This window comes from Psammomys obesus, unplaced genomic scaffold (genome assembly GCF_907164565.1).
Source record: "Psammomys obesus unplaced genomic scaffold, mPsaObe1.curated_primary_1811, whole genome shotgun sequence".
Classification (NCBI taxonomy): Eukaryota; Metazoa; Chordata; class Mammalia; order Rodentia; family Muridae; genus Psammomys; species Psammomys obesus.
The window spans coordinates 40,857,399-40,929,279 of NW_026596079.1; the positions used below are offsets into that span (position 1 = coordinate 40,857,399).

The 71,881-nt window shown below is 42.9% G+C and overlaps 1 protein-coding gene across 3 annotated transcripts; it reads left to right on the forward strand.

Annotated features, from left to right (window-relative positions):
* The first annotated feature begins 10,091 nt into the window (after nt 1-10,091).
* Nucleotides 10,092-43,024, forward strand: Ankrd46 (ankyrin repeat domain 46). Of its 3 annotated transcripts, none has more exons than XM_055626435.1 (6): nt 10,092-10,155; nt 10,856-10,978; nt 17,301-17,434; nt 33,428-33,760; nt 35,109-35,267; nt 39,709-43,024. In XM_055626435.1, the coding sequence occupies exons 3-6, from the start codon at nt 17,391-17,393 to the stop codon at nt 39,923-39,925; spliced, it is 753 nt and encodes a 250-aa protein (XP_055482410.1). In that variant the 5' UTR covers nt 10,092-10,155; nt 10,856-10,978; nt 17,301-17,390; the 3' UTR covers nt 39,926-43,024. The 3 variants fall into 3 exon arrangements, with proteins under 3 accessions (XP_055482410.1, XP_055482409.1, XP_055482411.1); XM_055626434.1 differs by lacking the exon at nt 10,092-10,155 and adding an exon at nt 10,169-10,482; XM_055626436.1 differs by lacking the exons at nt 10,092-10,155; nt 17,301-17,434 and adding an exon at nt 10,169-10,482.
* The last annotated feature ends 28,857 nt before the right edge of the window (nt 43,025-71,881 follow it).

Here is a 71,881-nt window from a genome sequence, read left to right on the forward strand (position 1 = left end):
GGTTAAAGGGTTAGAGGGAAGCTTGGGGAGAGTGTAGCCTCTACTGGAAGCCTTTTTTCATGATGTCTTCTCACCTACCTTTGTCTGTTTTTTTGGGTTTTTTTTTTTGTTGTTGTTGTTTTTGTTTTTATAACATGTAAGCCTAGTGATTTTCAGACTTTCTAGGAAGCAGTTTGTTTTATTTTGATGGTTGTTATTTTATAAAAATATTCAAGATTTTCATACAATATATTCTGATAACATTTACCTCTTAGAACTACTCCACCTCCCTAGGTATCCAAATTTAACTTTGTGGTGTGTGTGTGTGTGTGTGTGTGTGTGTGTGTGTGTGTGTGTGTGTGTCGCGACCCAAGGGACTTCAATGGGGTTCCTAAGGAGGAGATTGGAAGGAATGGGGGGAAAGGGACGAGAGATGCAGGAATGAAGCCAAGTCTGTTGGTCTGATCAAAGCCTCCTTTATTAGAAATTTTTACCCAACTTATATAGGGAGAAGGTAGGAAAGGGGGAAGGTTAATCTACTGCTGCAGGAGATAGGAAGAGTGCTTTCATGGGTTAAATATTGTACCTGCAAGATACCATAAGGATGTTCTCTTAAGATATCTTACGGATGCTCTAACAAACGGATGTCCTCACAATCTGTCACCCATGATTTAGGGTCTTAGATAACTCTTTCTCTAAATAGCTTTAGGTCTCCACTAAATGACCTTTGCTCACTACTTGGCTTTGGCTGCAGTAAATACCTTTGTCTCCACTAGATAGCTTTGGCTCACTCATTGACTTTGGCTTCCGTAGATACCTTTGTCTCAACTAGATAGCTCACTAATTGACTTTTGCTTCAGTAGATAGCTTTGGCTCCCAGCATGTGTGTATGTGTGTGTGCATGTGTCTATCAAGTCTAATTTGTGTTTCCAACTAATCTTGGATCTGGGTTTTGCCATGTTGTCTGCCCTGACCTCCTGGAGTTTCACTATGAAAATGAACACTCTCCCAGTCACTATCAAAGGCCATAGCATCTTAGCTGGACTGGGACTCTGAGAATGGATCAAAAGAATGGATTCAAGCTCATCACCTTCCTGCCTCTGCCTCCTGAGTGCTGAGGTTACAGATGCATCCCACCATTCCTATCTCTAGGGTACAGCTGGACAATAAAATAGGTGACAGGTAGATGGCTTTACCTGGAAAGTGCTAGCTTTCCAAATGTAAGGATCTTGAGCATCTCTTTAAGTGTTTCTCTGCCATTCTATATTCCTCTACTGAGAATTCTCTGTTTAGCTCCATACCCCATTTTTAAATTGGATCACTTGATTTATTGCTTTTTAACTTCTTTAGTCCTTTATATATGCTGGATATCAGCCCTCTGTCAGATACAGGGCTGGTGAAGATCCTTTCCCAGTCTGTAGGCTGTCGTTTTGTTCTGACGATAGTGTCTTTTGCTTTACAGAAGCCTTTCAGTTTCATGAGGTCCCGTTTATTGATTGTTGCTCTTAGAGCCTGTGCTGTTGGTGTTCTGTTCAGGAAATTGTCTCCTGTGCCAATGAGTTCTAGGGTCTTCCTCACTTTTTCTTCTAACCGATTTAGAGTGTCTGGTTTTATGCTGAGGTCTTTGATCCACTTGGACTTTAGTTTTGTGCAGGGTGATAAATATGGATCTATTTTTATTTTTCTGCATGTAGACATCCAGTTGGGACCAGCACCATTTGTTGAAGATGCTGTCTTTTTTCCATTGAATGGTTTTGGCTTCTTTGTAAAAATTCAAATATTCATAGGTGGGTTTATTTCTGTGTCTTCTATTCAGTTCCATTGATCCTCCTTTCTGTTTCTATGTCAATACCATGCAGTTTTTTTTTTTTTTTTTTTTTTTTTTTTTTTTTTTTTTTTTTTTTTTTACTATTGCTGTGTAGCACAGCTTGAGGTCGGGGATGGAGATACCTCCAGATGATCTGTTGTTGTACAGGATCGTGTTGGAGATTCTGGGTTTTTTGTTTCTCCATATGAAGCTGAGAATCTTTCTTTTAAGGTCTGTAAAGAATTGTGTTGGCATTTTGATGGGAATTGCGTTGAATCTGTAGATTGCTTTTGGCAGGATGGCCATTCTCACTATGTTAATCCTACCAATCCAAGAGCACAGGAGATCTTTCCATCTTCTGTATCCTTAGCCATCAGAGAGATGCAAATCAAAACAACCCTGAGATTTCACCTTACGCCCATCAAAATGACTAAAATCAAAAACTCAAATGACAACACATGCTGGAGAGGTTGTGGAGAAAAGGGAACCCTCCTCCATTGCTGGTGGGAATGTAAACTGGTACAACTACTTTGGAAATCAATCTGGTGCTTTCTCAGACAATTAGGTAGTACTTCCTCAAGACCCAGCTATACCACTCCTAGGCATATATCCAAAAGTTGCTCAAGGACATTTGCTCAACCATGTTTGTAGCAGCTTTATTTGTAATAGCCAGAACGTGGAAACAACCCAGATGTCCATCAATGGAGGAATGGATACAGAAACTGTGCTATTTTTATACAATAAATACTACTCAGCAATCAAAAGCGAGGAAATCATGAAATTTGCAAGCAAATGGAGGGATCTAGAAAAGATCATTCTGAGTGAGTTATCCCAGAAGGAGAAAAACACAATGGTATATACTCACTTATGTAGACCTATAAGATATGATAAACATAATGAAATTTATACACCTAACAAAGATAAACAAGAAAGAAGACCTGGGGTAAGATGATCAATCCTCACTTAGAAAGACAAATGTGATGGGCATTGGATGTAGTAGAAAACAAGTAACAGAACAGGAGCCTACCACAGAGGGCCTCTGAAAGACTCTACCTAGCAATGTATCAAAGCAGATACTAAGATTCATAACCAAACCTTTGGCAGAGTGTAGGGAACCATATGAAAGAAGGGGGAGTTAGTATGACTTGGAGAGGATAGGAATTCTACAAGGACCAAATATATCTGGGCACAGGGGTCTTATATGAGACTGTTTCTCCAACCAAGTACTATGTACTAACCTAGAACCTCTACTCGGATGTAGCCCATGGTAGCTCAGTAATAAAGTGGGTTTCCCTAGTAAGGGGAGCAGGAACTATTTCTGACTTGAACTCAATGGCGGGCTCTTTGGCCTTCCTCCTCCCCATCCCACCCAGGGAGGAGCAGTCCTGCTAGGCCACTGAGGAGGACTTTGCAGCCAGTCCTGAAGATACCTGATAAACCAGGGTCAGATGAAAGGGGAGGAGGTCCTCCCCTATCAGTGGACTTGGAAAGGGGCAGGAAGGAGATAAGGGTGGGATTGGGAGGGAATGAGGGAGCGGGATACAGCTGGGATACAAAGTTAATAAACTGTAACTAATAATAAAAATAAAAAATAAAACAAATGTAAGGATCTGACTGTGGCCTCAGAATCCATGTACACACACACACACACACACACACACACACACACACTCACACACACACAATGCCACATACAACAGATCTGGAAAGAAGAGATCTATTGTATAGGGGTGAGGAGAGAGAGAAAAACAGAGACAGGGACAGTGAGAGAGCATAGTAGAAGAAAAAGAGAGGATGGTGCCGCCCACCCAGAGAGAAAGTTAGAGAGAGCAGGGAAGGGGAAAGAAACTGAGGCAGAGAAGAGAGAGGGAGTAGTAAGCGACAGGGGTGGGGAAGTGGGGGACCTGTTATCCTGGGCCCCTGGTAGGTGACAGCTGATAAGGTCTAGGTTGCTAAGCAACCTAGAGGCAAGCTGCCTATATGCTAGCAACACACACACAGACACACACACACACACTCACACAGAAACTAGCCATTGTGCTGGGGAGATGGCTCAGAGGTTAAGAGCACTGGCTGCTTTTCCAGAGGTCTTGAGTTCAATTCTCAGCAACCATATGGTGGCTCCCAACCATCTATAATGAGATCTGGTGCCCTCTTCTGTCATGTAGGCAGAGCACTGTATACTTAATAAGTAAAAAACAAACAAAAACAACAACAACAAAAGAAAGAAAAATAGATAGATAGATAGATAGATAGATAGATAGATAGATAGATAGATAGATAGATAGATAGATAGAAACTAGTCATAGTGGCCCATGCTTGGTATCCCAGAGCTGTTCAGGTAATAACTTATGGATCTCTGGGAGACACTGGTCAGCTTACTTACTGAGTTATTAAGAAAGAAAGATAATGTCTTCTGTACTGAGTTTTGTTACCATTTTCAGTGATATACAATGAACTCTTCAGGAGAATATTTCTTCAGGGGCTTTGAAATCCATGTTTGTACACACCTATATTCCAAGCAAGATGCCTAGAAGTTTCTCATTGTTCTTTCCCCAAAGCCCCTATAACCAGGTCCTCAGAGTTTCCGAATCAAGCACCACTGGTTTGTGCAGCCGAGTGCAAACTATTTCCAGCCTCTCAGCTCAGGAATGGGCTTCATAAGCATTGCAGGACATTTTTTTATGCTGGAAATGCTTCAGCATATTGCTGTTTCAGTAAAGGTGACCTGAGTGATAGCAGGGTAGGAGGTGAGCTCTCTGAATGCTGAGTTTGCTTCTGCTTCTAGTTATCTGTAGAGTTTAGGCAACTTCTCAGACTGGATGATCTCAGTTTTCTTATCTGCAAAATTAGCTGTAAGAACACATGTCTGTTTTAGTCAGTTTGGCTATGTTGGTAACTGTGTTTTCTAGAATTCCCCTCTCCAGAATGGCTCTAGTGTAGAATTAAACCAGAGAGGGCTTGTGTGTAAGGTGGGGGACAGAATGATGGAAGGGCCATTACTCCCTTAGAGGCCTTTTCACACTTGGACTAAACACCATGCAAAGGCAGAGTTGCTGGGCAGCTCCAGCTTGTCCTCAGTCAGTCCACCCCACATCTAGATCTTCTGGATCCATGGTTCTGCCAGCCTCCAGAACCACATCCCTCACATGCTGAAGGTCTGGCAGGGGAAGTAGCTACAGAGAGAGTTGTTCTGAAAAGAGCCAAGCTGGGCTTGGCTTCCTAGAGTTCTCAGAGGGACTGGTGTGTGGCTTGAACAAAATGGTTTTTGCACCTTTTATTATTTATTGTGTGTGCAGGCATATGCATGCATGTGTACATCATAAGTTTTCAGAGAACTTGGTATTTGGTTATTTCTGCCATATAAGTCCTGGGGATTGCATTCAGGTCAGCAGTTTTGGTAGCAAGTGCATTTTGGACACTGGTAGTTGGTTATTGATTCTTCAACATCCCCTTCTAAACCTTCATCTCCTGAGCAGCTGTTGCAGTTGCTTAAGGCAGCTCCCAGAACAAATCTTTTATCTTATCAACATGTACAGTAGTTCTGTGCCCCTGCAGCCCAGCATCTCACAAGTCACCTGTATGGGATTTTCATGGCGAGGCTGTTGTGCAGCGGTGAGAGGGAAGTTAATTAGTGCTATACACTCTGTGTTCCTGTGGGATGAATGTTCCTCCCGTGACGAAAGCCTGGATAGTGCTTGATGATGCTGGCATGGCCAAGAAAAACAGTCTTCCTCTTCCCAGAGTTCCAGCTGCATGCATCCTGTTTTTTTAAAAATCAAGTTCCAAGGTGTTTATTTTGTAATTAACAAGGGGAAAAAAACCCTCTCATTTTGAAAGTTTGGCTTGAGATACTTTCTAGTTGTGCTGGTTCCTTCAGGAAAATGCTGTGAAATTTTTTCCCCAGTTTTGCAAAATGATGTTGCCTGACACATATATTTTCTTGTGGTTTAAGTGTTTCAAAGTGTTGGGGGATAGAGCTGGTTCGAACTGTGGTGCAGATGAATGGGTGCTACAGTGGTTTGCTCAGTCATTCTGTCTGAGGAGAACCCAGGAACCTTCACACTTGACACAACTTGACTCACAGCTAGAGAAGTGAGACCTGTGGGAGCTACACTTTTCAGGAGCATGTTTCCCTCTCCTGGTCATTCTGTAGTACTACACAAGAAACAAAATGATGACAGGGTCTATTATGTAGCCTTGCCTGTCCTGGAATTAACTATGTAGACTAGACCTCCTCTTCCTGAGAGTCTGGATTAAAGGTGTGCATCACCATGCCTGGCTAAGGATGTGTCTCTTCATTTTCAAGTTCTCAGTGTTTCAACAACACCTTCCTACCCTGAACACTTCTCTTTCTGCTCAGAGAACAGGTTCTGATCAGGTTATACTCTTTTGATCAGTGTTCCCATTAGTATTTTTAAAAATCTTTTGCATTTTCTGAGACCATGTAGGAAGACTTAATCAGCACAGCCTAGACTTTTATCTCCCCTACTGAAAAGGAAACCTTCCTGCCCCAAGCAATCCTCTATTTGCCTTGCTCATATCTAACATAGTGTTCTCCACCTAGATCTGGCTACACCTTAGAATTTCTGGAGCAGCAACATAGACCTCTATACTCATTTCTGAGCAACTTTGAATCAGTCTTGACTAGGCACAAGTGATTTTTAAGCTTCTGAGGTAGTTAGATTGTGCCGCTAGGGTGGAGAATCACTAAGCCAATATTCCTGAATACAGCCATGGGTTGGCACTTGTGTGGAAGTGCTGAGAACTCAAGGATAAAGAAGTAACTTGGCCACATGAATAGATTCTTTGCCACTACCACAGGACACACTTGTGGTCCTTTTTAACTCTGCAGAAGAAATATTGAGTATGAAAATAAGCATTTATCCAAAGATATCACTGCTCTCTTTTCTCAATGGAAGAAACTCTTGCTTTTCATTATCTTATTCCAGTTGCAATTAATTGCAGGTATCCCTTGTTGCCAAAAATTTTACAGTCAGAACTTGAAACCAAATGTGTGGTTGGTGATGAAGACAAAGAGGCATGTTTTTCTGATTATAGTGAAGTTTAAAATTTAAAGCCCTCAAACTGGGAATGGTGGTGCATGCCTTTAATCCCAGTACTCAGGGAGGCAGAGGCAGGGGGAGCATTGTGAGACCAGCCTTGTGTATAAAGTGAGTCCAGAATAGCCAAGGCTAAACAGAGAAACCTTGTCTCAAAACAAACAAACAAACAAACAAACAAACACAACAAAACAAAAAGATTCTAGGCCCTCAAAATAAACAAGATGCCAGTCTTTAGAAGTTGCATATGCCCCCCAATCCCTAGAACCTACACATATGCAACCTTGCACAGTATCTTAGGTTGTTTCTTTTTTTCTGTCGCTGTGATAAAATAACTCGATGAAGAAAACTTACTGGTTAAAAGAATTATTTTGGCTCACAGTTCAAGGGTACAGTCCATCTTTGCAGGGAATGGTGCCACCCACAGTGGATGGATCTTCCTAGGATAGTCCTTCTCAAGCATTCCCTGGGGCCTAGCTCCTAGGTGGTTCTAGATGTTATTGAGTTACCATCAGTCAAAGGAAAGGGGATTACCCAAAGTTCCTGAGATATGGAGATCATTCTGGATTAATTTAGTGTGTTCCACGGAAGCATGGGGGTGGGTGTTAGAAGGCTTGAGACAAAGTCAGAGAAGATGCAGTCATGGCAGTGAAATCCAGGAAGGAGAAAAAGCATTGATTGAATGTCCAGCTTTAAAGCTAGAAGAAGAGCCACAGCTAGGGGACGGAGGTTGCTTCTAGAAGCTGCATAAGTTAAGGAATCTCTGAAGTATGTAGCACTTTGATTTTAACAGGGTGAAACACTGTGGATTCTGACCTCCTGACCTGTAAAATGACTAATGCAACTGCTTAAACAATTTGATTTGTGGAAGCTGAGGTGCAGCCCTCTCCTATACAGACCTCTTCCAATCCCTTGGAGGGATTGTGGAAGTGTGGTCACAGGACAATGTGTTTTGTGACATTATTTCAGTTCCCATTGATTAAGATTGCTGCCTTTTTCTCTTCAGACTGCCTCAGGAATTCTTCCTGCAAAGTCAGCACCATCCCAACATTCTGGGGCGCAGGTAAGCAAGCAAACAACAGGGGGAGTGTGGACCCTGGGTGGGGTCCAGCATTCTGGGGCTCAAGTAAGGAGGAAACAGAAGGAGACTCTTTAGTTTGTATTTAGTAGGATATTGTGATTTGTGGTCACTTCCAATAAGTATCAAGATATTGCTGGGATATAAAAATGGCATCTCTGAAGATGTTCAATGTCCACTCTGTCACGTACCCAGATATGGTGACACCCAGGAGTCAGGAGACACATGCAACTTGCAATCCATTTCTTTAAAAGCTGTCTTCACAGTCCCTAAAATTTCCCTATTGACAAAAGCCATAATTCATGAAGAAGAAAAGATATATTAAAATATAAGCAATCAATAAACTCTCAAGTTGTTTGATAAACCAACCAGGGAAGAATAAATTATATAAATATAATTACCATTTTAATTACCCAATGATTTGACACAGTGGGTGGGCATACATGGGGATTCTACACACTTGGTCACTGACAAATTGATTAATGTACCACCAATTTAAAGAATATTTAGCTTAATCACTGCACAAGTAAATGTTAAAATCCTGAGATGGGGGCTGGAGAGATGGCTTAGAGCACTAGCTGTTCTTCCAGAGGACCTGGGTTCAATTCCCAGCACCCACATGGCTGTCTGTAACTTCAGTTCCATAAAATCCAACATGCTCACACAGACATACATGCAGGCAAAACACAGGTGCATATAAAAGTTAAAACAAATAAAACCTTTAAAAAAATAATCCTAAAATGATTGGCAGCCTTGGGGTCAATGATGTGCAAGTAGAGGCCCGAGGTCAGTCTTAGGTGTCATACTTTAATTTTTTTTTTTTTTTTTTTTTACTTTTTGAGACATGGTTTTTCTGTGTAGCTTTGGCTGTCCTGGACTTGCTTTGTAATCCAGGCTGGTTTGAGCTCACAGAGATCCACCTGCCTCTGCTTGTCTGAGTGTTGGGATTACAGGTGTATGCCACCGTGCCAGGCTCCCTTTGTAATTCTTTTTTTAATATAATTTTTTATTTATTACAATTTATTCACTTTGTATCCCAGCTGTAGCCCACCCCTCGCAATCCCACCTTCCTTCCCTCATCTCCTCCTGTGCCCACAGACCACCTATAGGGGAGGTCCTTCTCCCCTTCCATTTGACCTAGCCCATCAGGTCTCATCAGGACTATCTGCGTTGTCTTCCTCAGTGGCCTGGTAAGGCTGCTCCTCCCTCAGTGGGAGGTGATCAAAGAGCCTGGCACTGAGTTCATGTCAGAGATAGCCCCTGTTCCCCTTACTAGGACATCCATTTGGAGACTGAGCTGACACGGGCCACCTCTGTGCAGGGGTTCTAGGTTATGTCCACGAAAGGTCCCTGGTTGGAGTATCAGTCTTAGAAAAGACCCCTGGGCCCAGATTTTTTGGTTCGGTTGTGGAGCTCCAGACCCTTCCAGGCCTTTCTATCTCCCCCTTCTTTCATAAGGTTCCCTGCACTCGAGTGAAGGGAATGTGAGATTTCCTCAAGGCAGGCAATAATCGGAAACATCTGACATTGCTTGGGGAGAGGATGGACTTAGACTGAATCCTTGAACAGATGACACCCTACAGGGTCCTTTGGTGGGGTGGATGGCGCTGAAATTCAGGGGAAGAACATTAAGTGTTTAAAAGAAGTCACCTTGGCTGTAGGAATGGGTTGACAGAAAAAAGAGAAAAGAAGCTATGTGAAAGAAAGTCCCAGCAAATAGGTGTATTGTTGTTTTTCAGATTTGGTTGTACACATGGCAAAATAAGTCAAGGGACCCTACCAAGTGGGGTTTAAGCCTTCAATCCACCATAATAATGTTATTATTCAGTAGGACGACTGTCAGCCATTGCTTGCTAACATGTGTATTCAAAATTTTAAACATCTCCTTGGCAGTCAGAAACTAACAAATTAGTGCCCGTGAGACTTAATAAATTTGTTTTTGCCTTTGAAATTTCTACTTAGTGGAGTGGATGAGACGTATATTTAGAAAAAGAGGTGAAAGCGCGCGATGGTGGTGAATTCAGACAGGAAAAACCTCTCTAAGCCTTTCTTAGTCTAATTCAGATGACGCCAAACCTCCATAACGAGCCTCCCGCCAGTAGGGGGCGATCCGCTGTGTAGCGCGAGGCTTCTCTGTCTCGCGGAGCTCCATCTCTTTGGCTGCCCGAGCTCCGCCCGCCGCCGAGAGAGAGGTTGAACCGTTGCAGTTGCTGCTGCCTCAGACTCAGGTACCGTGGCACGGGCCGGGACAGTGGGCGGGAGCCAGGGATATCTGCCCTGACTGTCGAGGAGCCAGGCGCGGGTCCGAGCGGCTTCCCCGCGGGCGATGCTGGCGGGAGGGCCTGGGTCAGACCTGTGAGGTTGTGCGGAGGATGCCCGCTGTTATTGGGGAGTCCCCCGCAGCCCACGCCCCACCCCGGCAGGATGGCTACATCCCAACCCCGCCCGGATGCAGAGCATAGTTTGGGACTGTGGCCCGCAGTCTGAGCGTATGTGGGAGCTGTGGAAGTAAATGTGAGCTGTCCAGACTGTCACACCGCCCAGCGATAGCCACGGTAAGACAGGATGCACACTTTCCGTGTAGGCCTCAGGTGATCGTGAACTTTCACACTTGACACACGTCGTTAAAAAGCAGATGTTTTCTCTCCAGATTTCCCAACAACTGTCTTGAAAAGACATTTATCCTTGACAGCGTTGTACAGAATTTAGAATTGGCTGAAGAATGTAGCTCTTCATGTACCATTGAAGAGTAACTTCTCTTCAGAACGTAGCATTGAAACCTAGGAACTTCCTAAGGCGCTATCAGTGGTATGGTGGTTTTTACGTTACAGTAACAGTTGGCTGTCATCTTGTCAGATATTGTGCCCAGTGATGTACCTTTTAAAAATCATTGCAACAACCCTAACAAGTACCATCTCTGATTTGCAGATAAGGAAACTGAGGCACGGAGTATAAATTAATTTGTCCAAGTCCAAACAGTTGGCAAAGATTAAGTGGGATCTAAGACGCCCAAGACCTCATCCAGAATCCCATTTCTGTTACCACCCAAAGGTATGTGTTCCTTAAGATTTTTGTTTATTAATACAATTTGTCTCCAGAACTGATTTCTCTTAGACTTGTGTTTGTGATAGTATGCAAGAGCCTCTACCACTGTCCTTTTAGTTTTAAAGGGAGTTTAATGAGAAAACAAGTTTGTTCATTAAGCCTTGTAGTATAATAAAGTTAAATGTCCTGGGTCCTCACTACTTCATTACAGTTTGATTTGAAGGAGAAGTGGGTCTCTGTTTATCTACACACATTATTTTTGTGTTAATCGTATTTTCACAGCAGTTCTAGTGAGTTTACCTTGCACATGCAGCATTCTGCCAAACAGAGATCTTTTTTTTCTCCGACAATAAGTTAATGTTTTACAGGGTATTGGATAGGCATAGGAGAGAACTGTCACATGATGAGGAATGAAGGATTCAGGGCACATTTTGTAGAGCAAATTGAGTTAATGATTGCAAGATCAAGGATTTTCACTATGAGATTAGAAGTGGTTATTTCCCACTCCCTGAGATCAGGCCAGTAGAGCGTGTCCCTTTACTATTGCTGGGATAAAATGCCTGGTCAAAGCAACATATGGAAGAAGGCTCCTGACTCCAGGGTGCAGTCTGTCACTGTGAAGAAGGGAAGGTGGCAGGGGCTTGAAGCAGCTAGTCATATTACAGCCATGGACAAGAGCAGAGAGCAGGGAGTTAATACCTGATAGGCCTCAGTTTCATCTCCTCACCATTCTGTTTTAGGGCCCAGCTCCTGAAATGATGCTGCCCACAGGGTGGGCCTTTCCATCCCAATTGAGGAAGTCCCTCATAGGCGTGTCCACAGGCCAACCTAATTTAGATACTTCCTCACGGAGACTCTGTTCCAGGTGTTTCTTTCTTGTGTTAGGTTGACAACCAGCACTGAGTCCCAACTCCATTAGCCGTATCAGGATTTAACTTGTCTTGTCAGGATCCATGCAGCCGACACAGCCTGTCTTTCATGGTGGGGCAATTCTAAGAACCATGGACGTACAGGTGACCCAAGTCTTTGATTTAATGGAGCTAAGATTCCTCTGGAGGAAGACGAGAATAGTAAAGTAATTTGTTTAAAAATGGAAATATATCCAGTGAGATGGTAACAATTACTAAGAAGAAAAATAAAGTAGTGAGGGTGTGGAAGGTGCTGGGAAAGGAGCTTGTACAGTTTTACAGTAAGAAACGGTGTCCAAGAAAATGCACTGAAGTAAAATTGAAGGCAGCCCTATAGCTGTCAAGCAGAAAGTATATAGCAAACACAGAAACCCAGAGAGCACCAGTCTGTTAGGGGACTAGCAAGGAGCCCATGGGCTCTGAGCAGAGGAAGAGAGAAAGGCATGAAGTCAGAAGCTTAATGGATGCTAGTATATGCTGGCTTTTACTCATGAAGAAGAAGATGGCCAGAGGAATTGGAGCTGAATGAGAGGAAGAACTGACCTAATGTGCTTAGGCCTGACTGTAAGAGCAAAGATGGAGTCAGAGAGACCAATTAGGAGGTACCATAGCTACTCATCATTCCTGGAGCACACAATCCAAGATGCCATGCATGCCTGAAACCTTGGATAGTAAGTACCAAGTCCTACATGGTGTGCTGTTTTCCTTTATATACACGCATATGATAAAATTTACTTCTCAACATAAGCGCAGTAAGAGACAACTCTAAATAATAAAATAGGACAATTATTGTAGCATTATGCTACAATAAAAGTTACATGAATATGGTCTCTGCCTATTTAAAAATATATATTGTATTCACCCATTTCTTTGTGGGGTTTGAGGTGATAAGATGCTCGAATGATGAAATGAAACAAGGCGAATGATATAGGCGTTGCAACATGGGCCACAAGCATTGCATTACCAACACTGGCAATCAATCTGATGGTCTTGATGGCAGCTAAATGACTGTTGCAAACAGAGCCTGCTAAAAAGGGGTGAGTCATGTCTGGGGTGGCACAGGGCTAGGTCATTTGGGATTTCATCACACTATTCAGAATGCTATGTGCTTTAGAACTTATGAATTCTTTCTGGAATTTTCCGTTTATATTTTGGACTATGATTGACCATGGGTGTTGAAAGCAAAAAACAAACAAACAACAACAACAAAACCCATGAAATGTAAAACCATGGATAAGTGTGTATGGATAAGTATAGTAAGCAGGACTCATATTCTAGAAAGGATTTGCTGATAGATTGGAAGTGGATGTAAGAATGGGCGGCACACAGAGCAGAAACTGGGTTTAGTTTTAGTCATAGTTGAGATGCCCGTACAAATAGATTGAGAGAGTGGGGTTCAAGACAAAGGTTTAACTGGAAACAGAAGTTATCAGAAAGGTCGTGTAGTAGCCATATAACATAACAAAATTCTTGGTATAAATATGTTGAAGAGAGGAAAGATGTATTTTATTTCTAGTTTAGAGGTCTTAGTCCATAGTCCTTGCTCTGTGGCTTCTGGAGCCATTGTGAAACACATTCCTGGAGGTGGGAGCAGGTAGCAAGGTTGCTCCTTTCCTGGAGACAAGAAGCAGAGAGAGTGTCACATGCTTGCCATGACTCACTTCCTTCAGGCTGGATCCATGTGCTGAAAATACAGTCTCCCCAGATAGCTGCACCAGCTAGGAACTGAGCCTTCAGTACCCGAGCCTTCATATCCAAACCATCACAGTTGTGTTAAAGTTGTTAGACTGGAACCTAGAATGAGGACTTGAGAATTGAGCCATGGAACCTTTATGTATGGTGACTGATGGGACTGAGAACATTAAAGGACACTGGGGAGGAGAAACTGCAGTGTTTGAGGGAAAGGGGTGGGTGTAGAGTACCAGGGAGAAACTGATGAACTGTATCATCCTGCTGACTTGACAGGCCTTGTGGATGGAATTGAACATGGCAAAGGACGAAATGGTCTTAAGAACAAAGTTAGGATACTTATGTACAAGAAATGAAAAACTGTTATTAAAAAAAAAAGAGGCAGTTAAGGTGTTGCAACATTGAGATACATGTGACCTGTAGACTTGAACAGAGTTGCAACAGATACAAAAACAGTTACACAATTCCTGTGACCACATATGTATGTTTAAATTCTAAACATAATGCACCTGGCTGTAGTAACTATATTCTACAGTTCTCAGCATTCTGATGCTCTGGGATTTATCAATAATTGTTTAAAACCTTTCATCTTTATGGATCGCCTTAGTAAGATAGAAGAGCAGTGGTATTTCAAGTAATGAGAAGAAAAGAATTAAAGCAGAAGCCTGCGAAATTGAAAATGGGAAATCAGTAACCAGGAACTTCAAAGCTAGTTCTTTGGAAAGATTGGTAGAATCAATACATCTCTAGGCAGCTGAAGAAAAGGGAAGACACAGATTCCTAATATTATCAATGAGTAGGCCTGGTGGCCCATACTTGAAATCCTAGCTCTTAGAGGGTGGAAACAGGAGGATTATGAATTTGAGGCCAGGCTAACCTGGGTAACATAGGGAGACACAGTGTCTCCCTATGTCTTATATATATATATGACGGTATATATATATGTATATATGATAGTATGTATGATATATATAAATATATGAAAGGACATTGTTACAGGTCCCATGGGCATTAAATGAAAAAGAATACTATACTGTGCCCACACATTTTATAATCTAGATGAATAAGAACCAGAACCAACCTTATAAACCTGCACTAGGCACAGATGAATGCATGGGTGAATTCTCTCAGACATTTAAGGAAGAAGTTATACCAGTTCTAGCAGCCTCTTTCAGATGAATGCTTATCACATTCTATGAGACCAGTGTTACTCTGCCACACCCTTACAACAATGAGAGAACTACAGGTATAGAACTCAGGATTGTAGTGTAAAAGTCCTCCACAAAGTATTGGCAAATAAATGTCCTGTTTATAAAAAGAATAACACAACAGCAGTGTTAGGCTAGAGAGGGGAAGCCCATGGTCATGTTAGGCACTCAGCAATGTAGCCTTCATTAGTGCTTCAACCTCCTCAGCAAGCTGAATTAAGAGAAGTCCTCAGTTTGGTAAAGAGCATCTCCAAACCCTACATCTAGCACTGTACTTAGTGGTATGAGACTTGGAGCTTTCCCACAGATGAGACACAGGGCAGATGCTGACTCTCAGTGCATTGGAAGTCCTACCTAGCTAATGCTAGACATAATGTTTGGGAAGGAAGAATTAAAGTCATCTTCAAAGGTTATATGATCATCTCTGCAGAAATTGTCAACATATTCCTAGCAGTAATGAGCAATTAGCAGCAAGGCTGGGATACAGCCTCAGGGAAGGAGAAGCTCTAGGCCACCTCAGAGGCCACCCCAAAGGCACAGTGTGGAAGAAGGCTTAAGAGGCTAGATTTTTATTACAATTAGGTATTTTTCTGCCTCGGGAAAGATACCATCAAATGAATGAAAAGGCGAGTGGAAAAAGAACAGACTGGGAGAACATATTTGTGAAAGACGTAATAAAGGGCTGTACTAAAATGTACTAAATTCTTAAAACCGAATACAGAATTTAACCCAATTTAAAAATGGGATAAAAGCGATGGTGATTAGTTTTGGTTGTTGATTATTTTTGTCACTTTTTTACCTTGGAGGTACACATGTGCGTGCATGCGTGTGTGTGTGTGTGTGTGTGTGTGATATGTAGAGATCAGGACAACTTTTGGCAGTTGATTCTCTCACACTGCCAAGTGGACTCTGGGGCTCAAACTCTGGCAGCAAGTGGTTTTTCTCATTACTATCTCCACAGTCTTTTGTTATTGTTTTTGTTGTTGTTTTATTTTTTATGTTTTTGTTGTTTGTGTGTGTGTGTGTGTGTGTGTGTGTGTGACTGTGTGCAGCCCTGGCTGTTCTGAAATTGCTATGTAAACCAGGCTGTCCTCTAACTCACAGAGATCTTCCTGCATTTGCCTCCTGAGAGCTAGAATTAAAGGTGTGGTGGCTAGTGGGTTTTTAAAAAATTTTATATTTGAGATTATAATTCTGTCATATTTGCCTTTCCTCCCTCCAAATCCTCCCATATGCCCCTTTTTGCTCTTTCAAATTCATAGCCTTTTTTCTCATTGTTGTTACATATATAGCCATATATGTGCACATATATCCTGCTGAATATATACCCTGCTCAGTCTGTGTAATGTTACTTGTATGTATGTGTTCAGGGCTGGCCATTTGGTATTGGGTAAGTATTGCTGTGCTCTTCCCTGGGAAAGAGTATCCCACTCTGAATCCCTTAATTACTGTAGTTCTTTGTGTAGTGTTCATGCTTAGCTTTGTCAGCCTAACAAAGTGGGAAGTGGAGATCATATAGACAGGTTGGCCTGAGGGCATGTCTGAGGAGAATTTAGTAAGTTGAGGTAGGAGGATCCTCACCTGTGAGTGGAGAGAGCAAGCCAGGCACAGGCGCACACACATTACTTCATTGTTCCCTGCTTATGACTGTGAGTATGATGTAACCAGCTCCCTCCAGCTTCTGCTGCCCGGAATGGTGAGGCAGGTCGACCCTCTCTCCTGTGAGTTGCTTCAGTCAAGATTTTATTGCAGCAACAGGAAAGGACCCCAAATCAAGACCTTAACAAAAACTTGTCAGAGAAGATGTAGAAATGGCAAATGAGTATATGAAAGACACTTCTAGCATATGTCATCAAGGGAATGCACACTTTTTTTCTTTCTTTGTTCGAGGCACGGTTTTCTTGTGTAGCCTTGGTTGTCCTGGACTGACTTTGTAGACCAGGCTAGCTTCAAACTTACAGAGATCTGCCTGCCTCTGACTCCCTTGCATTAAAGGCATGTGCCATCACGCTCAGCTAAGGGAATGCAAATTAAAACAATGCTTTAGTACCAGTCTTTACCTGTTAAAATGGTTACAGTCCAGAATATGAATAGCATGGAATGTTAGCAAGAGTATCAGCAGCCTGGTATCAGGTGCCTGGTTATAATCCCACCACTGTGGGAATAGAGGCAGAGATAGAAGGATCAAGAGTTCACAGCTAGCTGCATAGTGGGGTCAATGTTGACTTGAGCTATATAGCGGAACAGTGCCTCAAAAGACCAAAGGCTAGGACTGTAGCTTAATGGTTGAGTGTTTGACTAGTATACAAGGCCCTAGTTAGTTCCCTAACACCACAAAATACAACAGAGTATAAATTGGCAGGGTCTTATTCATTACTGATGGGAAAGCAAAATGATACAGTTCACATTGGAAGACAGTTTGACAGTTCTTAAAGAACTGAACATTTCTGCCACATAAGCCAGAAGTCATCTTCCTTGATAGGAGTCAAAAACATGTCTACACAAAAACCTGTCTTTACGTAGGTATTTACAGTGTTCAAACTAGAGCAAACGTGGAATCAATGGCATGGTCTTCAGTAAGAGAATGGATTTGCTGACTCATACATCTAGATAATGTCAGATGATCCAGCACTGAAGAGAAAGGAACCCACAACCAGGTGAGAAACTAGAAGATGCTCATGAACATGTTTTGAGTAAACGCAGTGGGGAGCACTGTTGTCAGGCCAGCCTTGAAGCTGGTTCAGGAGCCTTACCAACAGTTGTATAGGCCTTCCTGTTTGTCCCCCAAAGGAGGCTAAAGCAGAGGCTAAAGGATGTAAAAGAAATACCTGTAAGTGAAGGGGTGGGAACACTGGAAGATCAGACGTCCTTGTGAAGTAGAGCCTGGGTAGTGGGGTTAAAGCCCAGGGAGATCATTGCCTCCGTCCAGGATGGCAGCAGAGCTTGCGGGCTTCCAGGGTGTATCTGTTTCTGAACTGTTACACACCTAAAGTCATCTGATAAACTGTAATGAGAACTAAAATCAGTACAGTGAAGATAGAAGGAAGAAGGATCTGTTTGCATGACTATTGCTGAGAATGACGGGCTGAAAGTCAAAGTACTAGCTGTCCTGAACCTGAAAGCGTGGCTTTAATTTGTCTTTGTCTTTTATGCCTTTGTAGATTAAGATATAAAACATTTCTGATTCAGATCATTTTCCAAAATTAAAAACTATTTTCTGAGATATAATTTTTCCCATGTACTCAAAAATAAGAAACTTGTTACAGTATTTGGAGCCTATAAGGGCATCATCTGTTGAAAGCATTTTAAAGAACAATTTTCAAGTCATAATGATCTTTTCTGAATAGTGTGGTTCTTTTGAGTGCCAGAACAAAAGTTCAAAGCAGCAATTATTCAGTCTTTAAAATTGCTAAGTGTTGCTAAGTGTTGTAGTTTGTCACGTCCCTGATGAACATTTTAAAAAAATGAGGACATTAGCCATGTTATTGCCAGTCTCCTTAGTATTAATTATGTGTAAATGACAGAGTTCTGACTTTAAGACAGTGTGAATAAGAGCTGGAAGAAACCTGAGGTGTGTATGTGAAACAGCAAGGAGTTTTAACTGGCCATGTCCGAGTCTTCACTGGGGACTCCATCCAGGCAGGGGTATCTTGTTCTGCACTAGAACATGCTTCCTGGAAGACAGTAGGTCTGGGTGTAGCTGCTGCAGTGTGAGATCCACAGTCAGTGAGCTCTTCCCTGTGCTGTCACTGTTATCCTTGAGCTTTCTGAGAAGTCTGTAAATATTTCTTAGGGTTGGAGAGGTAGCTCTCTGGTGAAGAGAACAGTCTGCTTTTTCAGAGGACTTAGTTCAGCTCTCAGCATCCATGTCAGATGGCTCATGGCCTCCCATAATAACTCAAGTTATAATAACTATAATAACACAGGGGACCCAGTGCCTTTGATCTCTCTGTATACATGTAGAACACTATCCCCACCATATATACATAACTCCTGGGAACTAATCTTGGGACTTGCTAGCCTCTATTCCCATCTGAAAGATTCCCCAGAGCTCTCTGGGAGACAGCCTGCCTCCTGTTTGACACCTTTCTAGGAGAGGCTGTGAACGGGCCACTCTCAGCAAGAAGGAAACTTGCTGTGATTCATTGCTTTTCCATTTGAAATTATTATTCTGCTGGGAAAACTCTAGAAACTGCTTCATCTGTTCTGCCTCAGGATATTGGCATTCCCAACTTTCTGCCCCATTACATAGTTTCCTAAGTGACATTCTATAGAAAGTTCAGCTGAAAACTAATTTCTGCCTGTAATCTTATTCTTATTATTTTTTTTTTCATAACCTGAACTTGGGAATATAGGAAGAAGAAGAAGATGATGAAAATAAAAAATCCATTTTTCTTTTGTAAATCCAGATCCTTGTACTCATTCAACCTTCACTGTCTGGATATCAAAAGATGAGCTCCTACCTCTCAGCTCCAAGAGAGAAAGAAGCCAGAGCTCCCTGTCGAGCCTCAGATACTCTGAGCCATCTCAGAGGCCTCAGCATTAACATACCCAACACCATTATGGCAGGTCCTTCTCCCTATCCAGAGGTCACTTAGCAATATGCTGTTGAAGTTGGTGCTTCAGTTCTCTGCATTTGTGTTAGGTGTGTGCAACGAACTGAGCAAGGCCTCTGTGGTAGCATAGGATTTATAAGAGTTGCTGGGGTTTAAGGATCAATGAAGTTTCCTTGATGTAATAGAAAAGTAGAATGATGTGTGTAGCCTCAAGGCAATCAGACAGCGCAGGGACACTAAGACCCTCTCTAAGGTTGTATGAGGGAAGATGGTGCCCTCCCCATGTTATACTGATGGAGGCTTTGCGTGAAGGATGTAGTACCTGCCAGCACCTGTGCGTAATTCAGTTTTCAAATAAAAGGCAAGATTGTCTCCAAAACTAAACTAAACTGAAGACTAGATACCAACAAGGTGGTGCTATTGGGTCATATGAACATTGCTGTTAGATCCCCTGTTTGATTAGTAACATAGGGGCAGGATGCTGAAGGCTACAGCTTGACTTCCCAGAGCTTTAATGTCCATGCAGTAAGAGTTACAAACACTGCATAACTACACAGTGAAGAGTCTAAAGCACGAAAGTATTAAACTGTCCAAACTAGTAGCAATGCTTTTATGAAATTATTTAGATTTATTTAAATCTATTATCTTTTCTAGAAGTTGAGTTGTGACTAAACTTTAGTCATTAAAACAATAAATATTCTAAATATTGCCAGAATATAACAGACATCCCAGTTTTAGTTTTTTTTTAGTTTCTTTTTGAAGGAGAAAAAAAAAAATAGGTAACATTTACTTGTTATCCCAGACAATGAGAAATACTTAAGAAAGGCAAATCCAGGATTGCAGTCACTCCCTGTAAACTAGAGGACATTTTCAAGGGTTTTATTGTTGTCTTTACACAAAAACTTGTATTCAGTGACAAGGTTTCTTCCTGTGGAGCAAGTGACACTGCTGACCTTTATGAGGGGAGCCTATTTGGAATGTGAACACTAGATTCAGACTCTCTTACACAGATGCTTTGATGAAAGGTTTGCCGGTTCAGCATGTGAAAAAGGAATCTCATGATAAAACCTGTAACTCGATATTTCATTTATACAGTGAAGTGATGCAGTGCTTAGCATACAGGGTTTCCTTAAGTAGCGGCAGTAACTGCTGCATTAGAATGAATGCATGGAGTGGTATGGCTGGATCTTGGGGAAGCGCTATTCCTAGTTGTCTGAGAATGCACCAGATTGACTTCCAAAGTGCTTGTACACGTTTACATTCCCACCAGCAATGGAGGAGGGTTCCCCTTTCTTCACAACCTCTCCAGCATGTGTTGTCACTTGAGTTTTTCATCTTGGCCATTCTGATGGGTGTAAGGTGAAATCTCAGGGTTGTTTTGATTTGCATCTTCCTGATGGCTAAGGAGGTTGAGCATCTCTTTAAGTGTTTCTCTGCCATTCTATATTCCTCTACTGAGAATTCTCTGTTTAGCTCCATACCCCATTTTTTTTATTGGATTACTTGATTTATTGCTTTTTAACTTCTTTAGTTCTTCATATATGCTGGATATCAGCCCTCTGTCAGATATAGGGTTGGTGAAGATCCTTTCCCAGTCTGTAGGCTGTCGTTTTGTTCTGACGATAGTGTCTTTTACTTTACAGAAGCCTTTCAGTTTCATGAGGTCCCGTTTATTGATTGTTGCTCTTAGAGCCTGTGCTGTTGGTGTTCTGTTCAGGAAGTTGTCTCCTGTGCCAATGAGTTCTAGGGTCTTTCTCACTTTTTCTTCTAACCGATTTAGAGTGTCTGGTTTTATGCTGAGGTCTTTGATCCACTTGGACTTTAGTTTTGTGCAGGGTGATAAATATGGATCTATTTTTATTTTTCTGCATGTAGACATCCAGTTGGGACCAGCACCATTTGTTGAAGATGCTGTCTTTTTTCCATTGAATGGTTTTGGCTTCTTTGTCAAAAATCAAGTATTCATAGGTGTGTGGGTTTATTTCCAAAAGGTGCTCAAGTACATAACAAGGACATTTGCTCAACCATGTTTCTTGCAGCTTTATTTGTAATAGCCAGAACCTGGAAACAACCCAGATGTCCATCAACGGAGGAATGAATACAGAAATTGTGCTATTTTTACACAATGGAATACTACTCAACAATTAAAAACAAGGAAATCATGAAATTTGCAGGCAAAAGGTGGGATCTAGAAAAGATCATTCTGAGTGAGTTATCCCAGAAGGAGAAAAACACACATGGTATTTCTTACTTATATAGACCTATAAGATATGATAAACATACTGAAATCTACACACCCAAAGAAGATAAACAGGATAAAGGACCCGGAGTAAGATGATCAATCCTCACTTAGAAAAACAAATGGGATGGACATTGGATGTAGGAGAAAACAAGTAACAGGACAGGAGCCTACCACAGAGGGCCTCTGAAAGACTCTACCTAGCAGTGTATCACAGCAGATACTGAGACTCATAACTAAACTTTCGGCAGAGTGCAGGGAATCATATGAAATAAGGGAGAGTTAATATGACCTGGAGAGGACAGGAGCTCCACAAGGACCAAATATATCTGGGCACAGGTGTCTTCTATGAGACTGTTTATCCATCCAAGGACCATGTATGGATATAACCTAGAACCTCTACTCAGATGTAGCCCATAGTAGTGGGTTTCCCTAGAAAGGGGAACAGGGACTATTTCTGACATGAACTCAATGGCGGGCTCTTTGGCCTTCCTCCTCCCCATCCCACCCAGGGAGGAGCAGTCCTGCTAGGCCACTGAGGAGGACTTTGCAGCCAGTCCTGAAGATACCTGATAAACCAGGGTCAGATGAAAGGGGAGGAGGTCCTCCCCTATCAGTGGACTTGGAAAGGGGCAGGAAGGAGATAAGGGTGGGATTGGGAGGGAATGAGGGAGCGGGATACAGCTGGGATACAAAGTTAATAAACTGTAACTAATATTTAAAAAATAAAAATTAAAAAAATGAATGCATGGCAGATGTTACGAGTTTTATATCAGATGTACAGGCTTTTGCTCATGTAAGACATGAGCGTGGTGGTGCTTGCTTGTAATCCCAGCACTGGGGAGGCCAGCCTGGTCTACAAAGAGAGTCTAGAACATGCAGGGCTACATGGAATAACCCTGTCTTGACAAAACAAAACAAGCAGACAAACAAACAAAAAAAACATGGGCACAAGTGGTTTTTGTTTTGTCTTGATTTGTTTTTCCTTTTTATTTAGTTCCCTGAGGGCATCTACTAAGTAATTCCCAATTAACCTAATTTAAATTATTTTAAGAATGTATTAGCCCTTTAAAAAGTACTATTGAGAAATTCATACATTTCAAAGTAATCTTTCTCTTTGCTGTGTTATGTTTTAATTATGAAATGATTGATAGTATAACATTGAGAAAATTACAAGGTTAAGACTTTTAGGGTAGGATGCTGGGCATTTGGGAAGCCCTGGCTTTGATCTTGAGCTGGGCACACTGGGCACATATAAACTACAGCTACATTTGAGGTCAGCCTGGTCTTAGACATGGGGGAACACTAAAATGTCAGAAGTGCCACAGAATGTGGATTCTCTACAAGTCTGAATGTAGAGTGAAAATGTGTCTATTGGCAGTAGGTCCATCTGTGCTCATGTAAACGTTGCTTATTTTGAATATCCATTGTTTCTAACCTCAGAAGACAACTCTAACATGTCCTCCAGGGCACTGGGCTGTCCTCAAAGTATTGTCTGGTTTCTTCTTCAGCTTACTTATACTTTCAGAATAGGAGCAATCTTTAAAAATAGTAGGAGCTGGTCAGGTGGCTCAGTGGCTAAGAGCCCTTGCTGCTCTTGAAATAGGATTGATTCTGTCATGGGTGACTCACAGTCTCCTGTAACACAAGGTCCAGAGGATCCAACACCTTCTTTTGACCTTTAAAGGCACTGAATACATACATATAAATAAAAATAAATTTGCTTTTTAAGAAAAAAAAAAAAAAGGCCCGTAGTAAATATTTGTACACTTATCTTTATTTAGAACACACGACTCAAAACTTAGAAGTTCAAACTTTAACAATAGGATTGATCAATAGAAATTTAATTCCCAGGCCCTTGTAATATAAGAATCCTGAAAATACCTTCTCTGGAAGCTTTCATAGTGACATCATTTGCTGTGCCAATAGCAATTGAGTCATAAAGAGAGGAGCCAAGTTCTGTAGCCACAGGCACAGCCAGTCTCATCTGGCCAGAACTCTCATCCACCTAGGAACCAGTAATAATAGTTTTCTCTCTATCAAAAATGGTTATTTTCAACTTCTCTTAGGCATGATTTAAAATGTCAGTGGATTTAAGCCCCTAGGTAATAAGAAAAAATAAGGCAGATAGCTTGTGTTAAGATAGGGAAATTGTGACGTGCATGTAATAGAATAATCTTTACCAAGTAAAACTGATTATATGCCAGGTATATGTATTTAATCTCAGCACACAGGAAGTGGAGGCAGGAGGATCAGGAATTAGTCAAGGTCAACCTTGACTATACAGTTTCAGGCTCGCCTGGGCTACATGAGCCTCTGTCTTAAAAAAAAAAAAAGGTAGTGGCAATACTGATGGGTGTTTACAGAAGAGTGAATAAAAGTGTTTAACATTGGCACATATGATATGTTTTGATATAGATGTGAATAGAATGAAAGGAAATCTGGAGGGCCACAGAACCAAACTGTAGTACCTTCTACAGGGGTTATGGAGAACTTTTCTGTTGGAATTATGCTTTTTTCTATGCCCACTCTAGCTCCCAAATATGACACAGAGACCTGTTATACTTATAGTAAGCTCCAAGTACTGTAACTGGGCAGATATTAATCTATTCTAGCCCATCTATGCTAGCCTGGCCTACTTCCCAGCCACCTGTCCTCTAGTCTCATCCTGGCCACTCCTGCTCCATCTTTGTCCTCCTGGCGGCTTCTCATGGGCTGTCACTGCTTATGGCCCAGCGACCTTCTCCTCTCTGTTTACCTGTTTACAGACTGGGAACAAAAGTCCCACCTGTTGTCTCCTCTGCCCAGTCATAGGCTCTTCAGCTTCTTTATTAACTGTTCAGAGATGATTGGAGAGTAATTTTTACACAACACTGAGACAGATTCTTCAATAGCAAGGACAATATCAGAATCTGTTAGCATTTAGCCCATGGCCAGTTTAGCAATTAACAGTGGAATATACAGAGACTGTGTGAGTGCATGTCACTTCTACCCTCTTCTTTGTTCATTTATTTTCTGAAACACTTGACAGTAAAGCATAGAACTAGCTTAGGGAAAGCCAAAGTCCTGTGACAGTGAACCTAAGAAAGGTACAGTATATCTAGTTGTCTAGAAATATTAGTGAGCTGGGCACCATGCATCTGCCAGGATATTCAGACAAATAGCACCCATTTCTTCCATTCTAGAAATATAATCTGAAGTTGTAGAACACCGTGAACAAGTAGCAAAGTTTGTTCTTTATACAGACTGTCAAGAATTTAATCAAAATCAGTGTTCCATCCAGCTGACCCCTATGTTCTACACAACATGGTTATGCATTAACTGTTTGTTATTGTTATAAAATAATGGAAATCCCATATCATTCAAGTTTACCAATAAAGATCAGGTTGATCCAGATGCTGGGGTGAAAATCTGCTAGCTCAGAGAGGCAGAGAAAAGCACCTAGCTGACCTTCCTACTGAGTTTATATCCTAGAAGAAAAAAGCCCAAAAGCCCAAGGCCAAAACCTTGCTAGCTCAACCTGATAGCCCACAAGGAAAAAGCCGAAAGCTAAAAGCCAAAGGGCTCTTTCTTCTCCACACTGTCTTAAATACTGCTCAACTCAATGCCCCTCCTTTCTGCTTAATCCCTGCCTGTTGGTTTCTTCCTATGCCTCTTGACCTAGGGTTAATTTTATGAAATCCTGTGTACAGAAAATAATTGGAGTAAAGGTGTGCTAGGGATGAGCTACACTATAACCATCTGTTTACAATAAACAAAGTTCTTGGATTAAAGGTGTGTATTAGGGCTGAACCATACCAAACAAGAAACAGGATTTTACAGTTCACAATCTCAGGGTCAAATATCACAATGGGATCTAATATCCTATAACAGTTTGCTCTAGATTTCCTTGATTTGACTGTAGAGTTGCAGGGTGGTTAGAAATATTATGGGCTAGATATGAAACCCCACTCTGTCACAGCATAGCAGTGATGGGCTCACTAATATCCCTGGGCCTTTGAAACGATTAAAATTATTCCATTAGAGAGAAAACAGGCTGAAGAAATTGCAGGATTCCCTTTACATGTATGTGCCTGTTCCCTTGTCTGAGATCTGTGGGTGTTTATAGACTTGGGTAATGGATAGTCACTGCTCACTGGGAAATCTATGGATCTATAGAGTCAGAGTTATGAGCACACACTGGCAGGATTTGATGGCTCCCTGAAGTTCTTACTTTATGCTCCTTAAGGTTATATTCTATCTGGAAGCCAGTAGATTCCTTTAAAGGGATAAGAATAACCAGTAACACAGAAAATTCAGGTTGGGCTCCACCAGCTGCATATACTGCTTTCTTCCACTACTTTCTTAGACTTAGAAAATGTAGGTAGAGCTGGCGTGTTATGCCCAGTTCACAAGACCCTCAGAGACCACCAGGAAATTATCCCAATGCAAGAGCAAGAGAGCTTTATTGTGAGAGGGATTGAACTCGGGACCCAAGTCTCACTGACGCATCAGTAGAGAAGTGGAACCCCGAGCCCTGGGTGAACATGGTTTTTAAAGGGAAAAACTATAAGCTGAGGGTTCCATGCCTTGGCATTACAGGATTGGGTAAAAGTCAGAGGGACGAGGTGACCCTTTAGCTGAAGCTTTAACTACAATGGCTATTCTTCTAAACCTCATCTGGAACATTGGGGAAAATTTCCTACTCAATTCTGATTGGTTATTGCCAGGGGAATTATCTCTATTTTCTAACAAATGTTTATTCTGTGATATTTCCTGGAAGCTGTTGCTAGGAGAGTTAACTCTGTTTTCTGCCAAGAGTATATTCTGTGATTCTTTCTGGTACCTGAGTTTAGCCCCTGGTCACGGATGTGCACCCAAGCTAACTTAAGCTCTTCAGGCCCAGTGGCACATACCTGTAATCCCAGCACTTTAAGAAGTGGAGACAGATGGATCTCTGCGAGTTCAAGGCCAGCCTGGTATACAGAGCCCGTCCAAGGCTACATAGAGAAATGATGTCTCAAAGACCAGGAAAATGTAGACAGTAAGATCTGACAGCCCCTCCCTGCTGTGCCAGTTTTTGTTTCCATTTTGCTCCAGTGTCTTGGCTTTAGTACCTCCTTCCGATTGCTCTGTAGACATGATGTCATCTGTGTACTTGTAAGACCTGGGGTCTCACAGCTCAGGAGTTCAAGATCACGCCCTTCCAGAAACTTCCACAGACCACGACTTGATGCAAAAGCAAGAGGTTTAATTTAACCATTGCGCAATGGGGTCACCCCTGCCGGTCAGCAAAGAGTGGCACCGGGAGACAAAGGCCTTAGGTTTTTAAAAGAAAAATTACGGGAAATTTGAAGTTGCAGTTTTGGCAATTTAGGATTGGATGAGGAAGCTATAAAGTGAGATAATTGGTTAGTCTTAGGTGCTCAAGCTTGGCCAGTCCTGCCAAGTGTGGATGCAGCTGCAATTGACGGTGGGGGTGGTTAGCTCATCCTTGAAGATCAGAGCTGCGGGCTTTTGGCTGGAGGTCAGGAGCTACTCAGAAGAAGGATTGAGGTCATCTGGGTTGGCTGCTAAGAAACACTGTCTCAAAGACAAGGGTCTGGTCATTCTTTTTGCTGAGTGAAGGTCATTGCTTGCTCGCTTTTTTAAAATATCTGTCCTCACAGATAGGGTCACATTTCTCCGTTCTCTGGAAAGGTACTAAGAGGCTTTAGCTTAACCTGGACCTAAAACTCAAAGTATAGGCTTTAGAAGACGTACAGGTTACAAAGTTAGTCTAACCCTTTCACACTTGAACCAAGATTGTAGTACTTAGTCATGCCTTTCCCAGTGACTTTGAAAATGAAAAACAAATCAATACAGTTTGTACTGTTATTGATACTGGATATAGAAAGAAGTTTAAAGTTATCAGCACAGTCCGTACTAAAACAGAACACCTCTCCATTAGTTCCTGACCACCAAGAATTTGATCGTAGAACTTCTGCACTGTGATTCAAGACCATGGACCCAGAATTTGGGATAAAAATGGAAAAGCATGTTCGATACAACTTTCTGTCAGGTCAGTGGCTCTCAAACTTCCTCCCAAACCTCCCTGCTGGTTTGATGTTTGAGTTCAGCTCACAGCTGGTTGGCATGGGTGAGAGTGACTGTATCATCACTGCAGACAGGGCAAGAATTTTAATTGTGAGGCTGTACCACCCCTCTCAGACATGACCTCACACTTCTGTGATGGTGCCCACATGTCTGCCTCTGTGCCTCATGCACCTTGCCCTTTACAAACTAAAGCCCTCATGAACCACCAGTGTACTTTCTGGGGCTTGGCTGCTCTACCACAGGCTAATCGTGTTCCAGGCCATTGTGCTTTTACTTTGCCGCAAGTCAGTTCTTTTTCCTGGAGGTCTTGCTCCCCATTAGAGGTCATCCCATTGCTGAAAGCCACTGTGTTAGCAGGGGATGAGCATGCCTTGCAAGTTTGCTTTAGCACAGCAGGGAACTGCACCTGCTGGGATGGTACTGACCTGCGGACTGAGGCCTAAATCGCACAGCTGATAAGGATCCGAGCGGATTTACTCCCAGGCAGAGCAGCGCCACATGGTGTCTGGATGGAATGGCTAAGCTTTGACAGCTTCTAGCAACAAGGAAACTAGTTCTGCAGTCCTGAGAGTTGCTCCTCATACAGTCAGACTTCACACCTGTCTCCCTCCTGCTTTCTCCATCTTTTATGTATGTTTAGCTTTCAGACCCATGTTCAGGGCATCTGACTCAGTGCGTTGAAGGCATTTTAAAACTGCTGGTCAATGGTTCAGTCTCTCGTTATTATCCCTAACTTTGCCTTTGGGATGGTTCTTGCTAAGAAAATTCCAGGGCTTCTATTTGTCCTTCCAAATGCTTGTTTCTACAGAGACTTCTGTAAATAGCTTGACCCTCAGAAAAATGACTCCAAAGATGACTTTGTTGTGGACTTTCTTTGCATGGAAAGATGACACCATTTGACCCAGCAGTTACATTCCTATCCATTTGTCCTTAAAAAAAAGAGGACCCAGCTTCACATAGCCTTTACAAGTTCTTGTGAAAGCTTCAGTGTGTGCATGGCTTCATGGCTTCAAGGGGCTTGCTGCCAAGCCTGATAGCTAAGTTAGATCCCTGGTAGAAGAAGATAGCAGACCCCCACAAGTTATTCCTCTGGTTTCCTCATGCAGACCATGGTATTACACTACCAAACATAAATAAGTAATACTTAAAAGAAAAATCTGTAATGTAATTGCTAAATTCCTGTAAAACCAAGTGTCCTTCAATAGTAAGCTATTCAACAAGCAATGGTCTGTCCATAATAAGGAACAATACAGTGAAAAGGGGCTGTGTACATATCCAAAGCTATGATGTCCTACTATGGATTTGTAAGGTGTTGCCATCAGGGGAAACTGAGGAAAGGGGAAATAGGGCCTCTTTTGTTATCTTACAGGTGGGTCTGCAGTTGTCTCCAAATAAATTTAATTGGGAAGATCTTTAGTTGTAACACCTTGTGCAGCAGTTAACATGTGTTCTGGTTTTGTTCACTTTGGGAAGGGTATGAATAAATTTCTAGTGATTGAAGTATAAATTGAGTTGTTGGGGTAGCTGTTTTCTACTAATTCTGACTGATGTGTTTATATAACATTAAATACTTAGATCTGATCTATAACTTTGACAACCGTGCTTGATCACCAGGTGCTGTCCTGTTGAAATGGCAGAAGCCTGGCTTTTCTTGTAGGCTATAGAGGACAGTATGTGAGGGTAACTATGTGGTTTGTCGTTGTACCTCCGCATGAGAGGTACAATGGGCTTCTTCCACAACAGAAGCTCACTTACCAGTTTGCCCTCACATCTTTACATGCTGGAAACTAAAGCCAAGTCTGTGCTAGAGAGAGGCGACAAGTGATACTTCCACTTTGCCACTCAGGGTGAGAGATGGATGGTACTTAGAATAGTTGTCCAAGAAAATCCAATTAAGTGGTTCAATGACAAGAAGTTTGTCCAAATCAATATGGAACCCAGAAAACTAGAATCAATAGAGGGTACTGTGTATTATCTTCACATCTAACTTGAGAGCCATCGTCCCTAGCTCCAGTCCAGCACTGACAGCTCCCATGTGACATTCTGTTATGCGAATTGTAAATGAAGCCTTACCAGATGCCATTAATGGTTCCTCTGTGTACATTTATTTAATGATGTTGGATAGCAGCATGCATGACCAGGTTTTACACTCATAGTGACTTTGGGATTTGGATTTCATGTGCAACCAGCTAACAAAACGCATTTCAGACATAGTGAATGTTTCATGATTGATGCTGCACTTCTGTGATCCAGTCTGGCTGCCCAGCACCCTGCTTCTTCAGTGCTTCATAAGAATTGAATGATTAGACAGAGTACACTGGTACACAGAGGCACCACTAAATGGGCCTACGGGAATCCTGAGGGTGGGCTACACATGTCAGTGCAGGAGGATGAGAAAGGACAAAGATTCGATACTGAACCGAATCTATTCTGTTTGGTTGAACTATAAGCTTTGGCTGTTTGTTTACCTTTTCCCCTCTTATGAATAGTATTTCCTTTCTAAGATTGCTTTTGTGGAGCTAAGGATGTAATGTAGCTCAGTGATTGATCTTTGACTAGTTTGTGCAAGACCCTGGGTTCAAATTCTGTGGCCCTGCAGAAATTAATTAGTCAAAGTTAGAAGTTAGCCTTCATTTACATTGTGGAGAATATGCATTCAGAGTTCCAGAGGCTGAGAGTGATTTCCAGAGCTGGTGACACACCGCTGACTCCTGTCTATGCTTTCTGGTCACACTTCATGTCACGGCCCTCCACGACTTTTTCTCACCACTTGAGTGCCTGGCAGTCACTTGTGTGGCCTGGCAGATTGTGCTTGACCTCAGGTATTCTGGAGAATGTGCACAGGCCCCTAACCTGCTTGTGTGCCACAGAACAGTTCGTTCTTTCTCATGCTGTATCCTGGATCTAAGTCAAATTCCTTGTCTTTTTTTTTTTTTTTTTTTCCGCTCAGCGTTGTTAGGAATTCATATAGAGCTGTGGGTGGTGCTAAAGGAACAATCTCATCTTGTACCTTAGATGTGTTCTGCTGTGGAGCCTTAATGGCATGTGAGCCTCCAGTGAGCTGTGGCCTGCAGGAGGGCAGGTGCACTTCCCTGTCCAAGGGAAAGTGCTGTCTTCCTGTGAGAATCTTAATTGTGGGACTGAGGTGAGCAGTTTCTCCAGGAGAGAGAAAAGACCAGCTTCACTTCTCACCCCAGAGCAGACAGAAGGGGCTGAGTCTTACCCAGCCTATGCTGCTCCAAAGGAATCCCAGCCTGCTAGCCCAAAGACCTGAGCCAAAACACCAAGTAGATAGGTTTTTAGAATCATTTCTTACAATGTAGCCAACATGTCTTAGCTCTTAGAAAATACTTGGTTTGTGCTCTTTTGTTTCCAAAATAGTCTGTGTTAGGTGTTTGGTTTTTTGAGTGTTCCAGTCCAGTGACTAGTACAGGGGGAAATTAAGAGGAACTGTTAGCTGTTTTATTAATAAATTCTTAAGATGGAATTATTCTTTTAATAGATGAGACGATAACTGTTATTTGGAAACTATGCCCTTTTAACTTTTTAAAAATATTTTTCTAGATTTATTTTAAGTATATGAGTGTTTTTCTTATATGTTTGTCTGTGCACCAAGTATGTTCCTGATGCCTACAGAGGTCAGAAAAGGGCATTGTCTCCCCTGCAAACTAGTGTTATGAATGGCTGCAAACCACCATGTGTGTGTCAGGAACTGAACCTCGGTCTTCTGTAAGAAGAGCAATAAGTGCCTTTTTTTTTTAAAGGGTTTATTTATTCTTTGGTGTTTTGCTTGCATTTCTATCTGTATGAATGTTGGATCCACTGGCACTGGAGTTACAGATAGTTGTGAGCCACCAGGTGGGTGATGGGAATTGAACTTAGGTCCCCTGGAAGAGCATCCAGTGCTCTTAACTGCTGAGCCAACTCTCCAACCCCCAGCAAAGGGATTAATTTTTAAGAGTTTGTCATTTCAGCTGGGTTTGGTGGAATATGCCTTTAATCCCAGCACCCTGGGAGGCAGAAGCAGGTGGAGCTCTGTGATTTCGAGGCCAGCCTAATCTACAAAGAAAGTCCAGGACAGCTAGGGCTACACAGAGAAACCCTGTCTCCAAAAAAACCAAAACCAGCCAACCAAACAAACCAATAAATAAAATAATTTATTGTTTCAAGCCAGCTGTGATGGCTAAGGCCAGAAGGGTATGGTAGCCTTAGCTCCAGATGTCATGAGACCCTGCTCTGCCTCAGACCAACCTGTAATGCTGTGTTATGATCAGAAGTGTTTTTATCTTGACCTCTTTCCAGAGGTGTTCTTACCAGCTGCTGCTCAACCTCGGTCATGTTCTGTGTCCCTCTCCAGAAGTTCCTTTCCTCTGTCACTGTTTTGGGTCAAGATTCCATCATTTCCTGTCAGCTGACCTACTGATGGATTGCTTGTCTCTAGTCTTTCCTGTCTAACCCTTCACATTCTAGCTCATCTGTTTGAAAGACCAGTAAGGCCATGCAATCTCCTTGGCCTGAAGTCTGTAGGGGCGCTCATGGAAATTCAAGGATAGTAAAACTTACTGTGAGTTGCTAGGGCTTCATGACATTCAGTAAAAACTTGAAGTTGATGCCTGCTCAGAACAGGTCCTCGTTATGTGTGGGCTGATTCCCACTTGAGAGCCAAGGGCAGTAGCAGAACTCTACAGCAGGCAGTCCAGGCTGGAGAACTGAACGGAGAGGCTGAACTTAACACCTGTGGCCAGACTCAACACCTGTGGCCTGAGCGCCTGGGCCCTGGTGGGGAGAGGGGAGCCACAGAGGATTGGCTTAGTACCCAGTTCCATTAGTGTCCAGAAAGACTTCACCTGAGAAACTGTGCAAGCTGAGCCTGTCTGGAAAGATGATTCAGAAGATCAAGGGGTTTGCAGCCAAGCTAGATGACCTGAATTTGGTGCTTGGGACCAACATGATGGAAGGCAGGAGCCAGCTCCACAGGTTGTACTCCAACCTTCACACATGCACCATGGCGTGCATACTCACAGTGCATAGACATGTGTGCATAATAGATAAGTAATGAATGTTTGAGTTTTTAAAAAGAGTTTTACAGAAAAGTTCTATAAATGCCCTGGTCTCTGCCTTTCTGATTTCTGAAGTTCCTCTTGAGAGACTTTACTTTTTTGGGGGGGCCTTGTGAAGATGAATGGGCTGTGGCTGATGCAGTGCAGTTCCAGGCTCCCCTTGTAGTTTTTCAGGTGCAGTCTTTCTGGAACACTAATGGGATTTGGTGCTAGAGCTACCTACTGTGTACCTGTCTTCCAGGTGGAGTTGGGATGTGGGAGGTGCTGTGGGCACAGCTGCTAATTTGGCCTTTAACTTTTTAAAGTGAAGTCTTAAATTTTGTGCCTGAAATGCAATGATTGGATCAGTGGGCTTTTCCCATAGGTATGTCTGTTTATTTTATAGAGCATCTCATATAAGAAGTGAATGTAAGTTCACATGTATTTTCTGATAATGTAAAGAACTTAAATATAAGTGATTATCCTTAACTTTAAAAATATTTCAACCTTTTTATGATAAAAAAGTAAGAGAGCTTTACAGTAATTAATTACTATTTTGATCCAGCAGATATAAGAAAAATAAAAATTTTAGTGGAAATAAAACATAAATGATAATTTTGTGACTATTGTTTGTTTGGTGAGGACATTTATTACAAGAAAGAGGCCTAGATGATACTACTGTTCCTCTGACTGGTTGCCCTTGTCATTACCAGCTGTCATTCACCTTGGCTCTCATTGCAGGAGTGTCCATCCGCCACAGATAATGTCCTACGTTTTTGTGAATGATTCTTCACAGACTAATGTGCCCTTGCTTCAAGCCTGCATCGATGGGGACTTCACCTATTCCAAGCGGCTTTTGGAAAGTGGCTTTGACCCAAATATCCGAGACAGCAGGGGCAGAACAGGCCTCCACCTTGCTGCGGCCCGAGGGAACGTAGACATCTGCCAGCTGCTTCATAAGTTTGGTGCTGACCCATTGGCCACAGATTATCAGGGGAACACGGCCCTCCACCTGTGTGGCCATGTGGACACTATCCAGTTCTTAGTTTCCAACGGACTCAAAATTGATATTTGGTGAGTTCTTTGTACCACTGAAGCTAGGTCATTTCTTCCCATTAGTTGTACAGGTCGAGGGCTGATCACTACCTGATCCATTGTAAAGACAAAGGTATCAAAGCCTAAGCCCTTAGTAGGGTAGTGTGGGAATGCAAGGGCCAGACCCTGAGCTGGCTGGCTGTGTATATAATAGCAGCTGGTTTCCGTTAATTATGAAGTGTAATTCAACAAAAAAAGGAAGAGGACTGTTTTATCAACTTGTTCTAAACTCATAGTAAGTGGCTCTCACTCTAGTCTCTTCATTTTTTAGATTTTTCCCATGCAAGTATTTGTATGTTGAACATTATTCCCTCACCTCTGCATTCCAACTCTCCTTTTTCTCATCTTACAAAGTCAAGAAGCCATACAGCTTATAAAGGACAGGGCTGGAATTTGAACCTAGTTCCTGCACAGAGCTCATCTGTCTTCTGTACAGTAACATAGTAGCCTCATCATAGATCTGGGGCTTGAGTCCTCTTCAGGCTGAACAGCTGGAGGACACCAGGGGGGGTTTGTTTTGTTTGGCCCATTACTACTTGATCTCTTGTGGGGGAAGACCAGATCACCTCAAAGCTGAGCTTGAACTTTAAGCAGCAAGTTCTTGCTGTCCTAGTATCCAGGGCTATGGCTGCTTGTATAATAGCATGGCAGCAAATGTCTCTGTGATGGCAGGACAGAATGGAGCAGAAACCGACAGTGGAATTGGCATGATTTGAAATCTGCTCTGTCCTTCCTTAGCTAGTGTAAGATGGCTCAGTGCTCAAGGCTGCTTTTTATTCTTAGACTTCTTATATATACCTGCATAAATATATGTGTGTGGGTATGTATACATGAACAAATATGTATAGTATATACAAAGACTGATTCTAGAGATATATGTGTGTGTACACATGCATGTGTGTTTGTGTACATGAATATATAGGTACAGTGTATACAGAGATTGAGTCTAGATATGTGTGTATGTACACATACATGTGTGTACATATACATGAATGTACTAACTGTGTGCAAAGATTGCATCTAGAGATATGTGTGCGTACACATACATGAATATATTTACAGTGTGTACAAAGACTGAGTCTGGGACTCTAGGACTAAACTTTCTAGTTCATTCCTAGATGTTCTCTTTTATCGTATATTTCCTGTCATCTGTTCTTTTTCCTAAATGTTCTTTTTTCTTCTTCCCTGGAAGGAAAATCCAGTTAATTCAAATGTCAGTTTCTGGCGTGAGTGGCGCTGCCCTGGGTCTGACTTGCAGACCTTTTTTGGTCTACACTTTCCTCACGGTAGTGCAGCAATGACCCTTTCCTTCTGTAACCTTTTTCAGCAATCATCAAGGTGCTACCCCTTTAGTTCTGGCAAAGCGCCGGGGCGTGAATAAAGATGTTATCCGATTGCTGGAGTCTTTGGAAGAACAGGAGGTAAAAGGATTTAACAGAGGCACTCACTCGAAGCTGGAGGCCATGCAGACAGCGGAGAGCGAAAGGTACTGAGGATGCAGCTGTCTAAGGCACAGTCCTTGAGCAACGCTTTGCATTTGGCCACTTTGCTGTCAGTGCAGGGCTGTGCTGCTCTCTGAACTTCACATGTGCTGTGGCTTCAGGTTACAGTTGCAGAACTTTACAGAAGTGCCCAGTGACGACATGCTCACAGTGTTGCTAGATGTGCCTTAGTGGATGGGTAGGAGACAAGACAGTTCAAAGTAGTCTGAGGAAGGAACCTCCAAGTTTTAATTTTTAATAAATGTATTTATTCATTCATGTTACATCCCAATTTTAGCCCCCTCCCTCCTTTCTTCCCTGTCCTACCCTCCCTCCTTCTTTCCTCTATCCCCCCTCTCCTACTCCTTGGAAAAGGGGAGCCTCCCCCCGCCAGCACATCAAGCCCCATCATGACTGAGCACATTCTTTTCCCCTGTGGCCTGGCTGTTCCTTGAGAGGCTCCACTCAGTAGCAGATCGAAACAGATGCTTTCATCTAGCTGCAGTGGGAAGCACAGGTCATTCAGCCTGAAAGTCTGCAGAGTGCTCTGCCCTTTGCCCTGATGGTTTGACAGGCAAAGCCAATAGGCCTGACCTAGGTTTCAGTGACATAATGGAGTCTGGTGGGCTGCTTGGTATTCAGCTTGAAATACTCAGTGAGTCAGCTGTCTCACTCCAGATTTTCAGTGGGAGCACAGCTGTGGTCTGGTAACTGGTTTCCCATGTCCCTCATGTGGGTCACTGAGGTCAGCCCTTCAGACAGAAGGTATCTCTGTCTGATACCTTCGAGGCCATGGCACCTCCTCCTCCTATGCTGGCTTCAGGCTCCACACTCTCACTTAGTTCTGCTTTGTTAGTTACAAGCTCTTACTACTGTTCTAAAGGAGGTAAGAGTTTTTACTGTGAACTGGTGAAGCTGCTGAGTTTTCCAGAAGCTGACAAATTGGCAAAGTAATAGGAAGCCAGAGACACTCACAGGCCTTTCCTTCACTGCTCAGAAATTTAGAGTTCAAATGCCATTGGTTTAACAGTGCTTAACTCTTTATCTCTGCAAAACGTGAAACTTATTTTTATCTTTTTATAACATAACAGACTACTTTAAGCTTCTTTTAAAAGATGTACTTGTGTCTGTCTGTGAGTGCATTTGCATATGCTCATGTACACATCTGTGTACTAGTGAGAGGCCAGAAGAGGGTTGGGTTTCAGGTGTTAATCAATCACTGTCTGCTCCTTCTTTCGAGGCAAGTTTCTCCTGAACCCAGGGCTTGTAGTTTTTCTACTTCTTCTGCTCCCTTAGAGCTGGGATTACAGGCATATGTGGGATACCTGATCTCTTAAGTGGCTGCAGGGGCTTAAGTTCCAGTCCTTAAGACTGTACACAAGTGCTCATAACTTGTGCCATTTCTCCCAACCTTCTTTACTGAGAAAATGTCCATGAATGCATGTTTCTCTTGATGCACTTTGGAGATCTCATTTTGATACTGGCTAGTAGGACTTTATCAGAAATGCCCTTGAACTTTATTTTGCCCATTATAATGACTAATTAACTAAATCACAATTAGTTGTTTGAGCTGTCATAATGACTAATTAGCTAGGTCATGAGTAATTGTTTGGGCAGCTTGGTAGCAATGTGAACTCCTGCTCTACAAATGTGTGACATTTGTGTTAGTTACAGCTCTGTGAACACTAAAGTGTGTCAGCGTGAATGATTAACACTGTTGTTACTTGGTTCTCCTTATTCCTGCCCTCAATGCCACAGTAGGTAAGATTAAATTCCATTAAAAAACAGCATTATATGCCAGTGCTCGGGGGGCAGAGGCAGGCATATCTCTGTGAGTTCAAGGCCAGCCTGGTCTAAAGCGAGTCCAGGACAACCAAGCTATACAAAAAACCCTGTTTTAAAAAAACAAAACAAAAAAAAGCATTATAAAAGTACGAAAATAAACAATATAATGTTTAAAAACAGTGTCATAAAAATACAAATCAAGGGGGCTGGAGAGATGGCTCAGAGGTTAAGAATACTGGCTGTTCTTCCAAAGGTCTTGAGTTCAATTCCCAGCAACCACATTATGGATCAGAACCATCTATAATGAGATCTGGTGCCATCTACTGGCCTACTGGAACACAGGCAGAATACTGTATAAATTATAAATAAATAAATAAATAAATATCTCAAGGAAATGAATACATCCCTTCAAGAAAGCCCAGAAAAATACAAACCAAACTGGGCATGGTGGCATACGCCTGTAATCCCAGCATTTAGAAAGACAGAGGCAGGTGGATTGCTGTGAGTTCCAGGCCAGCCAGGTCTGCAAAGCGAATTCAGGACAGCCAAGGCCACATAGAACAACCCTGTCTCGAAAAACAAACAAACAAACAAACAAACAAACCAAAAAGGAAGAAAGAAAAGAAAAATACAAATCAAACCCACAGTGGAATAGTACTTAACTCTGAGGACAGCTGTAACCAGGCAGATAGGCTGTCACTAGTATTATGGAGGTTGTAGGGAATATAGACTCCTCAAGACAGCATAGACTAGTGGGGCCACTTTGGAAACTATTCTGATGTCTTATCAAAAGTTATACAGAGTTACTATGTGACCCAGCAGTTTAACTTCTAGGTATATACCAAATGTCTATTACCCTGCCATAAAAATGAACAAAGTAATGATAGATTCTACAGCCAGCATAAATACTGAAAAAATGCTGTATGGGAAAAGCCAAGCATAAAAGGCCACATACTATTTATTCTGTTGGTATAAAATGACCAAATAGGGAAATTTATAGGAAAAAAAAGTAGGTTAGTGATTACTAGGGTATGGGGGGGACAATGATACAGCGTTTGAGACAATGATTGATGAAGTATTGGGAATTAGATAGTAGAAATGGTTAATATCTTTGAAAGCCCTAAACCCACTAAGTTCTATAGTTTAAAAGATGAATTTTAGCCAGTTGGGCACAGGTCTCTAATTTCAGCACTGGGAGGCAGAGGCAGGAGGATCTCTGTGAGTTTTAGGCCATCCAGGGCTACACAGTGACAAATAAAGATGAAATTTTTAGCATAAATCATAGCAATAAACTGAGTAGAAGGAAAATATAAATGGACAAGGGGAAGTGGTATTATAGCTTAACTATGACCACCTTGAAAGCAGTGTATTTACTATATTTCCCATTGGGTTCTGTGAGACATGAGATAACTTGTGTAGTAGGATTTAACAACCAAGTTGATGAAAAATAGCTCCCCATCCCTGCATATTATTCTAAGTTCAGTTTTATTCCTTTAAAAATATTTTATGTGTTTGGACGTTTTGTATGCTTGTATGTTTATGTATGTATCACGTGTGCAGTGCTGACAGAGGCCAGAAGTGGGCATCACATCCCCTGAAACGGAAGTTACAGACACTTGTGATCTGCTATATGAGTGCTGGGAATTAAACCTAGGTCTTCTGGAAAAGCAGTCAATGCTTTTAACCACTGAGCCATTTCTCCAACCCCTTGCTTTTGTTATTTCAAAAATTGCCTTCTGACCTTCATATGGTATCACGTGTATGTATGTATGCATACATGGAAATGCACAGAGAAAAATTAAAGAATCCCTAAAGCCAGCCACATGCACTGCACGCTGAGGACTAAGCTTCTGTGACTAGGTTTTATTTAGAGACCTCTTAACTGGGCACATGACTGCACCAAATTAAGAGAGAAATTCCCTTTCAGCCTTCACATCCATGTACTGCATTGAAGTGGATTTTTAAATTTATTGATTTTTTTGTTATTTTTATGAACACGAAATCTCAAATTACAAAGTTTCATTTTGAACATTTTAAAAAGATTTAAAAATTTTATTTTATATGTTTGAATGTTTTTCCTTACATACAATGTCTGTGTGAGGCTGGTCAGAAGAGGGTATTTTGGATCCCCTGAAACTGGAGTTACAGACTGTTGTAAGGTGCAATGTAGGTGATGGGAACTTAGCAAAAGCCATCTCCAGTCCCTCTGTTTGAATCTTCTAAATGTAAAACAAAATATGTTTGGTTAATGCTGTTGTGATGGAGACAAGGCCTATTTTAAGACCTCTGCTTGGGGCTCCTTTAAAAAATGTTTTTAATTTATTTTTGACAATTTTATCCATGTGTACAATGTACTTTGATCATGTTCATCCCCAGCTCTACCCTTCCACTTCCCCCAGACTCCCGTTGGGATTTTCTGATTATGACTTTTAATTTGCCTGCTGGATGCTAAACCAGGGATCTAACCATTTACAGTTTCAGACAGATGTGTAGATTCCCAGGAGTGTGTAACCAGCACATTCCTAGGCCAGTGCATCTCTGTAGTAGCTCTCCAGTATTGCATTGAAAGGCTGGCCTTGTAGTATAACTGCTTGTCTTGTGTTGTGCCTTATGGCTGAAGTGTGTTTTGATGACCCTTTCTTTTCTTTCCTCTTCCCACAGTGCCATGGAAAGCCATTCTTTGCTCAATCCCAACCTCCAGCAAGGCGAAGGAGTCCTGTCCAGCTTCCGAACTACATGGCAGGAGTTTGTGGAGGACCTAGGTTTCTGGAGGGTCTTGCTCTTGATCTTGGTCATTGCTTTGCTGTCTCTGGGCATTGCCTACTATGTGAGTGGGGTGCTGCCCTTCATGGACAACCAGCCTGAGCTGGTGCACTGAGGCTTCCAGAGATAATGATAGGGCCTGTCCATATGGGTTTTCAGTTCTTAGATCATTTCTTAGTACAAGGCAATGAGAGCTGTCTGGTTTTTGTTTTGGATTTTTACTTACCATGACTCAGAAGAATGGTGTTTTCCATTAAACTTTTTCCTGTAGCTGGTTATACTGCATCCTAACACTACCTCTGACATAGCCTGTGTCTAAAGAAGATATCCCCAGGCTTGTGTGATTAAAGTGTGGTAATGACCAGAGTGGACACTCAAGGCAGAGATTTGGGAGGCCTCACAGAAGGGACCTGACTCTGGTGGAGGAGCAGTGACCATTTGTTGTTGTTGTTGTTAGTTTGTTTTGTTTGTTTTTGCAATAGCCCAGTTCTGTTTTTGTTTACTTTCCTAGCGAAAGGAGAGAGTGAAAACTTCTGACTTAAATTTTGATTTTTTTTTTTTCACAATAGGAATTTGACTTTAAAAGTGTATTTTCAAGCTAGTCAGACAGTAGACAGGTTTTGAAAATTAGCAAGTCTTTTCTTTAACATGGATTGTCTTGTTCTGTGTCTGTGAAAATCAGCTTGTAGAGTTCAGCTCACTCTTCAGTCTCTTTGAGATGTCCTGTTGAGAAAAACAGCAGGAAACTCTTTGTAGCAAGTGGTCACTAGAGAAAAGAACCCTCTCTCTCCTCCACTGTCACGTAGTTCTGCAGTGCTGCCAGGACAGATGAGTTAGTTCTTAAGCCAGCTGTGTGTTGCACTTCATCACAGTTGACCTATTTTAAGACCTCTGCTTGGGGCTCTGACAAACACCGTCTGGTCAGCAGGTGTCCAGCTGTGGGAGTGGAGGAGTGTTTCTGAATTAAGAGCCCTGGACAATATCTTGCTGCTGTCATGGCGTCAGTTGCTGTGTGTGGGTGCATGATGTAAATAGGACTCTGGACCCCAAGCAGCTCCCGGCAGTGTATTTGAAAACCCTCTTTGGTTCTGCAATATAGAAACACATTTTTTAATGTTATTATAGAGAATGGAGGCTTCCTAATTGTTTATTCAGTAAAATCTGAAGGCTGCAGTGAAGAGCTAACGGTTTTGTTTGCTGTAACCTAGCTGAGTGTTTGAGTGGAGGGGTCTGTTCTGTGAGCCTCTTGCTTACTGGTATTTTCTCCTCTGCATTCAGGGACCAGGTACGGACACTTTTTTCATTCATGCGGCTTTACCTGCCTGAAGGGACTCTTTACAGCCCCTGACTGGCTGCTTCAGATTCAGCTTGCAGTATCTTGCTTTTAATTAATCATGCTTGGTGGAATGAAAGGGGGAAGCAGGCTTTTGCTTTTTGCATGGAGAACACTAAAATTCAAGTTTAAAGTATGATCAGAATGAGAGCTAAGTTTAAATTATGATCAGAATGAGAGCTTTGGATTAGTTTTCCCTCTCTAAGTCTCAATATATGTAATATATAAATATGTTCCATCTAAGATCCCTGCTTTCTGCCCAGTGCTGGTTTCTTGGAATTGTGTGCTCTGCATTATTCATTCAGTAATATGCTACCAATAAATGCATTTGGAAATCCTTAGTCACCAGCCATTTTCTTTCTTAGGATTTTGTAATGGATTTGCAGTTAGCTATTTTAAAAGCCAAGTGCTTTAAGCCCTAATATAGTTAGAGACTTTTATTTGTTTGGCTTACAAATGCTACAGAACTAATCAGTGATCATTGCATATGGATTTAAGTGTGGTGGGAACTGTCATGATTCAGCATCTCCCAGTTAGGTCACTTAGCATGCCTCATCTCATTATACCTGTGTTCTCGGGTACCGCCTGTCCCCATCTCAGAAGATGAGAAGGCTGATGCAGGGATCAGTAGCCCACCCAGGCCAAGGTCACTGGTGTGCAGTGAGAGCAGGGTCTAGGTGGAGGCTGTGTCCCACGCCTGTCTGCTCTTTCCTCTCCTCACTTCTTGTGCTGCATCTGGCCATGGTACCCTGTTTATTTAGAGCCTGGCCTACTGCCTTCTCAGCAGGGCATCACTCAGTGTCTCTCTCCTGCTCTTGCATTCTTGCAAATGCTCTTGCATTTACTACAGTATACATCTCTTTACACATCTCTATTTGCTGTAACTGTGTTGCTCAAGCTGAACCCATAGCATGATAAGAAAACAGTCCACAGTTGCCTCAGATGCCCCTTCTAGTTTTTATCACTCACTGTACATTTGTTTTGCATTTTTTGGCCTATTGCTATGTCCTTTTGTTCCTATAGTCATAAATACAAGCTTCAGGAGAGCAAGGCCTTGGGCTATTTTTATAACCCTATGCCCACTGTACATCTTACAGAAACTTTGTGCAAAAATACTGGAAGTATTACTGTATTACTTATTTATGTATCACTATATATATATATATATATATATATATTTTTTTTTTTTTTTTTTTTTTTTTGAGACAACGTGTCATGTAGTTCAGGCTGGCCTCAGACTCCCTGTGTAGCTGATGATGACCTTAAACTTCTGATCCTTCTGCTTCCAACTCCCAAGTGCCACAAGTACAGGTGTGTGCTACCATGTCCAGTTTTATCTGTACTAGACAAGCAGTGTACCCCTGAGCCTCCTCCCCAGCCCTCCTTTATTTTCAGATTGAGTAGCTTTTAACATTAAATGTCCCAACAAACTGCATGTGTGAATGGTGTGTGAACCATGCTTGCTTTTGTGGCATAGATGCCAGTGGGGGAACTGTGTAGACTGATGCTGTGTGGCCCTACCTACAGAAAGGTGGGCATTTACCAGAACTGCCTGCCGCAGGCTTACACACAGACACACACACCCACACCATTAAATCGAGGAGCAGCAGTCTCCTTTTGTTGTTATTTTGTTCTGCTGTGTTGATGAGAAGTGTACTCCTTAGGTTAAATATTTGAACACTTGGTGTCCAGCTGGTGATACTGTTTAGGAGGTGGGAACCCCTGGTATCTGGGGCAAACTTTGAGAGTTCATAGCCTCAACCCACTCCAGTTCACTTCCTGGCTTCACATTTGTATTTGAAGATGTGATCTCTGCTCTTGCCCCCTGCAGCCATGCCTCCTTGGGAACTGTAAACCAAAATAAACTTTTTTTCTCTGGAAGTTGCTTTTAGTCATGGCCTCTTATCACAGCAACAAGAAGTTAACTGCTGTAAGTGTTCTTTCAAAACTTGAGCCTTGGTTTCTGACCTGTGAAAACTGTTCATGTAACGAAGTACTTTTCAGCTGCAGAAACCAAAGTCCAAGTTGAAAGCAGCATAAATCAGGAAATCGATTAGTTCATGTCACTGGAACGCCAGCAACTGGGCATCCTCCCCCTCCCCACCCACACATATGGATGATGTTTCTGAGTTCGTTAGCTTAGGTCCCTGTGGTTTGGGCTCTGCCCTCTGGTTGGCTGAATCCTTGGGCTAGTTTTGGGGTATGGATGGAATGTTCGGGATGCATCATGTATAACATGCAGAAGAAACTGTCTTCCTTGTGTGTGAAGTGCCCGGTTTCCTCTGTCATATGAGCAGACAGTACACAGAACACCGTGTTCTCATTAACCTCCCATGTCTACATTAATGAACTCATTGGTGTGGTGGGAAGACTGGAGCCCATGTGATCACCTGCACCTTGTAATGGATGGCATTTAGTTGGGCAGGGGTCATGGATGTACTGTGTCACAAAGTACATGTGACAGCCTTGCACAACAAGAAATTGTTACACACCCCATGTGGTTCCAATTGTGCTAAAAAGACAAAACTTCTGCTACTGTGAGGGACCAACCCACCTCCATTTTACATTTAAGAAATTGTTTTACATGCATGTAACTCAGTGTACTGCACATACTTGGTGCCTGGAGAGCACACTGGGTTTCCTGGAACTGGAGTACAGATAGTTGTGAGCCACCATCTGGGTGCTGGGAATTGAGCCTGAGTCCTTAGAAAAAGCAGCGAGTGCCATGGTTATTGAGCTGTCTCTCCAGTTTTAGTGGGGTGTTTTCTTATAAACCTTAAGCTGTGGGTCCCGCTGAATAAGAAAGCTGGCTGAATGTGAATCAGACTGAGCTAGAAAACAGCCTTCCTCTGTGGCTTCTGTCTCAGTTCCTGCCTCCAGGTTCCTGCCTCGGCTTCCCTCATTTATGGATTGTAACCTGCAAGAGGAAGTAAGCCATTCCTTACCCCAGTTGCTTTGGTCCTGGTGTTTATCACAGCAACAGAAGGCAAACTAGGACAGCGTTTGTCCCTCTGAAGCCCAAGGCACAGGGACCTGACCTTAGTCATCCAGATCTCAGCTAGAACAGCATTAGAGGTGCTTAAAGTTAGAGGTGCTTAACATTAGCCAATCAAAATGCTGGGTAGAATGCCTGTCGTGCAAGCATGAGGACTAGAGTTTGGGTCCCCAGCGGGTGCCTTACTTTCACGCCACATTCTTTGGGAATTTCGAGTGAGCAGGTGGTGTTCCACTTTCACACAGGATGGGGGCAGTGTAGGATCTTTACAACGATTCCTGGTTTTATGTTGTTTATGCTATTTGTATACTCTTTCAGTCATTTTTCAGTCATCACAGGGGTGAAAGACAGGTATCCTTGTTAGTATGAATTTATAGACCAAGCATAAAAAGTCTTTTTCTGACTCTTCCTAGGACCCATCATGCTGCTGCTCTTTTACATTTGGAGAAGTAGTTGTCTTCTGTTCAGAATGCAGTTGTAGGTTCCAGGCATCCTTGTCAGTGTGGATTTGTCGTTTTTCCATCTTTCTTCTAACAGAGGACTTGAGTTAGCTAAGTAAAAAAGTAGGATGCCAAAGTGTGGGAAGCAGGCATACATCTAAGTCCTGGAAGTCAGGAAGTGACTTAGTTGATGGTGTTTAACAGTGGTGGCACAGGGCTTTAATAGGCCAGCCTAGTCTACAGAGCTCCAGCGTTCCAGGACAGCCAGGGCTACACAGTGAAACCTGTCTTGAAAAACCAATACATACATACATACATACATACATACATACATACATACATACATACATACATACATACAGTTCATAAGCAGCCCAGGGTGGTAGTAGACACCTACCTGTAAACCCAGCACCCAGGACTTTGAGACAAGAAGCTCATGGATTCAAGGCTAACCCAAGCTATGTGGTAAGACACTCAGATAACAAAACAGACACATAGATATCATTCACTGTCTAGACCTCCTTTATGCTGCAGATTCCCTTCAGGGATCACTGAAGCCTTCCTTGTGTTTCCCTGTATTCCCTCTGTAACTGTTCCAGCCTTTCTGAAGACTCTGAGGTATGTGTGGAAGTGAGAAAGCAGCCCACACTTGGATGAAACTCCTCCAAGTTTCTGAGAAGTCACTCAAACAGGTGTGTATAACAGGCTCTCCATCCTTTCTCTCTGTTAGGGTTTATGGGGTTTATGCTTTTTTCCCCTTGATACTGTTATGTTGGCTTAGCCAACCTTTTAAAATGTCTAAATTAATTTAAGGATTAATTTGAAAATAAACCATGATCTAAGGAAATGCTGAAAAGTACTTTACTGGAATTACTACAGATTTGTGCATTACTATTCTACAAAACATATTTCAGCAAAATTCTAATTTTTTCTTTTCACAGTATCTTTTATGTGTATTTAAAACATTTGTTGTAACAAATGAGCTGCTGAGATGGCTCAGGCATTTGCTGTGTAAGTCTGGATTCCAGGTTGATCCGTGGAACCCATATCACTAACATTTCACTAACCCCAAAATTTCACCTCATGCCCCTTTTTGACTGTCCTTCTGCTTCAGGCAGGCACAGATCTGCTTTTCATCCAACTTAGCATTTCATATAAATTGTTTCCTATGCCATGCATGTCACCAAGATGTATGCATGCTGATGTGGTCACTGGAGGTCCCCTTTATATGTTAAGCCATGATCCATGTGTGGACATGCTACAGTTTGATTGCACATTACTTACAGACACTAACTTGATCCCATTTTTAGCTAGGATGTTTAAAGACATTATGAACATTTGTTGGCAAATACCTGAACATACATTTTGTTTCTGTTGGACAGAAAATGTGAGAGGTAATTCTTCAAAATTTGTGTGTGTGTGTGTGTGTGTGTGTCTATGTATGGGAGCATGTGTATATGTGGTATGTGTGTACAGTCATGTGCATGATGTAGCAGACAAGTAGAGATCAGAGCACAACCTGTGGGAGTCACTTCTCTCCTTATATTTGTGGGTCCTGGGGATGGAACACAGGGAGTTGGGTTGGCAGCAAGTGTTACCCACTAAGCCTTCCATAGGGTTAGTGCAGAACGCTTCTGGTTGTGTCTTTGAGGGCATGTTCAGAGGTGACTGGCATATGGAACAGCAATTGAGAAGAAAGACATGCCCTGACTGTGGGTGTCCAAGAGGCTGGGGCCTGGACAGACGACAGGTAAAATTAGGAAAGTCAGCTAGCCCAGGCTCTACCCTGCCTGAGCCAGTGTGACTGCTGCTGCTTTGCCATGGACATTGGACCCCAGACTCCAGCCCGCCAACATGGACTCACACCAGTGACTCTCCAGGGAGCTGCCAGGCCTCTAGCCTCAGTCAGGACCACAAGCACACACATAGTTGGTTCTTTTTCTTATAAGCTTTTTATTTTATTTTAGACCCAGTTTCCCTGATGTCATTATCTTATGTAATGTTAGTACATTTGTCAAATCAAGGACATTAACAGGTTCATGATGTGGACTATGTAAACTCTAACTAGAGTATGACAGTTTTCTCACTAACATGTCTTTTCTCTTCCAGGAAATTCTTGCATTTTGTCATTGTGTCTCCCTGATTCCTAATTCCTTCCCCATCTTTGGGGTTTATATGCATGTGTGGCCTTGACAGGTATGGAGTGTCCTGGTCAGCTCTTGGAGCTGAGTAGGGTATGGGAGAACACAGCACAAAATGTCTCTCTCACTACATGTGGAGATGCCTCAGGCTGACAGGGCTCCCCACTGATGCAGCCCACTTGGGATGAGGGCAGCAGCTTCATGGCTGCTTCTCTAAGGCCCCTCCTGCTGCTTTTCTGTACTCTGCTCTCCGGGAGCAAGTCCAGCCTCCTTTGAGAGGCTCTGTGATGCGGGGAGAGTGTCAGCACCAATTTCTAGAGTCGTCCTCAAGCCCATTTATAGAGAAAGAAGTTTTAAAAATAAAGGGAAAGTAACAGCAGGTCTGTATGTTGTGTATATGTGTAAATATCTGGATGCTTGTGTGGATGGAAATAAGCCAACAGAGAGTAGAATATGACAGTTTTTAAAATGTCTTTAGCAAAAGTTGGATTTTTCCCCCCTTTGAGCTTCTTTCCTATCTTTTTCCTACTGCTCTTCCTTCCGAAAGGTCTGATTGTGTAGCGCTGGCTGGCCTGGAACTCATGATGTAATCTAGGGTGCCAGTACACTGGCCCTTATGCTTTTTAAACTTTACTCTTCTGGATGGGAGAGATGGTTCAATGGGTAGAGTGCTAACAGCTCCTGCAGAAGATCTGAGTCTGGTTCCCAGCTCACACCCTTTTCTAGCTTTCATGGGCACATACCCTCAGAGACACATATACATGCATACAATTAAAAATAAAGTAAATCTAAACCCACTATTCCTTAGGGCCTAGGATGAAGCCCAGTTGCTAGTGCTTATAGCCTGCTCAGAGCTCTGGGGCTGGTCCTCAGCATCCTGTAAACTGGGTGTGGTGTCACACTCCAGTAACCCCAGCATTCAGGAGGCAAGGTTGGGGGTGGAGACAGAGGATAAAGAAATCCAAGGTTCAAAGTGAATAAACTGTAATTAATATAAAAATATAAATTAAAAAGATCTAAAAAAAAAAAAAGAAAGAAATCCAAGGTTGTCATGTGCTATATGGTCAGTTGGAGCCAGCCTGGGATACACAAGAACCTGTTTTGTAAAACAATAATAAAATAAACTTCACTCTTCTCCATGATCCAGTTTCTCTTGGCCCAGGAGAGATCAGAGAATTTGCGGGAGTCAGGGTGGTTTCCAAGATGGTCCATGGAACCAGGCCTTGATGGTCCAGCAGGGGCCTTGAGAGCTTGGTGGTAGAACTGACTCTTCTCCAGCTTCCCCTTTCATACTCCCTTGCCTTCACGCACTCAGGCAGAGTAGGGATTCCAAGGCTGACACAAGCCCATGTTTCTCTTGAGTGGAGAGAAGCAGGTTCTCTGGGCAGCTGTGCTTCGGGTGGGGGCTGGAGGAGGGGCTGATAATTCTCTGGGGGATCGTTCAAAGGTAGGAGGAGGCAGGCACAGTCCTTGGTTTCAACTCAGAATCTACAACACCCAAGCTCTGGAGAGCAGAACTCTGAGGCCAGGTGGAGACCTAGTGTGGGGCTCAGGAGAAAGGCCAATCTGAGGGAACTAAAAGGGAGATGAGGCATGATCCAGGGCAGCTGGGCCACAAATCTAAGTGGTGTCAGTGAAGAGAAAGGGTGGAGACAGAAACTGCATAGGACTTACGTCACTGTAGTTGGGGCCCCACCCCACCATCCCACCACAGGAACCCCTCATATCTGGCCCCCAGTTGGGAACTTCTAGCCCCATAGCATATGGATGTGATGGAGACATTGGTGGTTCGGTGGTCTGCCCTGGGTGGCAGGGGTCCCCAAGGATGTGGCTGGCTACACGTGTCTACTGTTGACAGCAAACAGTTCTGTCTCCTCAAGGGGAATAGCAACATAGACTCAGGTTCTGAACTTTTTATATATAATTACAAACAAAAAGTCATAAATCTAGACCTTTTTCAAATACATTGTGGGGCCCCACAGGTGGGCACAGAAAAGCAGGGAACCTGATATGAGTTTCAGGTGTTACCTGATGATATTTTTAGCTTTGGGGTTGGTGGACATTAATTTTTGCTAATTCCAAAAGGTTTTACCTGACAGTCAAAAAGATATTTAGTCCCATAGGTGGCCAATGAAAAGCCAATGAGAATTAAGATAGCTCAAAGGAATTTGGCTTTGGATCAGCAACATGCCAACTCTTCACAATCAGGAAATGTGAATCACTTGGGTTGCAGAACTATGTGTCTGTATATGAATCAGTCTACACCCTGCAGGGACACCAGAAAAGTTGTCACCACTGAGAGGAAGGTGTTAAACTCTCATTCAGAGACCTCTCCTCCACTGCCCACAGGTTTTTCATGATGACAGTGGTACATTCTGCAAGGGATGGAGCTCATGGTGCGAAAATTCCTCTTCCTCCAGAAGACAGTGTTGAGCTAATGAGTAAAAACCCCCTCTCTACATGCCTTCCTGCCTGCTTTTTCTCTAAAGCCTCTTGTCCAAGCTAGAGGCTGGGGGCTGAGAACCAGCCCAGGCACTGTCCAAGCCTGTTAGTCTGACTGGTTTCTGTTGTTTATTTTCCTGCTCAGCATCCCTTCCCCAGCCTCCTTCCAGCTTCCAGGGAGGGATGTCAGTCCAGGCCAGGCCTGTCAAAGTCACTGTGCCAACCACAGCTGCTGCAACACAGAGCTGGTGTAGAGAGGAGTTACACAGATCTGCAGTGTCCTGAAAAGCGGTTTTGGGGATCCAGGGTCCAAAAGACCCCCGACCCCTTCCTGACTGCTTTCAGTTAGGTACAGTACACAGGAGGCAACTGTTTGAGCTGAGCTTTTGCCCTGACCACCATGGACCAAAACAAAATGGGAGTTACTCACACCAAAAGCCATGTAGCCAAACAACCTAAGAAGCCAGGCATCCCCAGAGGGCCAGAGAGAAAGTGTGTTTCCTGTTGAGGGGGTATTCTAAGCCATTCAAGCCAGAAGAGGCCATGCAAAATGAAGCTTGCTTTCTACTTTCTCTGCTCTCCTAAGCATGAGTCCTTGGGGCTGTGGCTTTGCAAATGACAGCATATTCCCAGAGACCAGCTTTCCATGGGGGGTGGAATGCGAAACAGCACTTCCATTGTTGGGAATTCCTGGACATGGCACCTTAGCAGAAATAGTCTCATCTGCCCTCTATGAGTCAAGTGCAGAAGAGAAGCTGCAGCCCTCTTTCTTAGGGGTTCAATGTAAGATGAGACCTGACAGCCTGTCAGCCTATGAGAAGAACGAACTAAGCAAGACATGGTACCAGCAAGTGTGTGTGTGTGTGTGTGTGTGTGTATGTGCGCGCACGCGCACGCATGCCTATCTGTGTGTGGTATGTCTGTGTCTCTCCCTATGTATATGTATGTGTATGTGGTGTGTGTATATGTGTGTATGTGTGATGTGTATATGTGAGGGAGGTGTCTGTATGTATGTGGCTCATGGTAGCTCAGAGAAGAGGCATAGGCCAGCCTCGGCAGTGGGAGACATGACAGCTAGGACAGTTGTTAGGAATGGCATTCCTGCTGAGGAATAATAGCAAGGACTGTCTGGAGGTGCCATCAAGGATGCTGTGGGGATAGTGGGGTGGAGGGCAAGAAGAGACCAGGCCAGACACTTACATGGAATGCCCTTAGGATGCCCCAGCACTCTGCCCCTGAGGCTAGCTGGGAGCCTGAGAGGATTTCTGGTCAGTGCACTCAGTGGAGTAACATGGTTCCTCATCATTTCACTGCAGACCTACATCTGCTCAGCTAATCTCTATGGCTGGGCTGGACCAGGGAAGATGTGCTTGGCTGCCATGGGCCCACCAGTAACCCCTGCAGTTGGAACCTCACAGTTGGTTAAGGTCAGGAGCAACATTTGGTTATGTTTTACCAGTTAAACAAACTAGAATCACTGGATCAAAGTAAGGCATGTTCACTCTGCAGATAGCCCATGATTTCCCATGGCCAAGGTGAAGCCTGCCTCATGACTCTACTGCCTGAAGAGTGACCTGGGGTCCAACGACCTGGGCCTTGAGCTTGCTGCCTGGCACTGCTCCTGACCTGTGAACCACCAGCTGCATTTCAAAAAAATCCCAAGGGCAGATCTGTACACCTGAGCTTGAGCAAGCTGCCCAGTTACTCACATGGGTGAGGGAGACCACACAGCTGCAGCATGTCAGTGGAAGGGTGATTGGAAGGCTTTCTAGGACCTGGACTCTGGTTAGATCAGTCAGGGAGGAAACAAGACAGTCCCAGGGAGGTGTTATCTTAGCAAATCCCAAGTCACCAGGGACAATCAGATGGAGGCTAAAGTTGGAGATAAAATCAGAACAGTCATTCATTAGTCAGTGCTTGGAGAATTGTCCGGTTGCAGCATAGCCTTCTGTGGTGGGTGCTGTGTAGGTGAACAGTACAACAGCCAGGCAGGCCTCTCAGAAGCTGGAAAATATCAGGCCTGTTCAGAGATGCTAGACCCGCTTTAAGGCTTAGTTTGTGCCTGCCTTCTGCTCCCTTATGGCTAAAGCTCCAGCCTTGACATTTTTGTTCCAGTGTAGAAGCCGGGTAGAGTGCTAGAGGGCATGTTTCCCAGAATCTTCCAGAAAGCCTTTTGGAAACCCCTCCCCCAACAGATATCTCACTGGCTTTCCCTAGTTGTTTTCTTTTAAAGGTTTCTTTATTTTTTGTTTTTTTTTTGTGTATACTTGCATATATGTATGCTGTTGTGCCCAGAACTTAGGGTCCCTAAAAACCACAAAGAACCAGACCACATACGCAAGAACAAAGAGCTTTATTCGGGCTTAAGCTTGGTCTATCATCACCAACACAGTGGATCAGAGAGGAGTGTCCTGAACAGCTGTACAGCAGGGTTTTTATTGGGATTTGAGCAAGGACCAGGAATTTCCAGCTTTGCAGTTACATGATTGGGTGACATTCAGCAAGGGCAAGCTTGTTATAAAGTGATTGGCTAATATTGAGTGAACTATCTATAGACCTCAGGAATGTTAGGTATTGAATGTTCTACTACAAGGTTGGTGGGCTGCCCAGCACAGATGCCCCACCCTGAGATAAGATACCTTCCCATTCTTGTGGTTACTTCCAGGTTATTCCTTGGGTAGGGAATAATTCCTGCGGGCTCAGACTTGGTCCTCTCAATGTATCATACACATGTGTAGTGCCTGTGAAGGCCAGAAGAGAGCCTTGGGTCCTCTGAAACTGGAGTTTCAGAAGGGCTGTGAGTCAAGTCCAGGTTATCTGCAAGAGTAGCCAATGCTCTTAACTGCTGAGCCATCTCTCCAGTTCCTGTCCCTGGTTTTAGAGAATTGGGCAATAGTGTTATATATAATTTGTATATTCTCTGTTTTTACCCTCCAGCTGGGTAAGGCAGGAGAGTTCAAAGTGTCAGTCTGTAGAACAGGGAAGCCAGGGCTCAGGAATAGGGAACCTTTGGGCCCTAAGAAGGGACAAGATTTTATCTTTTCTTTCTTATCAGCTCTTAGCATTCCTGGAGCCTTTGCCGGGAGCCAACCTGGTTCAGAAGGTAAAAGAACTTCCCCTTGGTTGCATTGCCTCCCACATCTTCCCGACCCTGATAGGGAGATTAGGAGTTGTCTACACACGAAAATCAGATTGGCCTCTGCCTCAGGTGGGACACCTGTCAGAGTGCAAAAGGGCAAGGCTCTCAGGAGGGCCAGCCTCTTGAAGGTTTAGGGAGGCTAATGGGGTTTGAATCTGGAATGTCCCCTACAGGTTAGTGTCCTGAGCAGCAGCAGATAGCACTGTAGGAGGGCTGTGGAGTCTTCAGGGAGTGAGCTTGGTTGGCAGAAGTAGCTCACTAGAGGCAGGCCTTTGGAAGCTATATCTGCTTCTGAATCTGACCCAACCAAAGCTGTCTTCCTTCTGACTGGGTCCACAGGAAGAAGTTATCACCATAGATAGAGTTGTTCCTTTCTTCATGTTTTTCCTGTTTCTATAGAAGAACTGAAATCTCTCTGTAATTATGAACCAAATTAAACCTTTGTCTTTTGTTATGCCCTGTTCATGAGACTACCAGGAATTGACTCTGCTGCAAATGCATAAGGATCTTTTATTACAAGCTCGAGCCCAGGTCGCAACCATCCTGTTTGAAGAGGAGGAGTGTGGCCCCATGGTCTAGGGAACAAGGTTTTTAAAGGAAAAAAAAAAAAAAAAAAAAAAAAACACAAGCAGGGAGTTACATGCCTTGGTGTACATGATTGGGTAAGGGAAATTGATTTTTGAAATGATTGGTTTAATTTAGGTGCCAAGCCAATAGGCAGTTCTGGCCTGGCCATCTGGGCCAGTTTCCTAGCAACTGTATCTCTAATGGGCAGGAAAAGAATGCAGTAAAGCTATTTATTTTCCTTACCTGTTTCCACCTGGCTGGCCTTCATCCAGGCCTGTGCTGTAAACCCCAAACTAACCCCCCCAAGAAATTTTCAATGCTTTGGTCTCTCATCTTACACTGCTTCTGTCATGTGTTTTGTCACAGCAATGAGACAACAAGCACAGAGGTCAGATGTGAAGAGACTTCAGAACCGAATGGTCAAAGCTGGGAAGAAAGAAACATGGCCAACACAATGGCCTTCCTACAGCCAACACAAGGGCTGGTGCCAGATTGTGTGTTATAAAGCCCAGCATGTCATGGCTCACATACACTGTACCACACATGGCCTATAGCTTGGGCATAGCCTATACCCCTTCAATGCTCCTGTTGCCATCGTTGAGTCCCTGGAGGGATACTGGCAGCACTTCTGTGATAGTGTGCCCTTGCCTGGCTTATCACCTTACTGAATGCATTTATTGAACACTTACAATGTCCTATGTCCTGTGCTTCTGACAAAAACTCTGTCATTAGCCAAACTCTGTGAAGGGTCCCTTGAACTATTTTCAACCAGACCTGAAGCTTTGAGGCCAAGTTTGTTGTCTAGGTTTAGCATGCATCTTGTTAAAGTCAGTTTGACCAGGAATTTCCACCCTCAGTAGCATATCCCCCAACTCCTTGATCTGATTGTTCCCTAACATCATCATGATTCAGCTGAGAGACCAAAGAATTTTGGGTATTGTTTTAAAGTGTAAAGCACAAGCCTGAACAAAGGCTAGCCAGGTGGAGACATGTCCAGCTGCTTGTGGGGAAGAACCAGCTCTACTGCATTCCTTTCCTGCTCACTAGAGATACAGTTGCTAAGAAACTGGCCCTTCTCCCCTAAGACAGCCAAAGAAAGGAGGCCAGACCATTAATGGTTTGGGGGCCTTCCTATAGCCAATCAATTCAAAATGCAGCATCCCCTTTTGTGTTCCCCTTTTGTGGTACCAATAGGAATTTTCCTGCGTTGGGTGCACTGGGAGGGACCAGACTCTTTAAAATCACCTGCCTAACCTGAGCACGAGGCTTTTTGCTCTCAACTGCTTTGGCGGTGAGGGTATAAGCCCAAACTAGCTTGTAATAAAAAGATCCCCATGTTTTGCAATGAGCTTGACTCCTGGTGGTCTTTTTGGGTCTCATGAATCAGGCACTACATACTTCAGGGCTCTCTGTGATCCCCAAGACCTCCCAGGACTCCCAGAGGATCAGAACCCCAGGTAAATGCTTTTGTCTTGGCCAAGTTCTGTATTTTTGAGATCTCAAGGTGGGCAGGGCATGGCCATGAGGAATCTGGGAGTTGTCCCAGATCCTGGCGGGGAAAGGGCTCCCCAGAGCACTGTGAAGGACATGGGATCCCAAGTCTGTTTGATAGGCCTGGAAAGTGGATTGCTCCCACAGAGACAGGAAGTGGTGCCAAAATACCGGTTTCAGGTTCTTACCCACTTCCTGGTGGAATCTGTTGTTTGTCTTTGTGTTTGTCTGTCTGGCTATCTGTGGTGACTGTTCTCATTTCTTCAGACGGGATTTGGACTGATGGACGCCATGGGACAGATTTCCTCTAACCGTTCCCCATTTCTCCAAAGCCCTCCACCTGCAAGATGTTCCCCTTCCCCTGCAGTGACGGGACTGGTGGGTACAGTGAGCATGGGTTGGGCTGGAATGTGAGGGTGAGACTGGGGATGAAATTGTCCCAGACTGCTCCAGGCCAGCTAGCAGCCACCTCTGAGTGAGAACGAAGTGTTTGAAATTATGGCTAGATAGAGTAAGAAAAGTTTTGTCTGTTTAAATGTATGTATGGCCATTATATGTTTGTTTTTGGCTGATCTTAAATGGTTAATATGCTCTGTATGTCTTGGTTATAGAGGTTAGAGATTAAGAGTTATTGGATATGTTTAAAGATTAAATTCAAACTCTTATTTAGAACATATATATGTGTGCATATGTGTTTGTGAGATCTATAAAAGCACAGATGTTTTTAAATAGCAACCATGTGGCTTGCCATCCCATGTGATGTGACTCCGCCATCTTGAGATTGCCACATGGTGTAGGGCAGAGCAAAGAAAAAAAAAATCACCGAACCTCTTAGTTGAAATGAATTTTGTTTATCATCCTATTTCCTTTTAGACTAAGAAGACAAGTCTCATTTTAAATTGGTATTGGTTTTAGATATTGGATTGTTTGCACTGGTAAAATTTGGTTTTAAAATTTGGTTTTGACTTTTAAAATTATGGTTATGCTTTGTGATTTCACTCCTAAAAAGGATACTTTTGAAAGACCCCCGGAGGGTATCTTTCGTCTGAGAGACCCCCTCCCAAGGAACAACGAGGCCAGGCGTTCGGATGTAATCAGCAAGAGGCTTTTATTTTGATACACGGGTACCCGGGGCAGCAGAGTCACTCGGAGGACTTGCGCACCCTCTGGGTGGAAAGCTGGGGTTTTTATAGGGTTTTAGAGCAGAAGTGCGGGTACAGAAGCGAGAAGCATGGTTACAGGGGGCTGATTGGTACATTTACATGAGACCACAGTTTGAGTCAGAGTTTGGCAGGGACGCCAGGATTCCAGGAACTGGGTGGTCGAAACGGTCATGATGACCCCCTTAACTTGGCCCGCCACCTGTTGTTTTTCTTAGGACCCTTATCTTAACTGGAACAGTCTCACAGATATCCATGAGGGTGATTAACACAAACTGTTTTTAGCTCGACTGGGGCAGCCTGACTGCAGACATGACACAGCTGGGTTTTTCAGTAATTTTTCAGTTCCCCACCTAGCCTACAGAGTTTCTCAAAACAGTGGTGTCCCACAAAATGGCGTTAGCTATGTTTAACTTAGGGTGAGGCGGGGGTCTTTTACTTTATTTTGATATTGCAAAAACAGGTTTTGGAGAATGTTTAAATGTTGAAGGCTATGAAACATTTTAAAGTTTATCAGGCATTTAAAATAATGACTTGGGCAGTCTAACAAAGAACTTTGAACAGTTTCTCGACCCTTTGGAGGAGGACAAAATACTTTGGTATTTATTTTGTTAATTTTACCAAGTGAAACCAAGCTATACTGTTTGAGCCAATTAAGAAAATTGAAGTTTTTACAGTGTATTATGTCAGTATGAAAAAGGTTTTGATGGAAGTTTTTATGTCTGAAAAGCAAGAGAGAAAGCAAGAGACTTGGAAAGTAAAGGAAAGAAAAGGAAAGAATAGCTTGTCTAAATTAAGAATGTCTAGTTAAAACAGAAGAACGGAGCTAGGAGAAGCTAACCTGAAGGTATATAGAATGTTATGGAATGTCAGAGTATTTATGGAAAGCCAGAGGGCATATGAACTTTGCTTTGGTTTTTTCATACCTGCAAATAAGATTTGAGAAAGAACTGTAAAATATGTGGTTCTTCATTTAAAAGGCTGGTAATTCTTCACTGCAAAATGTTTGCTTATGCTCTTTAAAGGGGGAAGAAGACTGCAGTTCCATGTTAACCCAGAGTTATATGAGGTTGTATTCAAGTCATTGTTAACCATTATATGCCTGACTGCCAGCTCTTGAGTGAACGGATTAATGCTGATTTTTTTCTGGCTGATAGGTTTGGTGTGGTCAGAATAGTTCAAGTACAGTTTAAAACTGTTCTGTACTGTTCTATTATGTAGTTGGTTCTAAAACTTATTTGATTACAATGTTAGAACTTTTGGTTACGGGAAACTGTAACCAAAGCTCCACAGTGCTATATCATGGGAGGTAGCAACACTATCAGAGACACCTAATGGTTATGTTTTATATTGCTTGCCATGGCCTGTAGCAACACGTGGCTAGCCACCATGTTGGTTCAGGGATAAAGAGGGTGGAGCCATGGTTTTACCACCATCTTTGTTGAGGGCTGCCAGCTGTGTTCAGTTCTCTGTTTAGTGCTAAGTGAAACTTTTGTCCTTTAAGCTTTTTGCTGTAGGATCAGCAAGGTTTGCTAGCTCCTCTGTGAACTGCATCTGATTGAAAGTGTTGATTTGATTTTAGTTCAGAAAGATATTTAAAGTTATGCTAGTGACTGCAGTTGGTTACAAGATTGAGCTTTAGCTAGTCTCTTTGTTTATGATTTTAAGGTTAAACCCAGGATGGGTAACTATGAAGTTTGCCTATGTAGATCTACTTAAAATAGATATGGTACTAAAACATTTATCCAAGGAATATGCCAGAATTAGAGATTATAGCATTCTGTTTTATAGGATGCGGTTTAGAGCAGATGATAAAGACAGACAAAGAGTAACTCAGATATGCTGGCCCTCAAGCTTGTCAGAGATCTGATTAATATGGCGTTTTAACATGTATAAGCTTATTATGACAGAGTCCCCAAAATCCTGGCAGTAGCTCTCCTAAGTTCTCCGAGAAGATTTGGGAACAGTGACAGATGGCTGCGACTCCAGATTGTGGTATGCTAACCACTTGGCAAGACTGCCCCAACTGGCCCACTACTAGGGCCCCAGCCTAAACTGTGGACAAAGATGTGGACTCCTGGAGAGTCATTATTTCACATTGCTGAAGGCGAGGTGATGTCAATTTCTCATGTTCCTTTCTCCATAGAAACAGTCTCTTATCTTCTGTGCCTGATGACTGGACCACCTCTGCTCGAGCTGCCATGAACCACAGGAGCCATGGACACTGCCTAAGTGATAGACTAACTAGTCATCTCTGTCATTTTGATTGGTACATGGATTGGTACATTTATTTGGCTTATATTTATCGTTCTCAGGTCTCTGATCACATTGATGGCTAAGCTAAGCTAATGGTAACTTTGCAGCTAAAGAGCAGACAATTAGATCCACTGTTAGTTCATTGGTCAATTTATTAGCTAGTAAGAACTACTAAGTATTAGATCTCTTATTTAGAAAAGCAAACAGGTTTTCTTTGCTCACAGGCTTCATGTTAGTTGCTTGTGTCTTATGGTGAATAGCTGGATATAAAGATGAGGAGTTTACATAGGGTCTGAGAATATAGAAGTTTAGGTTGTGAGAATCTAGAGAGTAATGTTTGAGGGTCTGGGAAAATGTTTCAAAGTTGATAAAAGATTGAAGGGTCTAAATAGATGTTTTAAGGTATATGAATATAAATTGTAATAATATAAAAATAATTTAAGGCATATTAAAAATGGGAAATATTTCAGATTTCTCCCTCCTCTCTGCTATTGTTATGCTTATGTTGTTATAAGATTTCAGAAGTTTAGAGTTTTTACATTGGTCAGAGTTCTGATAAGCTGATGGAGCACTAGCTGTTTATTAACCAGTCACAAGCTTGAGATTTTAGTTTCCTTTGGTTGTCTTCTGGAGATAGATTTAAAGGTGCTTCTCATGATGCTAAAAACATCTGTCCAATGTGTATATCTGACCCAAAAGCCATAGCTTTTACTATGATAGTCTTAATACCTGCCATTTCTGAGGTAGACTTTGACACAGGATTTAGGAATATCTTAAACCTATTCCTTCTAGTTGCTTTGTTAAGGAAAGTCCAAGCATTCAGGGTTTAACACTAAAGCCATTAATGTATTTCTGCTTAACTTTCCAGTATGACATGGAGGTGGGGGCTAAAAGTAGATGCTGAGCGTACAAGAAATGGCTGATTACTGACAGCCTTCCTAAGCGCCTTGATGTCGACGGCCCCATGGTCAGCACTGAAGCAGCTTCAGAAGAAAAAGCCTCCACCCAAAATCCCACCTAACAGGCTGAAATGCTAGGTCAAAAGGGGCTCCCTGACATTAGCTATTATCTTGGGGACCTGCGTGGCTGGAGTAGGAACTGGTATTGAAGCACTGGATGTACAAAGCCAGTGCTTAAAAGCTTAAAAGCTTAAAAGCAGATATTGATAAAGATATTCATTGCCTTGAGAACTTAATCACCCATTTAGAAAAGAATGTTGATTCCCTGGTAGAAAGTATTGCAAAACAGAAGGGGCTTAGAGCTGTTGTTTTTATGGCAGGATGGACTATGTGCAGCCCTTAGAGAGAAATGTTGTTTTTATGTAAACCACTCAGGAATGATTAGGAAATTCCTAGCAAGAATAACAAAAATCCTGGAGAGACCATAGAAAGAAAAGTTTCCAGAGGATGGTTTAAATCCTGGTATAATAGTTCTCCTTGGTTTAGTACCCCTGTATCCATCCTGTTGGGACCCCTACTCATTTTTTTTTATTTTTACCTTTTGGCCTTGTATTTTAAAATTACTTGATGGCTTTCATGAAGGAATGCTAATGGTACTCAGATCCCATTGTGGAAAAGTAAATCTGGAGGATACCAGGGGTCATATATGGAAGACCCAAGATTGAATCTTCAAATGATCATGGGAAGGGGGGAATGAGAGACCAAAGAATTTTGGGTATTGGTTTAAAGTGTAAAGCACAAGCTTGAATGAAGGCTAGCCAGGTGGAGACATGTCCAGTTGCCTGTGGGGAAGAACCAGCTCTACTGCATTCTTTTCCTGCCCACTAGAGATACACTTGCCCTTCTACCCTAGGACAGCCAAAGAAGGGAAACCAGACCATTAATGGTTTGGGGGCCTTCCTATAGCCAATCAATTTACTGGACACTGGGGGTGCTGTAGAGAGGACAAAAGACTGAAATGCTGGCCAAGTCCAGGAAGAACAGGCTGTTTTAGTGTTGTCCAGGATCTATGAGAATATCTATGGCTGGGAGGGAGAGTGAAGGTCCAGCTTGACAGAAGTCTGTGAGGTCAGACTAGGACACCTGTGGTAGTTGCTTTGGCACTGTTGTGATTGTAGGAAACATCTGGTCTGGTAGGATACTGAAACACACACACACACACACACACACATATGAAAAAGACAAAGTTAAGTAGCTTATGGAGAAATTTTTCTTTAGGTGTACATTTAAAACTTCTGGGAGAGCAAACAGAGGTGCTCTCTGGATCAGAGAGACTTGAACATGGGAACTTCCATTTACCTAAGGGAACCTCCACTTACCCAATCACTGGCAGTAATTAAGGCTTTGCTTTGGATCTATTATCTAAGGAAATTGAGGCCAAGTTTTGTTACAGAGGTGTGTAAGATTAGAGACACTTAAAGTGGGCACTAGGTGTAGAAATCTGAAATTCTCTAAAAAAATATCCCAGAGGAGAATATGGAGGAATGGACAAATGGACTATTCCCATTGGGTAGGTAGGAGTCAGTGACCTGTCAAAGCACCCCAAGAGCAAGGTTTGACTCTGTAGATTGGTACAGTCTGTTCCAACATCTCGTCAGCATTGGCCAGAGACCAAGGGCACAGTTGCACATAGCAGACACTGTTTACCCATCGCTAGGATTTTGTAGATGAGCAAGGGGGGGGGGGCGGAGAGAAACCGGCCAGTTACCCAAGGGAGAAGATGGTCCTAGATGAAGGGTTTGGATATAGGTTGGCAAGAGCAGTAGGAAGTGTTTGCAAGAACTTTTAAGTAAAGACTCACCAAATGGCTGGTATTGGGTGTACAAACGTAGCAATCGGTAGCCAGGAATTCATACCAACCAGAAGGGAAGAGTCACCAATAAGCTGGTGTAGCAATTAAGTAGCCAGGACAGGGAACTCCTAAAATCAGGGAAAGGGGAGGAATCCCACCCTCTGAGATAGACAATAGGTGCAATACTTATCTGGAGCCCAACTGAGGTGGATTCAGGTGGATCTCCTGCAGCTTACAAGAATTACTTTTAAGTTTCACAAAGGAGATAAAACTTTAGGCATGTTAGCATCATAATTGTAATTTCCAGTGAAATATACATTATGGAAAAAGGCAGTAGATAACACATTTGTGTTAACAGCATAAGCATTCTTTAAGGTGAGCTCTGAAAAGGAGCCTTTCAGAAGCCTTTCATGAAGTAGAAGGGACAAAAGCTCACTTGATCTTAACCTTTAGTATAAGTACACATTGTGGAGATTTAAAGGAGATTTAAAATCTTGGGCTTGGAGCCATGATAGTGGGTGGTATAGTGGAATGTATCTGTATTAGAGTTAGATTAATAAATCAGAGCTCTATTGATAAAGGTCAGCACTCTGGACAGTCAACACAACAGTAGCATAGCAACAGGAGGAAATATTAAACAATTTTACCTATTTAGGATACCTTAAATCACCTTAGACATTGCAACCTTTTCACCAACCTTAAAACACTTTCTTAGACCTTCAAACATTTATGACTTGCACTTACCAACCTTAAAACACTTTCTTAGACCCTCAAACAACATTTTTCTTAGGCCTTTGTATCTAGTTATTTACCTTGAGACATAGGTGAGACTGCTATGAACCTTTATCGTCTTTTAGCTAAAGGGATGGTAAAAGGTTACATCTGAGTCTGGCAACAAGGCATGTTGTGTCTAGGCCTGACAATAGCAACTCTAGGACTCCTGGTCCCCTGCATATGAAAAGAACAGAGAAGGCATCTTATGTCTCCCGAGACAGAAGTTGGCAATATGTCCGTGGGACCCCGTGTGAGGCCAAAACAGACCTGCAGTGTTACCCTGGGCTGGGTGAGGGTGGTGGAGGTTGCTGAATCAAGGAACCATTTGTTCTCTGCCAGGAGCTCGAAGGCTGGAAGTGTCTGTGGCTCTTTAGCCTCCGTGGCTGGGCACAGAGCCTGCATGACTTCCAGAAGCCAGTCTGCCAGCAGGCAGTATGTGGCTTCTTGAGGCAGCCGCGGGACCAGCGTCCCCTCTGCATTTGAAACAGTCACATTGGTGGAGCTGACTTTTGGCTCTACCCCAGTGGGATGGGGCATCACAGTCATCTTGTTTTCTGTGCGGGAATGCCAACAGCCTCAGAGCAGCAGCCAAGGTCTGGAGCATAGTTTTTGCTATAGATGAGCCTATCAGGAAGACTCCTCTCTTATTATTTTTACCAACTCCTGTATGGTGACTCAGGGACCATCCTCAGCTGTTTGATTAAGTGAGACCATGTATGTATCTGTAGGACTGTAAATATATTTTTGAACATGTTAAAGTCAGTCTATGAGACTGACTATGATGATTGACTATTAACTTGCATTTGCTTCATTAAATATTAGGACTTTAGGTTTTGTCCCTGTTAAGTTGGAGGCTTAAAAGTAATAAATATGGCTTAAAAGTCATAAATTAAAGTGAGAGCATAATAGTTTTCTGTATGATTTAGTATATAAAAAGTTCATAGCTTGTAAAAATCTAGGCTATACTATAGATTAACAATATTACCATTTTTAGAAAACAAGACCAAGCATATTTTAACCTTTTGATAGTGAAGATATAGCACAACGATCAAATTTTAACATAAATAAATGCCTCTAAAATTAATAGATGTTAATTTTAATGTAGAATATTGGTAAAAACTTGTATGTAGTAACCTCTGAGTAATGAATTAAAAAAACCAACAATATAGTAGAACAGTATAAAGCAATTTTAAAATTTCATTTGAATTTATTATAGCAAACCTATTAGCCAGAAATCCTAATGGTGAATCTGGATCATAGGCAGCTCATGACAGGAGAAATAACATTAATTTAGAAATTGATAAAGACATAGGCAGTTAGACGTACATTTTAAATAGCTTAATTTAAATAGACCTTTATAACTTTGAAATTTTAGCATTATATAAAAATTATTTTGAACCAGAGTTGATCATATATATTGTAAAATGTAACTTTGAATTTTTATAAAAATCCATACCAATTTCAAATGAGGCTTGTTGCTGTCCTGGTGTAAAAGGAGATAAAATAAACAGAGAATTACTTATGATTAAAATTTTTATACCATGTGGTCACCTTAAGGTTTACATTTTAATTTTAAGATTTTTTTTAAAGAGTATAAAAAGAAATCAGAGAGTATATTTAGTGAGATAGCAGGCAGAGAGAAACAGACAAGACTTTGAGAAAAGAGAAATAGGAAATTGCTTTTTACTTTACAGATCGCTCTTAGTGTTACTGGATATTATTGGATATTAGACATTTGAGTAGGGCAAATATAGGTGTAGAAGCCAGAGGTTTCCCTAAGAGGAGAGCATATGAGGAAGCCATTCCTGCCAATGAGAAAGGGGAAATGGAAATGGACCATGCAGCTAGTGGTTCATCAACCAAATGGCACGGCAGGTCATGGCCTTAGCCCGGCTAAGCCTGAGAACCGCAGGGCCTGGTGCCAGGGCTTTATCAGCAGTAAGGCTGAGTTCTCATAGAGGAAATCTATCTGTGGGAAAGGATAGGGGTAGATAGGCAGCTTTAGAATGGAGGTAGGAAGGGGCACAATGGCCTTTTAGAGTCTACAAGAGACTGCAGTTTTGCAGCTCTGAAGACAGTGGGACAGAAACAGAGTAGTAAAAGCAGCTGGCAGTGGGGGAAACCACAGTGTTTTGTTTGTTTTGGTTTTTATAACCAACATGACTGCCAATCTTGTGACTTCCCTTGATTCCCTTAAATTAAGATGGCAGTGAAACCATGTACTTGCCTTTAGTGGAGATGGCAGTGAATCCGTGGCTCCAACCCTCCTTATCACAAAATCCACATGGCGGCTAGCCGTGTGCAGTGTGTGGCCAAAGCGGCATAGCGAGACGAGGTGCTTGCTGGTGGGATGGCTGTCCTGGCCCAGTTTGAAACTCTCTGCGTGTGCATAGCATGGCTGATTGGAAGTCTGCGAAACTGAAAACCCTCCTCTGCAAGCCAGTCTCTTGTGGCAAGCATTCCATGGGAGATTTAAAACTTCCCATGGGTCCTGAGGCAGCAGCACAATCTAAAGCCATCTGTGTGTGCAGGGTCCCCAGCAATTGCTAATCTAACAGCAATAGTTTAGAAGCAGGCTGTGTCTGTGTATGAAGCAGAAGTTTCAGCACCTAGTGTAAGCATTTTAGTTTCACCAAGCTGGTTCTGGCACAGCATGAGTGTTTGCCTTGTCCCGGGTGCTCAGAGCACAGGGCAGGACACCAAGTCTGAGTGGCCTTGAGTGGAGGGACAGGCGTGCATGGTAAGGGCAGAGCAGTTGAGAGAAAGTGTAAGTTTTAAGGCATGTGTTTGAGTGGTGGTTAGGGATAGGTAAAGCAGAAGAAAAATTTGTTGCAGGCATCATGGTCCAATTAAGGGTTCCTGGTGTGACCAGACCAGATGCTACCAGGAGAGCCTTTCTCAGCCAATGAAGCAATATTAGGACCAATGAAGTGATGATGGACACAACAAATTTTATATGAAGAGGTTTATTAGATGGAGATGAAGACAGAGAGAGAGAGGAGAGAGCGAGACATGATGGGGGGATGGACAGGGATGCCCTGACAGAGAAAGGGGAGAGAGTAAGACAGCAAGAAGGCAAGAGATCAACAAAGTGGAGGGTTGATCCTTTTATGGAGCAGTTCAACCACGCCTGCCAGGTAGCCATACCTGGCAGGTGTGGCTAACTGGCAGGCAACACATAATAACATCATAGGTTGCTAGGCAACCCAGAACCAGGCTAACAGTACTAACAGTACTGTTAGTAGTAGTAGTAATAGTAATAATGAGGAGGAAAAGAAGAAGAAGAGGAACAAGAAGAGGAGGAGGAGAAGGAAGAGATCTGGCTAACAAAATTGCCTCTAGCAGTAATTTGTGTCAATTTCTCCTAATTCAGGAGACTTTGTGAGAAACACACTCTTAAGCTCATTACAAAGAGTAATTCTTTTGAACTGCTGAGGCTTTCTAGAACTTACATAGCAGTTTCACTTTTACTATTAAAAGCAAAGCTTGTGTTCAGCATTTTCAAAAGCTTCCTGGTGCAGAGACAGCCATCAGGCAGCCTGTGCTGGCTCCCTGGCCTGGGTGAGGAGTCACTGCCTTGTGGAAGGAGAGCTAACAGCAAGTTACAGGCTTGGGTTCAGACCTGAAGCCATTGAAAATGAAAAAAAAAAGGCTTAGAGAGACCCCAGGTAATAATTGATGTCTATTTTTGCCTCTATTTTCTTCTGGCTTGGGGGCTGCAGGCAGCAGTCAGAGCCCAGAGAAAGTGGACTCAACCAGGAGGGAGTGACCCCTTCACATACCAGCATCCCTGCCTCCTAGGACTCTGCTAGGTGGAGACCAAATCCATCTCTAGAAAGAAGCCAGAACCAGGAGTCACTGCAATGGAACATCTACTAAGCTCTCAGCCACACACAGAAGCCATCCTGTCAGGGATAGAAGTCCCCATGGCTGCACTTCCCAGCTCCTGGCTGCCATGGACATGGGATTGGATTTTCAGATTTCCTGGGTGCAGAGGAGATCCACTGTATAGGGCCTGACACAGCATACTGTGTGTATGTGTGTGCACTTACACGTGTGTGTGTGTGTGTGTGTGTGTGTGTGTGTGTGTGTGTGTGTGTATGTATGTATTTAGGGACTGTGGGTGCTTGTATAGCACAAATATCTTTGGTAGACAACAGGATGTTTCAGAACCCAGCCTTCTTTTCACTGTGACTCAGTGGTGCTTTCTTCCCACAGGGCAGAGGACAGGTAAATAGCACAGATACCCCAAAAGGCACCTTCTCTGACCCAGGCTTCCCTGTCACCCAGCCCTATTTACACTGCCTGAGCTCTGCCTTCTTAATTGCCTGAAATTTTTTCTAGAAATATTTGACCCCCAGGGCCACTGTGCATTCCACACATGAGCAGTCACCCATCATATGTGACACTGCTAGGAGGCTGGCAGGAATCCTGACTTCAGTTCCAAGCCAAGACTACATTCTAAAGAGGTGCTCATAGGTTTAGGACAGAGGCACCTAGACTCAGTTCCTCTCTCTAGCCCAGAGAACCATGGAGCATTTGATGCCTCTGTACAGCATGGCCTCCCTGGTGATGTCTACCTCACTGCTGGCTAATGGGACAAATGGGAATATGAGGCCAGTCCCAGCTGGGCCCTGTCTGGAACACACTGGACAGCTTGCAGATTTCTCCAAGTCTTTGTTTCTCCTCTGTAAAGTGGAGACTAGCCATCTGCAGTCCTGTTAGGAGGGGCCAGGTGGCTCAGTGGCTCATCAGCAAGTGTATTCACAGAGCTGAGCCAACCATCTTTCCTCCTCTTCCTCCTCTTCCCAGACTCCCGGGACAGCAAGACCGACCCCTCCAGACCCCCTTCATCCATCATGAATGTGACCTGTAAATTTAATAACTCAGCAGATGCTCCTGGACCACATCAGTGCTGAGGACACTGTTTAGATGAATGAACATCTGCCTGAAAGCTGAGGATCAGATGTCTTGCCTCTGCTCTTGAAATTCCTAAAAGTGGGCTGGTGTGGAACAATTGCAATGCCATGGGCTTGGGAGCATGGTCTGTCTTGTGTACTAGTGGCCACTCATTGTGTCCCCTCTCTTCTCTCATCTCCCTTTCTTCATCTGGCTGCTTACAGGTTAAATGACATACTGAAAACAGTGTTTCTCTTCATAGTGCTTGCAGAGGATAAGCAAGTTGAGGGTGTGTCAGATAAATCCCATCCCAGGAAAGGTCCTTTGCATACTTCACTTGTTCTTTCAAGGGAACAAACCTAAAGCTGATGTCCCTCCAGCCTTGGCTTGTTCTCTACTTTTAAAGAGCCCATGTTGCCCAGATTTTTTGGTCTCCTCGTGGCTAGAAAGGGGGCTCAGTGGTTAAAAGCACACACTTCTTAAACCTACATTTAATACCCAGCACCTACATTTAACAGTGTACAATTGCCTGCAAGTCTAGCTCTAGGGGCTCTGACACCCTTTTCTGCACACATGTGCTATATACATCCTTCCATATACACATATATACATAAATACAAATAAAAAGTAAATATTAAAAAATAAAGTACTTATTTACTTCCCCAGGCTAGGGTCCTGGAAAAGACTACTGTTTGAGCTAATCTCAGGGGTGAGTTGGGGGATATGGTAGTTTGAATAAAAAAAAGGCCCCCATAGACTCATATGCTTAGTCACCAGTGAGTGGAACTATTTGAAAGGATTAGAAAGACTAGATGGTGTGGCTTTGTGGGAGGAAGTGTGTCACTGGGGAGTAGATTTTGAGGTTTCAAAAGGCCATGTTAAGCCCAGTGTTTGTCTTGGCCTTTGAATCAAGATGTAACTGTCAGCTCTTCTTCTAGCACCATGAGTACCACCCTGCTCCCTGCCATGATGATAAAAGACTGACCCTCTGAGACTGTAAGCCAGCCCCAATTAAATGTTTTCTTTTGCAAGAGTTACTTTGGTCATGGTGTCTCTTCATAGCAATAGAACATGACTGAGAACAGGGATCCTCCATTTTTTGTTGTTATTGTTTTCTTTTGGTTTTATGTGAGTTCTGTGATTGAACTCAGCTTTCTAATATTATTTATTTATTTACTTACTTATTTATTTATTTACTTATTTACTTATTTATTTTTATATGTGAGTGCTCTGACTGCATGTACACCTGTACTCAAGAAGAGGGTATCAGATCACATTATAGGTTGCTTGCTGGGAATTGAACTCAGGACCACTGAAAGAGCAGCCACTGAACTATCTCTCCAGCTCTTGAACTCAGCTTTCAATGACAGCTCTTTATTAGCTGAGCATTTCCCAGACCATTTTGTTTGTTTGAGTGAGAGTCTACAGTACCACAATCTAGCCTCAAACTTGCTACATAGTCATTGACCTTGAACTTGTGATCTCCCTGCTTCTACATCCCTAGTTCTGGGGTTACAGCCATGTAACACCATGCCAGTTTATGTGGTCCTGGGGGTTTAAAACCAGTGGTTATACTTGGGGACATCCTTGTCCCCAGCCCTTCAAAGCTTTTCTCATGAGCTGTTGCAGCCATCCATGTCTTCACTGCTCCTACATCACAGAGGCATTAGTATTCCTGGAGGTTTTGTTTATTTTAAATTTTACTGTATGTGCTGCTATTTATTATATCCAGGCCTCCCTGATAGGGACCAGCTCCAGGAGAAATGAAAGGAAACATTAGCATCTTCATCCAGCACCAATCTATATCAAAGCTCTCAGCCCAGGCTCAGCCTTGCAAATGCTCATCTTTGGGTAGATTGTCTGGATCCTATCCAGACATATCAGCTGTAATAACACCATGATCAGGAAATAGAACCAAACTCCTTAGGGTCCTGTGGCTTCCAGCCCTACAGAGTCCCACCCCATTGTCAAGAACAAGAGAAGGCAGGAGGGTTACAATGATGGAATAATGGGAACTTTGGGCCCAGAGAACAAAAGAACAAAAGAAGAGGGAGTTGGAGATGGCACTCTCAGAAATTGTATGAGGTCCAATACCTGTCTTGTAAAGAATGCACACCCCCACATTTTCCGTCACTGTGGTTTCCTTTTTTCCCCTTACAAACTGTTACAACTGTCCCCCCTAATCTCTCCCTCTCCCCTTCTCCTTTACCTCCCCCATCTTCCTTTCCTCTCTTCTTCCTTATCTCTTTCCTTTTTGTCCCAGGAAACCCATCTTGACTCTGTCTGTGACTTTCTGTGGTTTCTTTTTATCTAGATCCCTTGAACAAAACTCTCCCACCTCAGACTTCCCTTCAAGGTCCAGGTGGGCAAAGATGGCAAGAAGCCCCCATTGAGATTAGCCACCAGCACACCGGACACTGTTTGTCCAAACAGAACTTGAAGGGTCACTCTGGGCTTTCTAGAAAGGTGTTGTGGCTGGACCATGTCTTGCTGTGTGCTTGCCCCATTGACTCCTGCCATGAATTCAAATGTGAGAGACATCTTTGCTTGCTTTTGTCGTATCATCACTACGATTTGACTGCCTCTGGCTTATTGTCATCAGTGGCTCTTTGTTCACTCTCTTGGCCCCTTGGCTTCACTCTCTCCTTATCACCATTTGTACTGTTACGTTCCAGCATAGACTACACTGTCACTGACCTTACACCCTAGCTTGTTTATACATCTTTGTCCTTTCCAGTTTAGTTTCATTATACCCTGGGACAGTATCTTCTTGAGAAATGATCCCAAGAAAATGATGGCAGCTTTCTGGCTGAGGTATTTCAGAGGCAGCCTCACGGTGAGGATTACTAAAGAAAGGGAGAGAGCTGGGAAGGGCTGCACCTGGAGCTATGGCAACAACCATATGAAGGCTTATGTGGTATAGGAGAGCTGTGGTCACAGTGGCCTTGTGGCACATACAGGAGCTCCAGGACAGCAGTGATGCTCAATCTGAGAGGCAGGACGTGGTACAGACACTTATTTCCTCTGAAGCTTTTTAAAAAATCTTCTTGCAATGATTTTTAACAGCAAAATCCTTTGTTAACCCCTCCCCCCAATCAGGCTTTCCAGTATGAACTGGTATTCTAGTCACTCTTGGATTCTCCTTCACACCTATTGGTTTCTGGTTGATCCTGACCCTTGCTACTAGGGATGATAGCACCATATATTCAAGAGCTGCTGTTACCATGGGCTCTTGAGATCATCTCAAACTGCAGCTTTTTTGTTTCTCATTCTCTGGGCCACAAAGTTAGGTTTTCATTGCTGGGATAAAGAACTCAAGAATGAACAACTGGTGAAAGAAAGATATTTTGCATTCCCATCCACACTCAGCTGCCTCCATTGCTTTTAGGATTGTAAGGAAGAAACATCATAATGGAAGAGCATCATGGAGGAAAGTTCACTTGTAGCAGCCAGGACACACTCCAATAGGGCTGGAGACCAGCTCCATCCTTTGAAGACATAATTCTCCAGGGGTTTACTTTTGAGTTCACACCATTGTCCAGAAATGCTACCAGACTGAGACCTGCCACAGATTCATCTTTGCTTGCATCAGAACTCTCATGATTCCATCAGCTCTGAATAACCAGATCCACTTCCTGGGGCCCATGGCTTCAGAGTGTGAGCCTTTTAGGTACAGATCCTTTCCAAGCCATAAAAGGAATGGGTTTCCTCTTCCCACATCCTGGGAATCCACCTGGGCCTCTGCCTGCTCTGACAAGCCACTCACTACCAGATTCAACCATTAGGCCCATAAAATCTTAGTCTTTTGTGTACATATGTACCAGCAAAAGGCTGCCCACCCAGAAACAAAGCATCATTCTCCCTGAAGTCTCTTCAAAGTCCTCCTGGAATGCCTGATATTCCCATCTACCCTAATGAAGGCCTGCCTTCTGCAGCTGCCCTGATGCCTATCCCTTGTTGTGGGTCTGGGGTATCTCACAGGTTCTCCATGACCATGAATAAATTTTAACAAATAAGGGGCTTTATTAAATACTGGCCAGGGACCAAGGAAACTGTCAAGGTCCATACCTGAGACTCTAGCTCAGAGTATGGCACTGAATAACATCAGTCAGGTGCCTATAAAACTCATAAGGCTATGTCATTTCTGCTCTTGTGCACTCAGACACAAACACCAAGCTTGCTTACACACTGTTTACTATCCTTCATGAGCAACAGCCCCCATCATTCCAAGAATTTATCTGTCCTTGGGCAAGTGGGGCTCACAGGTTAGAGTCATTTTTATTTTATAGCTCGCTTAAGCACAGAAATCTAAACCTACTATTAGACCTTGCAGGCTCACATTGGTGATTCTAGCGACTTCTGGTGTCTAGCTGTAGTATGTCTCTCACCTCCAGATTCCTTGCTGTCCACCTTGAAGGCTCTCTGCCTGTTCTTCCTGTGAAAACCTCCCACTGCCCCTACTGTCATTCCTATATTGGACTGTCATCCCTATATTGGGCCCCAGGCACTTTCAGCATCCAAGACATGGTAGCCTTAATTCCTGCAGGTGTTCCCCTCCTCATGCTCAGTTCCTGCAGGCGTCAGCATTCTCCTAACCTAGATCCTCTTTTACTGTCCTCCTTTTTGTCCCAAGGCAAGATAGAGAGAAAGAGAAATTTGGAGGACATGAGAGAGGAAAGGAACCCCTCATCCCAGGGTCTGATGAAAGACTCTCTCATCTGCAGAGCACAATTCCAGTCAATGTTTTTTGTGAGGCTGCGGACAAGTAGGTATTTCTTTCATGTTTATGTTTTAATAGCAGCCTCCAGAGTGAGTTTAAGGCCTGAATTCATATGGCCTTGGGTGGAGCCTCATTCCTTTTCCTAGACCTGTCTGAAAAATCTCAAAGCCGTTAACTTTGTTTTCATTAAAGATTTAATTTTGGAGAGAACCAGGCCTGACACCCCTAAAGGTCACCAGGAACTAGGCCTAAACAAGGTTACCCAAAAGTCACCAGGAGCTAATGACCCTACCCCAAGGTAACCAGGAAATAGGCCATGGGTCATCAATTCCAGAAACAAGATCATATGATTCCCTACCCAAGGAACAGCCTGAGAATAACCACAAGAATGGAAAAGTATCTTATCTCAGGGTAGAGCATCTGTGCTGGGCAGCCCACCAAACTTGTAGTAGAATATTCGTGGCAGAGAAAATACCTAACATTCCTGAGGTCTATAGATAGCTCACTGAATGTTATGTGAGTTAGCCAATCACTTTGTAACAAGCTTGCCCTTTCTGAATGTCACCCAACCATGTAACTGTTAAACTGGAAATTCCAGGTTCTTGCTCAAACCCCAATAAAAACCCTACAGTGCAGCTGCTCGGGGCTTTCCTTTCTGATCCACTGTGTTGGTAACGATGGAGAAACCAAGCTTAAGCATGAATAAAGCTCTTTGCTCTTGCATATGTGGGCCCAGCTCTTGGTGGTCTTTGGGGACCTTAAGATTTTGACATAACATTTCCTGTCAGCCCTGGGGACTAAACTTTCATCCTTGCAATTGAAATCCTGTCAGGGGTCTCTTAGGAACTGCCTTGTTATCTCATTTAGGTTTTTTTATATCCTTTTAAAGACAGTATCTTCAAACCTTATCAAAACCCTGTGTATGACTGTAATAAAGAAAAATTGCAAAAAGAGCTGTGACTT

Excerpts from the sequence above, each read along its gene's own strand:
- Ankrd46 (XM_055626435.1), top strand. The coding sequence starts at position 17,391 with ATGTCAGATGATCCAGCACTGAAGAGAAAGGAACCCACAACCAG. Across the intron at positions 33,761-35,108 it reads GGACTCAAAATTGATATTTG|CAATCATCAAGGTGCTACCC; the intron begins GTGAGTTCTTTG and ends AACCTTTTTCAG. Across the intron at positions 35,268-39,708 it reads CAGACAGCGGAGAGCGAAAG|TGCCATGGAAAGCCATTCTT; the intron begins GTACTGAGGATG and ends CTCTTCCCACAG.